General features: G+C 31.8%; 5 protein-coding genes and 1 pseudogene across 8 annotated transcripts; all 6 read left to right on the top strand.

Annotated features, from left to right (window-relative positions):
* The first annotated feature begins 4,703 nt into the window (after positions 1-4,703).
* On the top strand, positions 4,704-8,286 carry LOC143911460 (serine protease inhibitor 3/4-like). The gene is made up of 9 exons (XM_077430330.1): positions 4,704-5,809; positions 5,918-6,000; positions 6,073-6,210; positions 6,285-6,494; positions 6,591-6,689; positions 6,854-6,994; positions 7,087-7,302; positions 7,371-7,515; positions 7,701-8,286. The coding sequence occupies exons 1-9, from the start codon at positions 5,788-5,790 to the stop codon at positions 7,916-7,918; spliced, it is 1,272 nt and encodes a 423-aa protein (XP_077286456.1). The 5' UTR covers positions 4,704-5,787; the 3' UTR covers positions 7,919-8,286.
* A 9,769-nt stretch (positions 8,287-18,055) lies between these two features.
* On the top strand, positions 18,056-20,587 carry LOC143911459 (alaserpin-like). Its single transcript, XM_077430329.1, has 9 exons — positions 18,056-18,500; positions 18,595-18,686; positions 18,759-18,896; positions 18,970-19,179; positions 19,264-19,362; positions 19,533-19,673; positions 19,753-19,965; positions 20,063-20,207; positions 20,281-20,587. Exons 1-9 carry the CDS (start codon positions 18,479-18,481, stop codon positions 20,517-20,519), a joined length of 1,299 nt encoding a protein of 432 aa, XP_077286455.1. The 5' UTR covers positions 18,056-18,478; the 3' UTR covers positions 20,520-20,587.
* Positions 20,588-21,676: 1,089 nt separating this feature from the next.
* LOC143912400 (alaserpin-like) lies at positions 21,677-25,748 on the top strand (annotated as a pseudogene).
* A 2,215-nt stretch (positions 25,749-27,963) lies between these two features.
* LOC143911536 (alaserpin-like) lies at positions 27,964-30,974 on the top strand. The gene is made up of 9 exons (XM_077430433.1): positions 27,964-28,149; positions 28,244-28,335; positions 28,409-28,546; positions 28,624-28,833; positions 28,918-29,016; positions 29,196-29,336; positions 29,417-29,629; positions 29,735-29,879; positions 29,952-30,974. The coding sequence occupies exons 1-9, from the start codon at positions 28,128-28,130 to the stop codon at positions 30,188-30,190; spliced, it is 1,299 nt and encodes a 432-aa protein (XP_077286559.1). The 5' UTR covers positions 27,964-28,127; the 3' UTR covers positions 30,191-30,974.
* Positions 30,975-40,553: 9,579 nt separating this feature from the next.
* On the top strand, positions 40,554-50,766 carry LOC143911535 (antichymotrypsin-2-like). 3 transcript variants are annotated; one of them, XM_077430431.1, is made up of 10 exons: positions 40,554-41,023; positions 48,299-48,458; positions 48,540-48,634; positions 48,713-48,850; positions 48,919-49,128; positions 49,207-49,305; positions 49,517-49,657; positions 49,738-49,950; positions 50,028-50,172; positions 50,264-50,766. In XM_077430431.1, the coding sequence occupies exons 2-10, from the start codon at positions 48,437-48,439 to the stop codon at positions 50,512-50,514; spliced, it is 1,314 nt and encodes a 437-aa protein (XP_077286557.1). In that variant the 5' UTR covers positions 40,554-41,023; positions 48,299-48,436; the 3' UTR covers positions 50,515-50,766. The 3 variants fall into 3 exon arrangements, with proteins under 3 accessions (XP_077286557.1, XP_077286558.1, XP_077286556.1); XM_077430432.1 differs by lacking the exon at positions 40,554-41,023 and adding an exon at positions 41,204-41,239; XM_077430430.1 differs by lacking the exon at positions 40,554-41,023 and having other exon boundaries at positions 48,214-48,458.
* A 3,471-nt stretch (positions 50,767-54,237) lies between these two features.
* On the top strand, positions 54,238-60,933 carry LOC143911823 (antichymotrypsin-2-like). Of its 2 annotated transcripts, none has more exons than XM_077430878.1 (12): positions 54,238-54,493; positions 56,331-56,419; positions 56,916-57,085; positions 57,162-57,256; positions 57,370-57,507; positions 57,573-57,782; positions 57,861-57,959; positions 58,169-58,309; positions 58,388-58,600; positions 58,678-58,822; positions 58,922-59,361; positions 59,843-60,933. In XM_077430878.1, the coding sequence occupies exons 3-11, from the start codon at positions 57,064-57,066 to the stop codon at positions 59,167-59,169; spliced, it is 1,311 nt and encodes a 436-aa protein (XP_077287004.1). In that variant the 5' UTR covers positions 54,238-54,493; positions 56,331-56,419; positions 56,916-57,063; the 3' UTR covers positions 59,170-59,361; positions 59,843-60,933. The 2 variants fall into 2 exon arrangements, with proteins under 2 accessions (XP_077287004.1, XP_077287005.1); XM_077430879.1 differs by having other exon boundaries at positions 56,952-57,085; positions 58,922-59,439; positions 59,819-59,997.
* Positions 60,934-65,247: the final 4,314 nt, after the last annotated feature.

The raw sequence follows: 65,247 nt of genomic DNA, 5'->3' as shown, positions 1-65,247 counted from the left end.
TTGAGCGCAAATGTATGGAAACTTGCACAAAACAAAAGATCTACTTCCGGTTATCAGATTTTGTTCAAATTTTTTTTATTACTAAAAATCACTATCAGTATTATACTCATTAAATATCAAGAAAATAAAAATAATTTTAAAGGTCAAAATAAAATAATGAAATATTGTTTAAAAAAAAAATACTACTTCCGGTTTACAAATTCTGACCAAAACCCTACCAGCTCTAAGTTAGTACATAAAGGATAGAAATATAAATTTTCAGCTTAATACGTTAAGGGGTGCGGACAGAGTAGTGGGCACAACATTTTTGACCTTTCTACGAGGAAAAAAATTCCACTTCCGGTTCATTAAATTAAGTAATTTATTTTTATTTTTACTTAAAATCACTATTTTTATTATACACATTAAATATCAAGAAGCTTAAATCAATTTTAAAGGTCAAAATAAAATAATGGAAAAATAATGAAATATTGTTTTTAAAAAAAATACTACTTCCGGTTTACAAATTCTGACCAAAACCCTACCAGCTCTAAGTTAGTACATAAAGGATAGAAATATAAATTTTCAGCTTAATACGTTAAGGGGTGCGGACAGAGTAGTGGGCACAATTTTTGACCTTTCTACGAGGAAAAAAATTCCACTTCCGGTTCATTAAATTAAGTAATTTTTTTTTATTTTTACTTAAAATCACTATTTTTATTATACACATTAAATATCAAGAAGCTTAAAACAATTTAAAAGGTCAAAATAAAATAATGAAATATTGTTTTTAAAAAAAATACTACTTCCGGTTTACGAATTCTGACCAAAACCCTACCAGCTCTAAGTTAGTACATAAAGGATAGAAATATAAATTTTCAGCTTAATACATTCAGGGGTGTGGACAGAGTAGTGGGCACAACATTTTCAACCTTTCTAAGTGAAAAAAATCCCACTTCCGGTTTATAAAATTTAATTATTTTTTTTCATTTTCATCAAATTGCTACAAGAATTATACTTGAATTTTTTTATGACGAACACACATGTTTAAGGGGTCAAAAAAAATAGTGGAAGAAAAATTGAACAAGAGTAAACTGCTACTTCCGGTTGACGGATGCTAACTAAATTTTATAATTAACTTGGTATTAAACTTAAACTTCTAGATATGAAATTTCAGTTCAATAAACCAAAAGGTTTCTGAAAAAAAACATAAAATGCTTCGATTCTCTAGAGTAAAAGTACTGCTTCCGGTTCAGATAGAAATATTTAAAAAATATGAGGTTATAAAAATTATTATTTTTATTATATTTACAAAAAATTCAGTCCGATTCAATTAGTGGTTTGGGAGATAATTGAATTCAAAAACTTAAAAAAAGAGGACACCTATAAGGCTAGGTACCGATTCCGGTCAACTTAAAAATTTGAAAAAAATTTGCGTCGTGTCGATAAGAATTTCAGTAACCGATACTAAGTTTCAGTTCGATAGGATTATCGGTGTTAAAAATATCGCCAAAATACACACCCACACAGACACACACACAGACACACACACACACACACACACACACACACACACATTTTTTCTAGATCATGAAAACGTGATCAGTGATCGATTCTGAGTTCGAATCAGTCAAAATCTCGAGTTCGAATTTTCGCATGATCACAAAACTTCATCTATTGTTACTACGTACATAGATAAAGTAAAAATGTGCAACGATTTGTCTGCAATGAAAATAAACACAAACATATGTAGTAACTGATAGATTGTTTGACTAGCTTTGTGTAGATACAGAAAATTTGATTTAAATGTTACTCATCAAATGTTATTTATAACTGACCAAAATTTTTGATGCTATCAAAACAATGTAAAATTAATTCACCTTTTTAAAATAAAGATTGCTTTTGTAAATTTAAACAACAAATTATTTTTAATTTTTAATAATTTATTACTGGAAAATTTAGCAAATGCCTATGTTCCTGACTCATAGATTATTCCAGTTTTCATGAAAAGATTGAAATGAGTGCTGCTACAGAAGAAAAAGGTTCACCGAATTTTTCCTTACAATATGGACACTGACCGGAGTCACCGAACTTTATTCATTGCTAGAGACACGTATTTTGGGCATTTTGCTATTAATGCTTAATTGATGCTAAAATTCGGAGTAAATGCTAAATTCGTAAAATATGCGAATAGATGCTAAAATAACAAACAAAAGTGAAATTTGCATAAAAATTTATAAAATTAATAGACAGTTTAGAAGGGTCTTCATATCCCTTTGCCCATTTATTATGTGAAGAAATTGAGGGGATAAAACAGATCTTGCAGTTTACCATAGACGGTGTTTTTCCTGTCGAAACCAAGCAACTGCTTTTGTCTACTAATGTAAACAAAAGAAGAACTGTTGGAGCTGTGTATCCAAAAGGCTGCTCAAAAAAGCGTCTTTAAACTAGACTAGCATTCATGACTAAATGAGACAAATCTATTCCACCAAACATTGAATAAACTATTCAATCCATCTGTGTAAGGTACAAAACAGTTTTGTTTTTTAGAAACCTGCCATTGTTTAATGTATTAACAGAGACTCAATCTTTGTAAGGATATCAGCACTTTTCTAGATAATTAATAGAGAATATAAAAAGTGAATCCACGCCGGATATATTGCTATTATTGATGGCAACAAAAATTTAATATGAAGAGTTTGGTTGTGCAGCCCTAAAATCTATTTGGTGTCCCGTCAATAGTGTGGATGCTGAAAGGTATTTTAGTAAATACAATATAATTGTTACCGATCGTCGCACAAATCTCCATATGCTCCATGTTGAGTTTTAATAAATTTTAATTGGTATTATATTTTTATATTCATATTTTTTGTCTTTGTATATTCATTTTTTTTATTGTAATTTTAATTTCAAAATATTTTTGAATTTTTCTATTATTTTTTAATTGTTGTGTTGTCTTTAAATTGTATATACATATGTATGTAAATAAATTTTGATAAAATTCATCGAAATTTTTTATTATTTAATATTAAACTCTTCAGAAAAATAGATGCTAAAATTGAACATTTTTAATGCCCTAAAACGCTAAAATGCAAAATGAAAATGCTAAAATTGACAAAAATAGATGCCCAAAATACTTGTCTCTATTCATTTCCAATAAGACAACAAAGCATAAACATACAAAAATCACTGGAAAATTAATTAAAATAGGGGTGTTTCGGAATTAATTCAATATAAATAACAACTATTATGATATTACCTCTACTATGTATTCACGTGTAGTTTTCCCTTCCATTAAATTTCCCTAGTTTTTATTCGAAAGATCTAATCATTATTATTAAGAAGAAATGAAAATTTCATTGGGCCAATTGCTTGGCCCACTCTTGTTCTCCATATATATAAATGACATACCTATTCCAAAAAACTGTCACATAGCTCTATATGCAGATGATACCGCTTGCTTCACAAGTAGCAAAAAACCAGACACTATTCTTAAAAATCTTGAATTTGCAATTAAAACAATGACTGAACACTTCACTTAGTGGAAAATTCAAATTAATCAAACCAAAACAGACGCCATATTCTTTAGTGTTAGAAAGCATAAGCCAAGTTCAGATCTGAAAATCCCCTCTGGAGAAAGTCTGAAATGGCAGTCAGTAATAAAACATTTAGGAGTAACGTTCCTCAATATATCCAATATTGGTATATCCTCAATATATCCAATATTTAATCGCCATAGTTCTTTATCAACTCAAAATAAAATAAAATTATATCGCGCGCTCATATTACCATTATTAACCTATGCTTCACCTGTATGGAATAACGCCTCGAATACTAATCTTTCCAAGCTCCAAGTAATACAAAATAAATCCCTAAAAATAATTTATAATACACCCATACATACTAACTTGAAAAAACTGCATGCCATATATAATATTCCGTTTGTTACAGACGTGGTAATTACCTATGTACATACATATACACATTTATTTATTTAATTTATTATTTATAATAATAATAACAATAAAATGACTAGTGTGACCTGAAAGATTGCCAAAAGCGTCAAACCAGTTTTACAAAACAAAAGAAAGAAAATAATAACAATAAAAATTTCAATCATTCATCTCATTCAAATAGTCTCGTGTTGAGTCTCAAGAAACTAACCAGCTCATTAACATGACAATTGAATAGGTCCAAATGCCCATCAATCACATTAAGGAACCAGATAGCCTTTACAAGAGACGAGTTATTGAAAGCAGACGTTTTCGCTGGAATAGGTTGGAAAAGTAAATGATGACGCAAAGCTTTACCGCATTCAGGCGCCGAAAATTTAAATTCCAATAAAATCAAGGGTTGTTGATTCTTACCTTTAATACTCCAAAGAAATATTTGGAAATGGCAATAATTCTTCTCGAAGATAGTGAGTCAAAGCCTAGCATACCTCGTAAAAAGGCAGTGGGAAATAAATAGGGGTAATATTTATATTTCTTCCTATAATGGCATCTAAGAAATTTTTTTTGAACTCTTTCTATCAATAGAGAGAATTTCATTTCAGTGGGACTCCAAATTACAGACCCAAACTCCAATAATCTCCGGACAAGCAAACAATAAAGTAACACCATTATACTTGGATCTTGGAAGTAGTGAGAATTGCGAAAAACAAATACAAGCATTTTGGTAGTCCTACAGCACATATCTGAAATATGAGTCGAAAATTTGAAGTCACTCCTAAACAGTATACTAAGATAAACAGTTGAGTCAGTTCGCGTTAACTGATAGTTCCGAAGGCAAACTCAATAGGGGAAAGAGACCTTGAGAAGGAAATGGCATTTAGTCAAGCTGAATGGTCGATTATTATTTAAAGACCATTCAGATAGTAATTCTAAGTCATCCTGCAATCCTACACAATTGGAATGACAACAAAATCAGAAATCCAGAGCGATTAATCGACATACCAATATCATTAACAAATAAAAGAAACAATAATGGATCAAGGTTGGACCCTTGTGGTACACCAGATGAAGCGTGATATTCATCCGATCGATGATTACCTCAAGAAACATGCTGCTTTCTGTTTGCCAAATAATCTGTGAAAAAACATACTCAGTTACCAAATAACCCAAAATTAGAAAGCTTTCGAATTAGAATGCCATGGTCAACCTTATCAATGGCCTTTTCAAAATCAGTATAAACAACGTTTACCTGTAGTGAAGAATCATAATAAATTCATAATAAATTTTCTAAAGATTTGCAAATTACTTTAGAAAAGCATAATAAATTTATCAATCAAATATTGGCTACAATCGTTAAAAATAAATCTATGCAGAATTATTTCGAATACATTTGCTGGTGCAGAAAGAACAGAGATATGTAGGTCTATAATTTTCGACCAGATATTTATCACCTTTTTTGAAAATTGGTGTTACCTTTGTACATTTCCACATTTCGGGGAAGGAACAGGTTTTCAAAGAAAGGTTAAAAATGAACTTGAGTGGCTTCATGAGCCCCTATCACATCCCTTCAACACAAAGTCAGGGAGAAGATCAAGACCAGGACAGAATCATCATTAGTTGAATTTTATTTCAAGTGAAATATTAAAAATGGTGAAATTTTCCATATTCGTTTTATTTAAATTAATCAGTTAAAAAAAAAAAAAAAAAAGAATTTTGGTCTTCAAAATGGAAAATTCTGTTTTTTGTTTACTTACTTGAGTTAAAATATGGTATGTGAGCAGATATAGATAAACATAAGTATTGACGACGATCTGGTTTAGTCGGTGAGAGGCAATTGAACACACAAGTGGTAAAAATGCATCTATCACTGTTGAAAGGTAATATTTTTAGTAAAAAAATATAATAGCATGGTAATTTTACTTAAATTTCATTTATTTCACTTAAAATATATAAAAATTGATAGTAATTTAATAATGTCGTTTTAGGTTTATTTTTAGCTATATTTTTTGTCTCATTTACTATCGTCAATGGACAGGATATCAACCAATTTTCGACACGGTTCTACAAGGTATTTTTTAATATTTTTTTATTTGCATATAAATTATATGATATTATATATGATTTATTCATTTGAATTCAGGAAATCGTTGCACTAAGTCCCAAAGACAATGCAATATGCTCTCCTCTATCGGCTCAAATTGCACTTGGTTTTCTTTCGATTGGAGCTCGTGGCGATACACAGAAAGAACTAAACTCGGCCTTGTTTTTGCCAACTTCAGTATGTTGAATTTTGGGTATTTGGTTCGGAAATATATTCAAAAGCAATTATTTTTATATTTTTGATATATTTAGGGTGCTGAAGTTTTCAAACCCACTATAGCTGGATTGCAAGATGTAAAAGGGATAACTTTAAAAATTGCCAATAAAATTTACGTTCCTGATAGCCCTGGATTCACTTTAGCGTCCGATTTTCAACAAAAAGCAGTCGATATATTTAATTCCGAGGTTCAAAAAATCAACTTTGGCGATGCAACAAAAGCAGCTTCCACTATCAATACATGGGTATGAAACGACTTTGATTTCGCTTTAACGATATCTACATATGTATGTATGTACATATACTATTTTTTCATTAAAATATATTGTTTTTGTTTTCAGGTTGAAGGAAAAACCGATAGTAAAATAAAAGACTTAGTTAGTCCGACTATTTTGGGTCCACTTACAAATATGGTTCTTGTGAATGCAATTTATTTCAAGGTATTCTTTTTTTTAATCATACAATATATTTAAATTCAATTTTTATTCCGAACAAAATGGGAATGCATTTTTTAAAATTATTTATGATTTTAGACATGAAAACATTTTTTGTTATTGATTCGAAAATAATATTTTGATTAATTGTTAATTCTTTATTTCCATAGGGCACATGGAAGACCAAATTCGATGCAAAATTAACATCGATGAAAAATTTCAATTTAAATTCTGGAAACAAAATTAAAGTGGACACGATGAGTCACACTTCATCCTATTCATATGGTGATATACCCTCATTGGATGCTGCAGTATGTATTAATATATTAATATGTGAAGTAAATGTTCAATTTTAGTACATTTAAAGGTATATACTGAGTGGTTTTTTTATTATATATTTAAGGCTTTGGAAATGCCATATGCCGGAGATGAAGCGTCTATGGTCATACTTTTACCTAAAGAAATAGAAGGGTTATCCAAATTGGAAGAAAAAGTTGCAACTACAAATCTGAAAGACGTTGTATTCGATGCATTGCCAAGTCCACGCAACGTTTCCATCTCAATTCCAAAATTCAAGATAGAGACAAAAATGGATCTTCGATCAACAGTTTTACCTAATGTAAATACACTATTGACTTTGATATTATAATATTATATGCAGATTTATAATTTTAATCGAACTTTCAGCTTGGAATCAAATTAATTTTCGATTCTTCAAATGGTGATTTGTCAGGAATATTTAGTTCAAATCAGCGAATTTCTGTGTCCGAAGTTCTACAGAAAGCCTTTATTGAAGTAAATGAAGAAGGAACAACAGCAGCTGCTGCAACAGGTATATATGAATGTGTGACGTGGAGATTTGTCCGTCAATATGAGATTCTAAAATCAGAGACCGATAGAATGATAAATTCGTTTATGGAAAAATCTCCCGATCAATAGCCATCCTAATATATGCATATGTATATGTACATATAAGAATAAATATATGTATATATCGAATTTATTGTAATATTTTAGCTATTGTCAGTCGTGGAGGTGGAGCTTTCAATATTGATCGTCCATTTATGTTTGTGATCAAGAAGTCCACAGGAGAAATTCTCTTCATGGGAAGATATGGAGCTAAGATTGCTGGTCCACTAGTAACTGAAGTTCCAGTAACAAGGCCAAGACCCACTTTTCCTCCATGGTGGCCTAGGTTACCATACCGTCAACGTTCCCCTCGTTATTATCGCTAGATAAAATTTTCGGAAAAAGGAACATAAATAATTTAAGACTAATTAAATCTTGAATTAATACATAAATAAATAAAGTGTATTAGTGTGCATATTTATGTATATTATTTTGGTGTGTTAATATGAAAATAAACAATTTAAATTGTGTATATTTTAATAAATTTTATTTATTTTAATAAATTTTATTTATTTTCTTAATATGTACTTCTGATCGAATTATGTTCATAATTACACATTATAATTATTAAAGTTAATATATTTTACATTAAATTACAATGTCGATTAATTCACGATGAATTAGTTGGTCTGTGACATACATATGTATGTATGCGATTTACATATATTAACTAAATATAATAATATTTAATGAGAAGATGATTTATTTAACTGATATAATAATATTTAATGAGAAAACGATTTATTTACATAAGGCTTCATAAATAAGATTTTAAAAAAATGTCTGCTGATTATCAACATGAAGAAAAATAACCGATAATTTACCGAAATGACTTCTGGTACAGTTGAAGAGCATTTACTTTCAAAGCTACTCACCAAATGTAATTAATAATTTTAAAAATTAGTTGCTTTGAAAACAACGTTATTTTAATTTTGGCTTCTCATCTTTTAAAACAATGCTTCCTGTTTAAAATTTAAAAGTAATTTATTTTTGATTTTCAACTACATTTATCTCTGAAAAATTTAACAATGTCCAAATTGGGGACTGTTCGATTTTCCCAGTTTTCCTACTAAGAGTGAAGCGAGTGCTGCTAGAGGAGAAACAGGCCCAGCAGGTGGTGCAATGATTGGACCGGGGGGGCCTTTGAATTTATTGCAACTATATCCATTGGCGGTTGCAAATAAGACAACAAACCAAATACATACAAAGACAACTGAAAAATTAATCACAAAAGGGACGTTTCAGAATTAAATCAATTTTAATAACGGCTACTACAATTAAAAAACTATTATAATACCTTTCACTAGTGATCGACGCATTTTACTGCTTTATGTATTCAAGTGCAGGCAACTAATTGAAAAATTGCCATGTGAGCTATGAATATATACTCATTTTATTTTCAAAGGGTGGGAAATTATTTGGCGATACATTTTACAATTCGTACCCATTTAATGTATGTACCAAGTACATATTGTATTAGCTGGTGAGAAATATGCACTGGCTGAATAGCTCATCACACAACAACGGTTGTTGCTCAAACATTTTATCCTCTTTGAACATTACTTTTTCCTTTTTCCACGTTATTAAAATTAAATCCTTGATCTCAAATTATACATACATTTGCACCACTTTTATTTTAAGTAAATTTATTTTTATTACTTCAATGGTACAACCTTTTAATTCAAATTTTTATTTCTTCACAGAACATTTGATATTTCGATATTTCATTTAAAAATGCGATTATTTCACGCCAGCTAATAGCACAGGTGTGTTTGTGGTTATTGTTTAAAGTATTAGTACAGTTCTTGTCCAAATTATTATATGTACACAAGTCTGTTTAATGTTTTATTTGAATATTGTAATAAGATGCAAATTTTTAATTTCAACACATCACTATGTAAAGGTATTTTATTTATTATTATTAAATAGCAAATTGATAATGAATTATTTACAATTAACAATTTTAAACTCAAACTAAAAACTATAATATAACATAGTTAGCAAAATTAACAAAACTATAATTAGTAATCCTCAATATAATAATATAATTCCAAACATTTTATCAAAGTTACATATATATTTCCGTCATCTTCCACAGAGGTATCCATTAACACCCCTTAAGAAAGCACCAATGTTACAAGCACCTCTAATGCTCTCAGGAAGCGCATTATACATTATATTTGAACTCCTCTGTGGAAAACATCTCCTGCAGTTTTTGTTTTCTTAACTCTACCTATAATTAATTTATTCCTATTTCTTGTTTAATAATTATGTATATTTCTATTCCTAACTCTATGATTATTAAAATATTTGGGTAATAGATTCTTATCTAGCTTATATATAAATTTTAAAGTGCTTAATTTAAGACTATTTCTAATATTCAACCATTTGAATTCATATAACATACTTCTAATATTCTTACGTTTCCTCACATTCAAAATTGCACACATTGCTCTATTCTGCACTTTCTGCGGTTTTTCAAAACACAATAAATAGATTAAGCACTGTAGCGTTATATACAGTATGAGACCGTACAATACAATTATATATGAATATTTTACTTTTTATACTTAATAAATTTCTTAACCTACAAAGCACACCAACTTTTTTTTGCCATTTTTTAATAATATAATCTGCGTGCACCTTAAAACTTAATTTACAATCCAAATACCTAAATACTTAATATTTCTACCACTTAAATACTTAATACTTCTACCACTCTCCCATCCATAATCACATCACACACAACGCTTTTATTATTCATCAACATCATCTTAGTCTTACTTAAGTTCACTTTCAGTTTATTATCACATAACCAATTACTAACATACTGTAATTCCCTACATAAAATATCACTCATAACTTGCACATCATCACCTACAATATAAATTAAAGTATTATCCGCAAACATATGAACTTTACATACATCAAATACTTTCACCAAATCATTAATATATACAATAAACAACATAGGTCCTAATTTAGAACTCTGTGGTACTCCATATGTAACAATTAAACTTTTAGAAACTCTCTCATGGATTTTTGCATTCTGTTTTCTATTATTCAGATAACATTCAAACCAACTTGATACTTTCCCACCCAATTCTAACTTACTTAATTTGAACAGATTCAGTAAAATATTAATTTAAAACCTTTCTTGAAAACAAATAATAAGTTCGTATACTTTCGGAAAAATAAACGTCACACATCTGTTTTTGAGACAAAATAAAGTAAAGGAGACCTTTCTAACAAATCACTTCATAGGATGAACAATTTCTAAGAATTTTAACTAATGAATACCATTGAACAAAACAAAATATAACTTTTTTTTCAAAACTAAGGGGTGGCAACTGCCCCCCCCCCCATGCTCCTCCAAATGACGTCCCTGCTCCCATACAACTTGAAATGATCAATTGAATGACCGTTTCAGTTGAATGTCGCTCTCTAAAACTAGATTGTTCCTCAGTCAAACAATCATTCATAACAACATTTTTTTTCAATTGATTTAACTACTTGTAATAACTTTTCAACAACAGGTAACATATTGTTACGTACGCCGTGGATTGAGCGAATTGTACTTAGACCAACGGATATCTGTTATCGGTTAACTAAATGCATGCACTTACTTCCAAAGATTATATCTGGACTCTAAGTGCATTTAGGCTAAACAATGACCGTTATTAGTTATTTCTCAGAATCGGTATGGGAAGACCCAATCTCTTGGAAATACATATCCGAATACGTGACTATACAACAGGTAAACAGATTATGCGTCCTGAGAGATCTACCCTTTATAAGGCGGTACGTAGGCGATATAATTCATTCTGGACGGAGCGGTGACAGTGCGTGTAACTCCTGAATCATCAATAAATGCTGTGAAACGATTGTTGGCCTTTTACTTGGATCCTCCACCCACCCCTACGCAACACTGGTGTCAGAAGTGGGATCCAAGATGGGCCGTGGAACAAAGTCACCAGCGAAGGAAGAGAAGCTACAGCGAAGCCATCCTCGGGAGCTATAGGAGAGAGTTCGAGCCATGGAGACACGAAACAAAAAAATGCAGTTTTCACTGCAACACACAGAATCGGTCATCACATTTTCGGTTGTCGAATTGCAGTTATCACTGCAACTCGACTTTGACATTATCAGCGGTGGCCGCCAAGAAGTAATCGGGATGACGGAAGGAGGTTACGAAACGGGAGGTTTCGTACAAGTGCTGCCGGGAGAGGACAACTTGAGGCGTTGTCAAGGGCAACATCGGAGAGCAGCATCCGGCAATTGCAGAGTCATCCAAAGGGCGACCGGGACGAGTGCAGTTCGTCAATTCGCCGCAAGTAGCAAGAATTAGCGGCTGTTGGGGACGACGATCCACGGGAAAGCATCGTCGTCAGAAGAGGAGCGGAGATCGACTACAACTGAGACATGGTCGATTACAAGTCACTATTCCCTTCAACTGTTTGTTGACGGCAGATGTCAACGAACTGGAAAAAATCTAATTGGAAACTAGTCGAGTCTAATTGGAAGAGTCGGAAAGTAAACGGATTGAAATGGAATTCAATCGGAACCATGCAACGGCAGAGAGGCACATCTATCAGATTGGATAAATGTTGGTTGGTCAGTCGGTGGAGTCAATCAAGTCACTTTTGGGAGGATAGAGGCACCGCTTCAGAGGGAATGGCAACGGAAGCACGTTCTGGGTGGAACGTTGGTCTGCAGCAGGATGCTGGGCCACATGACAGGAAGACGGGGCCACCGCAACAAATTTGGACGTTGGGGAAACGAGCGACTTGGATCAACCACGTGAGGGCATTTGAAACCGAAGAAACGCCAGATCGCGACTTCAACGAGAGAGAGCGGAGCAATTGATATACGTCAACATCGAAAAAAAATCTAGTTGGAAACTAGTGGAAACACGAGTACCTGAAAAAATACATGGACAGTTGCAGCAGTGTTTAGATCATCTCGCAGATGTAACGGGAAAATACATCAGAAAGAAATGGATTTCAGTTGGGTCAATGGAACGGAAAAGAAGCACATTCAACAGAGTGGCAGACTGTTGGGTGCACATTTACCAAGGTCAATGGAACGGAAAAGAAACACAACCAGCAGAGTGGCAGACTGAGGTGTGCACATTTTCCAGGGTCAAGGGAACGGAAAAGAAGCACCACCAACAGAGTGGCAGACTGAGGGGTGCACATTTTCCAGGGTCAACCGTCATTTTTGTGAGGATGGTGGCGATTCTTGTGGGACATGGCTTTGGAGCACGTTCTGGGTTGAACGTTGGTCTGCAGCAGGATGCTGGGCCACATGACATAGGAACACTGGGCCACCGTAGCAAATTTGGACGATGGTGACACGAGAGACATGGACCAAGTCACTTTTGTGAGGATGGGAGCCATTCTTGTGGGACATGGCTTTGGAGCACGTTCTGGGTTGAACGTTGGTCTGCAGCAGGATACTGGGCCACATGACAGGAATACGGGGCTGCCATAGCAAATTTGGACTTTGGTGATACGAGCAACATGGACCAAACACTGGAGAAAATTTTGGACCGAAGAGCTAACAAATAATGATTTCCAAATGTAGAACATCGGATGACAAATTTTAGGCGATTAGAAATGTAATGAAACTGTTTCCATCGTAAAGGTGACGTAAATCGTAGTGTAACGAAATTTTAAATGTTTTTGTTTCCATTGTCAAGGTGACGTAAATTGGAGTGTAACGAAAGTTTAATGTAATTGTTTCCATTGTAAAGGTGACGTAAATTGAAGTGTAACGAAAGTTTAATGTAATTGTTTCCATTGTAAAGTTGACGTAAATTGAAGTTTAACGAAAGTTTAACGTAATTGTTTACATTGTAAAGGTGTCGTAAATTGAAGTTTAACGAAAGTTTAATGTAATTGTTTCCATTGTAAAGGTGGCGTAAATCGTAGTGTAACGAAACTTTAAATGTTTTTGTTTACATTGTAAAGGTGTCGTAAATTGAAGTTTAACGAAGGTTTAATGTAATTGTTTCAATTGTAAAGGTGACGTTAATCTAACTGTAACAGAATTAGAATTGTAAAGGTAACGGTAGTAGAATTTAAATGTCATTATTTCCATTGTAGCTGTAAAGATAACGACTGTAATTGTAAATGTAACTGTGACTGATATCGGAGATAAATGTAACTACTGTAGATTTATCAGTTATGATTTGTTGGTCAATCGGGACGATTTGACCTAAGAGGGAGGCAATGTTACGTACGCCGTGGATTGAGCGAATTGTACTTAGACCAACGGATATCTGTTATCGGTTAACTAAATGCATGCACTTACTTCCAAAGATTATATCTGGACTCTAAGTGCATTTAGGCTAAACAATGACCGTTATTAGTTATTTCTCAGAATCGGTATGGGAAGACCCAATCTCTTGGAAATACATATCCGAATACGTGACTATACAACAGGTAAACAGATTATGCGTCCTGAGAGATCTACCCTTTATAAGGCGGTACGTAGGCGATATAATTCATTCTGGACGGAGCAGTGACAGTGTGTGTAACTCCTTAATCATCAATAAATGCTGTGAAACGATTGTTGGCCTTTTACTTGGATCCTCCACCCACCCCTACGCAACACTGGTGTCAGAAGTGGGATCCAAGATGGGCCGTGGAACAAAGTCACCAGCGAAGGAAGAGAAGCTACAGCGAAGCCATCCTCGGGAGCTATAGGAGAGAGTTCGAGCCATGGAGACACGAAACAAAAAAATGCAGTTTTCACTGCAACACACAGAATCGGTCATCACATTTTCGGTTGTCGAATTGCAGTTATCACTGCAACTCGACTTTGACATTATCAGCGGTGGCCGCCAAGAAGTAATCGGGATGACGGAAGGAGGTTACGAAACGGGAGGTTTCGTACAAGTGCTGCCGGGAGAGGACAACTTGAGGCGTTGTCAAGGGCAACATCGGAGAGCAGCATCCGGCAATTGCAGCGTCCTGAGAGATCTACCCTTTATAAGGCGGTACGTAGGCGATATAATTCATTCTGGACGGAGCAGTGACAGTGTGTGTAACTCCTTAATCATCAATAAATGCTGTGAAACGACTGTTGGCCTTTTACTTGGATCCTCCACCCACCCCTACGCAACAATATTAATGGATCTCAATTCATTGTCCTTAAAGGTGCCCGGTACCTTTGGCACTGGCACAACTGTGGCCACTTTCCAAGCATCTAGGACAATACCTGTTTTTAATGATAAATTAATTATTTTTAACAAACATGAACCTATATTAGTCCATGTTTGTTTTAATATTTCCACATTTAAATCATCCATACTTCTTACTGATTTCATGCTATTAAAAATATCATTTAATCGCTGTAGATAAATTATCCAAACTATTATAATGATAATGAGATCCAACCTGTATTGAATCTACAATATCTCTAATACTATACATATATAAAAACTCATTCAAACTATCTGCCATAATTACTTTATCACTATACACAATTCTTTCATTCCTGGCTCAATCTTACTTGGAATCAATGTTTTTATTATTTTCCACATTTTTGTCGGATCATTCTTTAATTTATCAATATTTCTGTCGTACCATTCCATTTTTGCCTTTCTTAAGATGGCTTCAGCAGCATTCCTAGTCTTTTTATATTCACACCAAGCCTTATTTTCAAGAATTTCATTTTATTTACGGAATTTAAACTTTAATACTTTTTTGTGATAACATTTCTTTGACTTGTTTTGTAAACCAAGGTTTTAATGAATGACGAAAGATAAACTTCTTGGATTGTAAGGACATATTTCTTACATCCATTAAACAATTGTATATTTCATTCCATAAAACATTTACATTATGACTATCATTATTCTACTTACATACATTCTTTCAGCATTTCATTCAATATATTAAAATCTAAATATTACTTTTCAATTAAACATATTACTTCCACAAGTTGATTGCCAACTATTGGTTCCAATAAAATAACAACATTAGAGTGATCTGCTATTTTTACAAACCTCCTTTACGTTTCACTTACGATTACAATTCAATGGTACATCGTTTACATTACATTTTAAATCAATCATATTTGTTATGACTAAGTCTATAAAAGAATTAGAATTATCAGTCACTCTAGTCATTTCTTTCACAATTTGTTTAAAATCAATTCCATTTACCCAATTATATAATTTCTTAACATAAAATTCATTCAATTTATCCCAACTAAAATTCCAATCCCACAACATTGAAATATTTTTACCTATATCCATACTACTTTCACTGTAATTGTAGAACCTTGTAGAACTTCCATTTGGAGATCGATAAACTAAAAACAAAAACAAACTTACTCGATTTATTGTCACATTCATGCCAATCGTCCAAAATTCCCGTTCAATCTTGTACACATTATTATTATTGTAAACAATATTATTTATAATAAATAATAATTCACCGCCAGTATGTTTGGAACTATTACATTTTTTCAATCTATTATATAATTGTCAATACTTTTTAGGTAGTTAATGTTATCTTTGTGGGCTATATAACCCTGTACGTTTATACTATATATTTTATTGTTAATATTATTATCATTATTATTTTTATGTTTTCGAAATACTTTTTTTAATTGCTACTTATAATTAATCTTATTTTTATATATCTGCACTTGTCTTTTATAAACGTCACAATGTATGTCCATCGGGTTGTGGTCTATTTTTAGATTTAAATTTAGTCTTTTGTTAGACTTCATGCAGTTAAAACACTACACTACCCCACTGTTGCATTCATTGCTTTTACTTCTTCAAATGTAGGCCGTTGTGGCGCATTAGGTTCTTCCTGTAATGCCACAATGGTCCAAAACTATTAAATAAATAAAATAAATAAATAAATTGCTTATGTGTTCCTCTGATCAACATTTAAAACAAATTTTACTATTTTTGCATACATCTGCTTGTGGTTGTACCCGTAGCATTTGTAACATCTAAATATGTTCAAATCTTCACTTACTTTACACCTATCCCAATTTAAATTATTTTTTTCCATTTCCATAAACTCTTTGAAATTATCTCCATCCACCTCCATAATCGCATTATATTTACCAAATTTTTTTAGCCTCAAAATTTTTTTTTATTTCTATTATCTGGTTTTGTGTAGATATGGATTTATTCAATTCTTGCTCCTCCAATTCTTCTGACATCCTTATAATTCTCACTCTTGCTTTTTTTTCCTTCTTTAATTTCATATTTATCTCCCATTTTTACTTTATCTATGTACGTAGTAACAATAGATGAAGTTTTGTGATCATGCGAATATTCGAACTCGAGATTTTGACTGATTCGAACTCAGAATCGATTACTGATCACGTTTTCATGATCTAGAAAAAATGTGTGTGTGTGTGTGTCTGTGTGTGTTTGTGTGTGTGTCTGTGTGTCTGTGTGTTTTGGGGATTTTTTGAACACCGTTAGTCCTATCGAACCAAAACTTGGTATCGGGTACTAAAATTCTTATAGACGAAAATTTTTTTCAAATTTTTAAGTTGACCGGAAATGGTACCTCCCCTTATAGGTGTCCTCTTTTTTTTAAGTTTTTGAATTCAATTATCTCCCAAACCGCTGACTGAATCGGATTAAATTTTTTTTACATGTAATAGAAATAATAATGTCTATAACCTTATTATTTTTAAATATTTTTATCTGAACCGGAAGTAGTAGTTTTACTCTAGAGAATCGAGGTTTTTTATTTTTTTCTCAGAAACCTTTTGGTTTATTGAACTGAAATTTTATATCTAGAAGTTTAAGCCTAATAGAAATTTATGGATAAAATTTGGTAAGCATACCTCAACCGGAAGTGGCAGTTTACTCTTGTTCGATTTATCATCCACTATTTTTTTCGACCCCTTAAACATGTGTGATCTTTACGAAAAAATTCAAGTATAATTTTTGTATTAATGTGATGAAAATAAAAAAAAATCACTAAATTTAATAAACCGGAAGTGGGTTTTTCTCCTCTTAGAAAGGTCAAAAATGTTGTCACCTGGATCCTGTCCACACCCCTGAACGTATTAAGCTGAAAAATTATATTTGTATTATTTATGTACTAACTTAGATTTGGTAACTTTTTGGTCAGAATTCGTAAACCGGAAGTAGTATTTTTTTTTAAAACAATATTTCATTATATTTTCACTATTTTATTTTGACCTTTTAAATTATTTTAAGCGTCTTGATATTTATTGTGTATTATATAGATAGTGATTTTAAGTAAAAATAAAAAATAAAATCACCAAATTTTTTTCTGTATATCTTTCATTATTTTTACTTTATCCGCTTTATTATTTCATTTTATTGCAATTCCACCGTTACTAATTTTTTTAACACCCTGTATTTTTTTAGTGAATACGGTTTAATTATTTTTTTACATTCCTCTTTAGTTTTATTTGTTTGTTGGATTTTTTTTGGTATTATTAAAGTCACTTCCTTTTTTGTTAGCTCACCGTAATTCATTTTTTTCTGTCGTTGCTACTATTTATACTGGCTATATCAATTTTTAATAGTTTGATGTCTCTTTCAATATTATGTTTCAAGTTATTGAATGAAAACATTTTTGACAATTGTCAAAAAGTATCTGATAAACTTTTTATACACTTAACTTGCTTCTTAATTGACAATAAACTCTAAAACTTCTACCTTATCTTTTTCAAATCTCAGCACACTTCTTTCGTAGATATCACCAAGATTTTCATTTAAATAAAGTTCTTGCCGTCAGATCGTGGCCTAAGACTTAAAGAGTTAAAAAATCGAGAAGAAATATGTATGTATACATAAATACATAATTTATGACATGTTTTTAGTCTGCCAGAAGCACTTGAACACACTTGAACGCTAGGTAGCTAAAATGCGCCAATCAATAATAAAAGGCAATAATTATGATACAACTGAATTAATCTATGTAGTAATAATAATTAATAAATTCAAAATAAATCTATATATGTAATTTTGTGATCTTTTTAGTGATAATCTTAATGTTATTTGCTATCACCAATGGGCAGAACCAAGATTTGTTATTAAATGCCATCAATCAATTCTCAACGCGGCTCTATAAGGTATTCTTCAATCATTTATTTTACATATATGTAAATTATTGTTATTAATTTAATTATATTTAATGCTTACAGGAAATTTCTGTATTGGATCCTAAAGACAATGTAATATGCTCTCCACTTTCGGCTCACATAGCATTAGGGTTCCTTTCGGTTGGAGCTCGAGGAGAAACACAGAAAGAACTTAATTCGGCTTTGTATTTACCAGTTTCAGTAAGTTCAATAATGAATATTTAATTTTAAAATAAGATACATATATGCAGTATTTGATTGATTGGGTTTTTAGGGTGCTGAAGCATTTAAGTCCACAATAGCTGGATTGCAAGATGTAAAAGGGATTACTTTAAATATTGCTAATAAAATTTACATTCCTGATGGTCCTGGATATTCTTTAGCTCCAGAATTTCAAAAAAAAGCTGTTGACATATTCCGTTCAGAGGTTCAAAATATAAACTTTGGCGAATCAGCAAAAGCAGCTTCCACTATAAACCAATGGGTATTTATTGGATTTTTATTTGCTGAAATTCATTAATAATTTTCAGTTTTTGATATAAATTAATGCGACTCGATTTATGAACAGGTTGAAAGTAAAACAAATAATAAAATAAAGGATTTAATTGATCCTTCTTTATTAGGTGCAGGAACAAGCATGGTTCTCGTAAATGCTATTTATTTCAAGGTAGGCTATTTTATACATGTTTAATTTACTTTTAGTATAGTAATAGAAATGCAATATATTGAAAGTTGAGATATATGTGTATACTATAACTAAAGAAAATGTTTCAATATTTTTTCAAAATATTGAAAGAATTTTATTTCAAAATATTATTTTTATTTTCATTTAATAAGGGTACGTGGCAGACGAAATTCGATGCAACTTTAACAAAGCAAAAAGATTTTAACTTGAATTCTAACCAAATAGTCAAGGTTAATATGATGAGTCACAAATCAGATTATGCTTATGCTGATATTCCGACATTAGACGCGAGGGTAATTATCACATTATTTTATTTTCGATTACTAAAATTAACTCACTCATATTTTCAATTTGATTTTTTTTTAATTTCAGGCATTGGAAATGCCTTACTTGGGTAAGGATGCATCAATGGTTATAATTTTGCCAAACGAAATAGACGGCTTATCGAAATTGGAAGAAAAAATCGCAACTACGAATTTGAAAGAAGTCGTTTTTGATGAAATTACAACACCACGTCCTATAACCCTTTCGCTTCCAAAGTTTAAAATAGAAACAAAAATGGATCTTGATGTAGTTTTACCAAAAGTCAGTTATTTATATAATATAGTTTTATCATACATTTTATCATATATACATACATAGATAGCTGAAAATTGATGTAAAATGTTGCGTTTAACTTCAGCTTGGAATCAATCTAATCTTTGACGGGGGGAAAAGTGATTTATCTGGAATATTGAGTGGAAATCAACGAATCGTTGTTTCTAAAGTTATTCAGAAAGCTTTCATTGAAGTAAATGAGGAAGGAACAGAAGCAGCTGCAGCGACAGGTTTATTTAAATGCATTCGAAAGTCATTAAAATATTAAATTTATTCATATAAACTAACGTAACGTTTTTTTAGCCATTGTAACCAAGGGATTAAGTGAATTCAATTGCGATCGTCCATTTTTATTCGCAATCAAGAAGAACACTGGTGAAATATTATTTATGGGACGATATGGAACAAAAATTGCTGCAACCACAGTTACCGAAGAACCAAAAGTACCACGAGACTTGATTTGCAACAGCTATTTAAGGAGATATTATCCCCATTTGTGCCGAAGACCTCGACTGGCGCAAAGAAGTATACGATACCGTTAAGTGGATTATAAAATATTGAATTGACTGAAATTTGAATTAAATGATTATCATCTATATATTATATGTTTATTTTTTATATTCAATTAATTCCCTATAAGATTCTTCCTCAAATATTGACCTGTAGTTAAAATTGCTTACCTTTGACTCCATTTTCAATCCCAGGACTTGATCCACGGGTTTTATACCTTATATGTTACCTTATTACGAAATCGACCGTGGATCTTACCTATATATCCCGGCTCCGGCCAAGGGCTATTAGCGATGACCGGTCGAATCCAAGTTGTTTTGTCTTGCGTTTTTTCTTAGATATTGTATAGTGTGTGCTATAAATATGTATTACTTGACAATAAGGAGAATGGACGATGTGTGAGATGATGGACGATATATACATTTTTTTATATAATAAAACCTACAAATTTATAAATTTTTCGCTGTCAGTATTGACAGATGGGAAGTTTTTAAGGAAAATTCACCAGCAAGAGATTGTGCCCGACTAGTTGGTCGTCCAGATTAGATTCCATGAATGCACTTTGAGATACATAAATGTACATATCTCTAACCGACCAATATTACAATGATTTTGACAAATCATCGTCTAATCAAGTGCTTGATTTCCGTTCGTGCTTAAAATAAAATAAACCTTATAAAAATAAAGAAGATCGTCAGTTTTCATACTTCGGCGAAGCTCTTCATTTGTAATTATTCTATAAATTCGTTATTTCAATCATCTTGTTCCTCATGTGTTCGGTAACTGTAGCCACTTCGGAGAGCTCGTTCTCGAAGTTGAAACTTATTAAAAATTACTTCGTTTAAAATTGGAACTTATTAAAATTACGTCAACTGCATATGTCACAACATCAACTAAAAGGATAAGAGCTTATAAGTATTGTACCTGAGAGGAAAAATAATATGAATTTCAACAAAATATTTTGTTCAAAAGTGTTTGCCGGAAAAAAGTTCAGAAAAAAAGATTTTCGAATTAAAAAAGATATGAATTATTATTTTGGAAAATTATTTGGCGGTAAGAAAATAATTTGAATATATTTGGGGGAGGGAGGGGTGTCTAAATATTTTACAGGGGGTCGCCTGGTATTCACACTACGCCATTGGCGTGAATGATTGATGAACAACCCCAACCTTAACTTGGCTAACCCATTATGGACTGCAACTGGTTTCAGGTGAAAAATTCTGTAAAGTTACAATTATATGATCCGGATACTTTACAACGTTTTCTCAAGACTACTACCGAGAATACTGTTATTTGTCTGGGGATTTTCAATTCGTTTCACTTTGAAGTGATTTATAAAACTGCACAGTTTCACTGTCGCGAAAATTTTATCTCGTAATAACGAGATTCGGAAAAAATATGAAGAAAAATTGCAAACTTTAAACTAAAAATGCTTAAAGCAGAGCAAATAAAAAATACTTTATTTTCATGAAATTGAATTAGATTATTTAAAAATAGTTGCATCCATAAAACACAAATAATATTTTTTCCACATCATATATATAAAGACGGTAATCGGTGTGTGTGTGGGTGTGTGTGTGTGTGTGTGTGTGTGTGTGTGTGTGTGTGTGTGTTTCCTAGCTCTCGCCGACATAATGAACGAATCGATAAAAATCGATTAATTCATTTTTCGACGAGACGACTTTGTCGCGATTCGAACTGATCACCCCAAATAGCCTGAATATGGGTCTAAATTGAGCTAATGGTCTCGGACATCACGCCAAATCCAATTTTTCATTTCGCCTTTTTTTTTTAAACATTAATTGAAATATACATAATTTTAATAATTTCATTTAGCGAGGTTTTGAACCATTTTTTTTCTTTTCATATAAAACAATTAAATATATATTTTTAATTTAAATTATTGAAATTAATTTATATTTTAGCGATATTTGAAATATAAAATTAATTCCAAATCACGGAATCGAACTAAGGCCCCCTCGCCCAGAACAGGTCGCTAGCCATTAGACTACAACCTCGACAGAAAAAATGCTCTAAAATTACTCAATATTCGATTATCCTATAGAAGTATGGGGATCCAATCATTCGCGTATCTTCGGCTTTCGTCGACAATCTTTTTCGATTTCCGATTTCTTATGATCAACCATCAACCAGTATGGGGAGCAAATTTATTTTTTTTTATTTTTCATTTTTTTCATATTTTTATTATTTTCAGTTTTTTCATTTTTTTCAAATTTTTCATCTTTTTCATTATTTCCATTTTTTTTATTTTTTTTTCCATTATTTTCAGTTTTTTCATTTTTTTCATTTTTTTCATTTTTTTCATATTTTTCATTATTTTCATATTTTTCATTTTTTTCATATTTTTCATTATTTTCATATTTTTCATTTTTTTCATAATTTTCATTTTTTTGTGCCTTTGTCTTTCCGAAACCAGTCGATTCCATATCTTTAACTTTATTTTTATTCGAGTTTCAATTTCTTTTCGAAACCACCCGTTGAAATCAACGGGCCCTACACTAGTTATGTATATTGATGCAACTGTGTTTTTTGGCCATTGTTTTAAACGAATACTATAAATAATGATTTAATTGCTGTATGTGGTGTATTTATTCAGGTGAAAAATATCATATAAGAATAATTTATATAAGTAAATACGCATTACTTGATATACGAGTTTTTGATTCTAATTTATTCTAGAACTAAATAAATAAAATACAATTTTATTTTTAAATTATGCATATTTGAGATATTCACTTGATTAATATTAAAAAATAACAGGGGCCCATTTTGCGTTAAATTTTTACGATTCGATACGTTAATTTCAAATTTTTAATGTGACCGGCAATGTTACCTCCCCTTTACATACATACATACATAGGTGTCCTTTTTTTAAAGTTTTGGATGCAATTATCTCTCTAGCCGCTAACCCAATCAGACTGGAATATTTTTTACATATACAAATCTAGAAATTATAAATTTTATACCCTAATATTTTTTGATTATTCTTACCTCAACCAGAAGTGTACTTTTTGAGGTTTTTTATGTTTTTCTCAGAAACCTTTTGGTTTATTGAAATGAAGTTTTATATCTATAAGTTTCGGTAGGCTTTTTTACACATTTTCTTGTAGTAATTAAAATATATTGAAAGTTTAATTTGTATATTATAACCAGTGGCGGCTCGTCCATACGCACTGCGGTACTGCACCACCCCCAAGGAAATTGAGAAAAATTTAATATTATTATATACATAAATGTATGTATATTATATGAAAATATCAATATTATTTAAGCGTGTATTAAGCTCGCCCGCACACCGATACATCCAATAATGATCATACATCGCGGTACTAATATCAGAAAGTGAGGCATCGTTTATGATTTTGTGCAGTACGGTTTTCGATGGAATATGCCCAGTGGGCGAAGGAAGGGCGCGGGGGCAGCTAGAAGCTTGATCGGTACTGCACTCCCAACAGTTTTATACACATTTCTCGCGCGCTCGACACGCTCCTCACTTTTCCTCATTTCTTCTGCACCTTTTGTCTTTCCTTCTACACCTGTTACACTTTCTACCTTTCTACACTTCCTTCTACACGTCACTTTAAGTATTTAAGATGGTATCAAAATCAAGAGAAGCTGAGCCAATGTTTTCAAGAACTTAAATATTCTTCCGAAAATACTGATAAAACAATAACAGAAGTTAATGCCGCATCTAGAAATTATTTATAACCAAATGCAATCTAGTAATATCGATGCATTTTCAATTAAAGAAAACTTAAAAAGATTTACTAATGTCATTCATTACCTTTACAAATGTGAGATTCTTAAAGCGAATAGAAGCCAAAAATATGTGATGCATATATTATCGCACATATGTATTATAGGAGCCAAAAATATGTGCGATGTTATTATTAAGGATATAAAAGAAAGATAAACTTTTTCTAATCAATTAAAAGCTGTGAAATTATTTAATAAAGAAAAATTTGAAAAGTACTGAAAGAAAATGCCAATGGAAGATCTACTACTAACCGTTGAATCATATCGAATGATAGATAAAGAAAAACTTCAAACTGAATTAGAAGTGTTTTACTCAAGGAAAGAAATGCATAGTATTAATGATTTATTAATATTTTTAAAACTTATTTTTGTAATCACTTTATGCAAAGTTCGTGTGGAAATAACAAGACTTATTCAAATTCTGCTTACATCTTCAACTACCTGTGAGCCAGAACGGTGTTTTTCATCAATAAATAGAATACAGACATACATATATAAGAAACACAATGGTTCAGGAAAGATTGACGGCTTTGTCTATGCTGTCAATTAAAAAAAAATGATTATGAACAGTGAAAAATTTAACGAAAAGGTGATAGACCTTTTTTCAAGGAAAAAAGACAGAAGAATCAATTTTATAATGAAATAAAATACATATGATCATTTTGATGTCAATAGTAAAATATAATCCAAATAAACATTTTATTTTTATTTTTAATCAACCGCAGCACCCCCAGATATCTTATCCACGAGCCGCCACTGATTATAACTAAAGAAAATTTTATTATTTCGTTCAATATAATGTCAAATGCTATTTTAATTTTTATTTAATAAGGCTAACTGGCAGACGAAATTCGATGCTACTTCAACAAAGGAAAAAGATTTTAACTTGAATTCTAACCAAATAGTCAAAGTTGATATGATGAGTTACAAATCAGATTATGATTATGCTGATATTCCGTCATTAGACGCGAGGGTAATTACTAAAATTAACTCACTGATATTTTCACTTTGATTTATTTTAATTTCAGGCATTGGAAATGCCATACATTGTAGGTAAGGATGCATCAATGGTTATAATTTTGCCAAATGAAATAGACGGCTTATCGAAATTGGAAGAAAAAATCGCAACTATGAATTTGAAAGAAGTCGTCTTTGATGAAATTACAACACCACGTCTTATAACCCTTTCGCTTCCAAAGTTAAAAATAGAAACCAAAATGGAACTTAATTCAGTTTTATCTAAAGTGAGTAATTTTTTTAATACAGTTTTATCATACATATATATTTATATGGATAGCGGATCTAAAACGTTGCGTATAACTTCAGCTTGGAATCAATCTAATCTTTGGCGTGGGAAAAGTGATTTATCTAGAATATTGAGTGGAAATCAACGAATCACTGTTTCTAAAGTTATTAAGAAAGCTTTTATATAAGTAAATGAAGAAGGAACAGAAGCAGCTGCAGCCTCAGGTTTATTTAAATGAATTTGTAAGTCATTACAAAACTTATTTATTTATTTATTGAAAAATCAACAGACAACAAATGTAGAAATGCATAAAAATAAAGTAGAGTCCAATTATAGATTTTTAAAAATTACATAAAATGGTTCATAGAGACAAACAAATGAAAAAGAAAAGAATAAAAACTAAAACATGACTAAGTACAATAGTACAGCCCGTACTAAGTACTAAGCCCGCTCTAGAGGTCAAGGAATTTGACCCTTAAAGCCCTCAACATGAGGCCACCCCCCCCTCAACGAATATAGTCTAAGAGCCCTTTCGTCGGAGAACGAGACGGTTGTTCATGAATATCAGACAAGAACAACCGCACATCACTGTTCTAATAAAAAACCACACTGTACATAACCAAGTACAAAATAAACAACAACGCATGAACACATAAAGCGCACATGCGTTAGGAAATAATGCACACCTCAAGTAAACTAAACATAAAGTGATATAATATTGGATAAAGATTACATTATAGAAATAGAAAATGGATCAATTAATCAAGGCTCTCCTTATGGCAGTCCTGAATTGATGCAAGGAAATACCGAATAGATCAACATCATTCAGCTCCCCGTTAAACATACGATAAACACGCTGCAGATAGGAATATGTTAGGGAATTGGTTTTGAAAGGATTAAGTGAAAAGAGTGCAACATGTACCTAATTGGGATCCTGAAACCAACCTTACTCAGTAAATCGGAACAATAAAGGAAACCATTTAGGAGCTTAAAAAGGAATTAGCACCAGTGAGTCGTCGCCTGACAGAAATATTTCCTTTCCATTTCTTTAATGTATACAAAACTCCATATCATAATTTCTTCGTCATCATCCATTGCGCAAAACAGTAAAGTATACACGACAGTGAGCGAATACGTCTGGACTGACCGCTTGCACGCTTGAAACTAACCTTGACCCTTTGACTCGCCATCCGATCGGATCGGAAGTATGAAGGTTAAGATTAGTTCCGAACGACTGAGTGGTCAATTTATCTTTCGCTATTAGCTGTCGTATATTCTTCACTGTGATTGTGTATATACTTTACTGTGATGTGACTCTCTATTTTTTTTATTTTGAACTTTTTACATGTACTAAAACACCACCAATTGCGCATCACAGTAAAGTATATACGACAGATAATAGCGAAAGATGAATTGACCACTCAGTCGCTCAAAACTAATATTGACCTTCATCCTTCCGAACACGACGCAAGCCGAACAAAAAAACAACTGGATGTGAAAGATAAAAAAAAATTATCTATATTATCATTTCGACGAGAGAAACAATTGAAGAAGAATAAAAAAAATCCGTTTGATGTACCGAAAATACAACGAATTATCGACGAACGTACGATCACCCATACTAATACATGATAAGAATTCTTTCTAAAACCAATTTAAATAAAAAAAAATATTTAAAATCTTGTTTTGTTCCAAAGAACGGCAAAAATTCTCTCTGTTTATTCGAATTAACGGCAAAACTGCCGACAGCCAATCAGAACACTGCATATGGCAAGATGCCGGTTATCTGGGTGCAACTGTCATTGCGCATTTCCTTCGTAATTGCTGTTATCATGGACGATCTGTCTCGAAGTATTGAAAAAACCAAAGATGGAGATACAAGAAAGAAACAATCTGAAAGAAATCGTGAGCAAAAGAACGGAATCGCCGTGAAAGGACAACTTGGGAACAAACATCGGCAAAATCGTTTTCAAGTCTTAATATTTCATTTAATCTCAAAAATTTTCCAAAAAACTGAATTGCAAAATAATTTTAAATCGTATATCTTCCATTAAAATAAAACTTTGTAAATGAAATCCACTAAATAAAGTTGTGGCAGAAAAACTGCGTTTACCAACAAATGAGTGAAATGCTTTTACCGGGTTTTGGAACTAGATGACTCAATTCTTTGATTTTTTTTCGATCTTAGTTCGTATCTTCGTGAGTCAAAACATCTTAAGTCGAGAACTACCTGTATGTGGTTGTTGATGATCTAATTTTAGCTCAATCTCGAAAATTTATTTAAATTGTGTATGTTCTGTTTTAACTTTCAATATTTTATTTTAATTTTAATATAATGATTATAATTTTATTTTCATATTTGAATTTAATTTTAATATTATAATAATAGTTTTAATTTTGATATTTAATTTCAATTTTTTAATTTAATTTTTATTTCGATATTTTGTAAAAAGTTGGCCTGGGGGCCGTTCGTTGGTTTGGTGCGTACGCAGCATAAGACTTAGAGAGTTTAAAAATCGAGAGGAAATATGTATGTATACATAAATACATAATTTATGACGACATGCTTTTAGTCTGCCAGAAGCACTTGAACACACTTGAACGCTAGGTAGCTAAAATGCACCAATCAATAATAAAAGGCAATAATTATGATACAACTGAATTAATCTATGTAGTAATAATAATTAATAAATTCAAAATAAATCTATATATGTAATTTTGTGATCTTTTTAGTTATAATCTTTATGTTATTTGCTATCACCAATGGGCAGAACCAAGATTTGTTATTAAATGCCATCAATCAATTCTCAACGCGGCTCTATAAGGTATTCTTCAATCATTTATTTTACATATATGTAAATTATTGTTAGTAATTTTAATTATATTTAATGCTTACAGGAAATTTCTGTATTGGATCCTAAAGACAATGTAATATGCTCTCCACTTTCGGCTCACATAGCATTAGGGCTCCTTTCGGTAGGAGCTCGAGGAGAGACACAGAAAGAACTCAATTCGGCTTTGTATTTACCAGTTTCAGTAAGTTCAATAATGAATATTTAATTTTAAAATAAGATACATACATATATGCAGTATTTGATTGATTGGGTTTTTAGGGTGCTGAAGCTTTTAAGTCTACAATAGCTGGATTACAAGATGTAAAAGGGATTACTTTAAATATTGCTAATAAAATTTACATTCCTGATGGTCCTGGATATTCTTTAGCTCCAGAATTTCAAAAAAAAGCTGTCGACATATTCCGTTCAGAGGTTCAAAATATAAACTTTGGCGAATCAGCAAAAGCAGCTTCCACTATAAACCAATGGGTATTTATTGGATTTTTATTTGCTGAAATTCATTAATACTTTTCATTTTTTGATATAAATTAATGCGACTCGATTTATGAACAGGTTGAGAGTAAAACAAATAATAAAATAAAGGATTTAATTGATCCTTCTTTGTTAGGTGCAGGAACAAGCATGGTTCTCGTAAATGCTATTTATTTCAAGGTAGGCTATTTTATACGTTTTTAATTTACTTTTAGTATCGTAATAGAAATGCAATATATTGAAAGTTGAGATTAATTTGTATATTATAACTTAAGAAAATGTTTTTATATCTTTCAATTTTTTTCAAAATATTGAAAGAATTTTATTTCAAAATATTATTTTTATTTTCATTTAATAAGGGTACGTGGCAGACGAAATTCGATGCAACTTTAACAAAGCAAAAAGATTTTAACTTGAATTCTAACCAAATAGTCAAGGTTAATATGATGAGTCACGAATCAGATTATGCTTATGCTGATATTCCGACATTAGACGCGAGGGTAATTATCACATTATTTTATTTTCGATTACTAAAATTAACTCACTCATATTTTCAATTTGATTTTTTTTTTAATTTTAGGCATTGGAAATGCCTTACTTAGGTAAGGATGCATCCATGGTTATTATTTTGCCAAACGAAATAGATGGCTTATCGAAATTGGAAGAAAAAATAGCAAGTACGAATTTGAAAGAAGTCGTTTTTGATGAAATTACAACACCACGTCCCATAACCCTTTCGCTTCCAAAGTTTAAAATAGAAACCAAAATGGATCTTGATGTAGTTTTACCAAAAGTCAGTTATTATTATAATATAGTTTTATTATACATTTGTACACGTGTACGCACATATGTACATAGATAGCTGAAAATTGATGTAAAATGTTGCGTTTAACTTCAGCTTGGAATCAATCTAATCTTTGACGGGGGGAAAAGTGATTTATCTGGAATATTGAGTGGAAATCAACGAATCGTTGTTTCTAAAGTTACTCAGAAAGCTTTTATTGAAGTAAATGAGGAAGGAACAGAAGCAGCTGCAGCGACAGGTATATTTAAATGCATTCGAAAGTCATTAAAATATTAAATGCATTCATATAAATTAACGTAACGTTTTTTAGCCGTTTTAACCGAGTCATTAAATGAATTCAATTGCGATCGTCCATTTTTATTCGCAATCAAGAAGACCACTGGTGAAATATTATTTATGGGACGATATGGAACAAAAATTGCTGCAACCACAGTTACCGAAGAACCAAAAGTACCACGAGACTTGATTTGTAACAGCTATTTAAGGAGATATTATCCCCAATTGTGCCGAAGACCTCGACTAGCGCAAAGAAGTATACGATACCGTTAAGTGGATTATAAAATATTGAATTGACTGAAATTTGAATTAAATGATTATCATCTAAATATTATATGTATATTTTTTATATTCAATTAATTCCCTATAAGATTCTTCCTCAAATATTGACCTGTAGTTAAAATTGCTTACTATATATCCCGGCTCCGGCCAAGAGCTATTAGCGATGAACGGTCGAATCCAAGTTGTTTTTTCTTGCGTTTCTTCTTAGATATTGTATAGTGTGTGCTATAAATATTTATTACACGACAATAAGGAGAATGGACGATGTGTGAGAGTGCAGCTTGATCCAGTACAGATGCTGCATCTACACATTGGACAAAGCTTTTTAAAAACCTCTCTTATTATTGCATCTCTTTTTCTTTTATTTTTATTTATGTATATAAAGCTGAGAATTCTCTTATTATTGTACATACATATATATTTTTTCAGTGCTTAAACAATAAAAGAAAATTACACGAGGCGTGAAAACCAATAAAACCTACAAATTTATAATATTTTCGCTGTCAGTATTGACAGGTGGGAAGTTTTTAAGGAAAATTCACCAGCAAGAGATTGTGCCCGACTAGTTGGTAATCCAGATTAGATTCCATGAATGCACTTTGAGATACATAAATGTACATATCTCTAACCGACCAATATAACAATGATTTTGACAAATCATCGTCTAATCAAGTGCTTGATTTCCGTTCGTGCTTAAAATAAAATAAACCTTATAAAAATAAAGAAGATCGTCAGTTTTCATACTTCGGCGAAGCTCTTCATTTGTAATTATTCTATAAATTCGTTATTCCAATCATCTTGTTCCTCATGTGTTCGGTAACTGTAGCCACTTCGGAGAGCTCGTTCTCGAAGTTGAAACTTATTAAAAATTACTTCGTTTGAAATTGGAACTAATTAAAATTACGTCAACTGCATATGTCACAACATCAACTAAAAGGATAAGAGCTTATAAGTATTGTACCTGAGAGGAAAAATAATATGAATTTCAACAAAATATTTTTTTAAAAAGTGTTTGCCGGAAAAAAGTTCAGAAAAAAAGATATGAATTATTATTTTGGAAATTTATTTGGCGGTAAGAAAATAATTTGAATATATTTGGGGGAGGGAGGGGTGTCTAAATATTTTACAGGGGGTTGCCTGGTATTCACGCTACGCCATTGGCGTGAATGATTGATGAACAACCCCAACCTTAACTTGTCTAACCCATTTATGGACTGCAACTGGTTTCAGGTGAAAAATTGTGTAAAGTTACAATTATATGATCAGGATACTTTACAACGTTTTCTCAAGACTACTACCGAGAATACTGTTATTTGTCTGGGGATTTTCAATTCGTTTCACTTTGAAGTGATTTAGTTTCAGATGAAAAATTGTGTAAAGAAATAATTTAAACCGCTATATCTCTGAAACCACAAATGAAACCCTTAGAATTTGAAAGGGAGAAGCATTGATGATTAAATGATTTCTTTTAGATGCTTCTTCTAGCACACACACAGCACCTAACCTCAGTAATTTGCATGATAGGAATCTCGCGAAATTTTCATATATTCTATCATCTATCGAAATTTTCATGAGTTTTATGCACAAATAAATTAAACCGCCGACGTAAAATCTATCGGAAATCGATTATAAGCGGGGTGAATAATATTGAAACCGGAAATAAGTACGCATAACACAATAACAATGTCATATTAAATGGTGGAAATCGTATTCAAATTTATTAGTGCGTTTTCCGACGACAATTTATTATTCAGACTACACTGTTGAGGTAAGAAAAACTTACAATTATATGATCAGGATACATTGCAACGTTTTCTCAAGACTACTACCGAGAATACTGTTATTTGTCTGGGGATTTTCAATTCGTTTCACTTTGAAGTGATTTATAACACCGCACAGTTTCATTGTCGCGAAAATTTTATCTCGTAATAACGAGATTCGTAAAAATATGAAGAAAAATTGCAAATTTTAAACTAAAAACGCTTAAAGCAGAGCAAATAAAAAATACTTTATTTTCATGAAATTGAATTAGATTATTTAAAAATAATTGCATTCATAAAACACAAATAATATTTTTCCCACATTATGTATATGCATAATTCCCAAGATGATGGCGAATGATTTGAAAGATTGGGAAAATAATAAAACCAACGAAAATGTGCACTGCGTAATTAAAATGTTGTGCAAACATGTATGTACATCGTACATATATTGACGCAACTGCGTTTTTTGGCCATTGTTTGAAACGAATACTATAAATAATGATTTAATTGCTGTACGTGGTGTCTTTTTTCAGGTGAAAAATATAATTTATGTAAGTAAATACGCATTACTTGATATATGAGTATTTGATTCACATTTATTCTTGAACTAAATAAATAAAATACAATTTGTTTTTAAATTATGTATATTTGAGATATTCACTTGATTAATATTAAAAAATAGCAGAGGCCCATTGTAAATTTACTGGGGCAGAGGCCCATAAAATTAAACTCACAAAAATATCGTGAGTTTAATTTTATTACTTTGTCAATGCATGTACGTAGTAACAATAGACGAAGTTTTGTGATCATGCGAAAATTCGAGATTTTGACTGATTCGAATTCAGAATCGCAGATCACGATTTTTTGAACACCGTTCGTCCTACCGAACTAAAGCTTAGTATCGGTTACTGAAATTCTTATCGACAGGACGTTAAATTTTTAAGTTGACCGGGAATGTTACCGCCCCTTATAAATACATATGTAGGTGTCCTTTTTATTTAAAGGTTTTGGATTCAATTATCCCCCCAAGCCGCTAACCCAATCAGACAGAAATATTTTTTACATGTAATAGAAATTATAAATTTTATACCGTAATATTTTTATTTAATATTTAAATGTATTTGTAAGTCATTATAATATTTATTTATTTATTGAAAAATCAACAGAAAAGAAACTTAGAAATTCATAAAAATAAAGAATAAATTTTACAAAATAAAACAACACCCGAGTCCAATTATAGATTTTTAAAAATTACATAAAATGGTACATAGAGACAAACAAATGAAAAAGAAAAGGATAAAACCTAAAACATGTCTAAATGTACGTAACTAAACATAAAGTGATATAATATTGGATAAAGATTACATTATAGAAATAGAAAATGGATCAATCAATCAAGACTCTCCTGATGGCAGTCCTGAATTGATGCAAGGAAATACCGAATAGATCATTATCATCAGCTCCCCGTTAAACATACGATAAGCACGCTGCAGATAGGAATATTTTAGGGAATTGGTTTTGAAAGGATTAAGTGAAAAGAGTGCAACGAGTCTAGAATACCTAACTGGGATCCTGAAACCAACCTTACTCAGTAAATCGGAACAATAAAGGAAACCATTTAGGAGCTTAAAAAGGAATGTAGCACCAGTGAGTCGTCGCCTGAAGAAAGATTGTTAAAGGATAGGACATTGATAGGAAAACGGTAGCGTTAGGATTTGATAAATTTTAGTTGAATATTAAATATTAAATATTAAAAACATACAATTAAAATAACGTTTTTATAGCAATTTTAACCGAGCCATCACCTCTTTTAAATGGATTCAACTGCAACCGTCCATTTTTGTTCGCGATCAAGAATACCACTGGTTAAATATTATTTATGGGACGATATGGAACAAAAATTACTGCAACCACAGTAACCGGAGAACCAAAAGTACCACAAGACTTGATTTGCAACAGCTATGTAAGGAGATATTATTCCCATTTGTGGCGAAGACCTCAACTGGCGCATAGAGGTAGACGATACCGTTAAGTGTCTTATAAAATATTTAATTGACAAATTTGAATTAAGTTATTATTATCTAAATATGTATATTTTTTATATTCAATTAATTCCCTACATGATTATTCTTCAAATTTTGAACGGCAGTTAAAATTTCATACATTTGACCCAGATTTTCAACTCCAGGACTTGATCTACGGGTGACAAGGCCTTTATACGAGCTCATTATTATGAAAGTGGTCAAATTAATGTTTCTTTCGTTTCGAGACATTTAAAGGTTTACGTTTGAATTGATTAAAAAATATTTTTAATTTTCACAACACAATGTTTCAATACAATGATTTTTTTGATTTTTAAATGCTTTTTATCATTACGAAATTCTGTTCACAATACTCGTAAATCTTATATCTATTTTAATAGCTACTGATCTACCGGTCATTTTCTATTTTACAATTCTAATTTAATTTTGTTAGTAATCATAGTATTATATTATTCTAATGTGAATGTATAGCATACTAGGAAAAAGAGCTCAAAAACCTATTTACAATTCAATACATTTTTAGTTTACTAGATTTATATTTTATTTTCACAAATTATTTTTGCATGTAACTTATACGGAAATAAAAAAAATTAAGGTTCAAATATAAGACCGTTTTTAAAATAAAAAAAAACGAATTATGCTCATTATTATGACAGTGGTCAAGGTCATGTTTCTTTCGTTTCAAATATTTAAAATTTTGCTTAACATACAAAAAAAAAGATTTTTTTTAGAGAAGAATCTGTTTCTTTACATATATTAAGACATAATGAACAGAATTTTTTATTATTATTTTAAATACACATATATATATATATATATATATCATCATCATCATCATCATTTACAGCCATTCGCCATCCACTGCTGGATGAAGGCCTCTCCAACACGCTTCCACTCGTCTCTGTTTTGCGCAACACTCATCCATCTCATTCCGCACATTTTCCTAATTTCGTTCACCCATCTTCCTTGCGGTCTTCCTTTTACTCTTTTGCCTTCTCTCGGGTACCATTCAAGCACTTCTTTTGTCCACCTTTCGTCCATCCTCCTAGCTACGTGACCCGCCCATTGCCATTTCAATCTCTTCACTCTATCCACTATGTCCACTACCCTTGTCATATTTCTCACCCACGTGTTCCGCTTCCTGTCTTTCCTCGTTATGCCAAGCATACAGCGTTCCATACTTCTTTGAGTGCATTGGATTTTATTTTGCATCTTGGCGTTCAGTGTCCAAGTTTCACATCCATACGTCATCACTGGCAAAACGCATTGATCAAAGATCCTTTTCTTCAGGCAGAGTGGCATTTTTGATTTAAAAACAGCATTCATCCGTCCAAATGCACTCCACCCTAATTTCATACGTCTCTTTATCTCTTCATTTTTACTACCAGACATGTCAATTATTTGACCTAAATATAAATAATTATTTACTACTTCTACTGGTTTATCATCTAAGGGGATGCTATCAGGCATGCAATAACTATTGAACATTAGTTTAGTCTTATCTACGTTAATTTTTAATCCTACTTTTCTACTTTCCCTGTCCAGCTGTGTTAGTCTGATAAGTAGGTCAGCTGAATCACGAGCTACTAAAACTATATCGTCTGCGAACCGAAGGTGACTCAAAAAGCGACCATTGATGCTTACTCCGGCTGTATCCCAATCCAATTTCCTGAAAACTCCCTCAAGCACCGCATTGAATAACTTGGGCGAGATTGTATCTCCTTGTCTTACTCCTTTTCCTATGCTAAATCTATCTGTACCTGAAAAAATTTTAACCGAAGCTGTGGCATTCTTATATATTGCAGCTAACAGTCCCACATAGGGTTCCGGCACTCCCTGTGTTTTTAGAGCGTTAAGTACTGCATTATGACTAACTGTATCGAAGGCTTTCTCATAATCGACGAAACCTAGGCACAATGGCCGTTGATATTCGTTGGCGCGCTCGATTAGTTCGCCAACTACTTGGAGGTGGTCCATTGTGCTGAAATTTGCCCTAAACCCTGCCTGCTCTATAGGTTGGTTCTCGTCGAGGATATTCTTCAGCCTTTCTGTAATAACCTTCGTGAAGAGCTTGTAGACCGCTGAAAGTAGACTAATGGGTCGGTAGTTCTTGATATCGCTTTTGTCGCCTTTTTTGTGTATTAAAATGATAGTTGCGTTATTCCATCCTTCTGGTATAACTTGGTTCTGGATGCATTTGCTGAAAAGCCTAGCTAAGATATTAATTAGGGGGGGGCCGCCACATTTTAGTAAGTCAATGGGAATATTATCTTCCCCTGGGGTTTTACCGTTCTTTGCAGTTTTTAGCGCGGCCTCTACTTCGCTAGGCAATACTGCAGGAACCCTTTGGCCGTGTGTCGATTCCAGAGCGGGGAATTGGCCGTTGTCGTTCTCGTATAGTTTTGCATAGAACGTGTAAACTCTGTCTATGATTTCTTCTCTATTCCTAATTATTACTCCGCTCTCTGATCTGATTGCGATCATTTGGTTTTTGCCTAAGAAAAGATCCTGTTTGCACTTTTTCAGGCTACGGTTATTCTTAATGGTATTTTCTATTAGCTTGCTGTTAAAATCCCTGACATCCCTGACTATTCTCTTTTTAATTTCCTTATTTACTAGATTGTATTCTTGCTTATTATTATCCCTATCTAAATTCCTTTTATGCTTAATTAGGTTTTTTGTTTCCGCTGAAATTTTGCTTAATTTAATCTGTTTCCTGAATCCACCTAATTTCTTACCTGTTGAGGTTAGAACCGAACTAATTACAGTGTTCAATTCCTCGATGTCTGCTTCTGGGTTTAATTTCCCGTATCGATTTCCAAGTTCGAGTTCGAATTCCTTTTTCCTAGACCTTAGTTGAGCGAAATCTGGAGAGTTACTGCATCCTTTTATTAATTTCCTACGTTCGCAATTTATATTAATGGCCATCTTGGCACGGACTAATCTGTGATCGCTACCTATATCTACTTTACTTAAAACACTAACGTCTTTAACGGAGTGCAGGGCATTTGTTAGGATGAAATCGATCTCGTTTCTGTCTCCTTTAGGACTCTCCCAAGTCCACTTATTGTTGGTGTTTTTCCTGAAAAATGAATTAGTGATAAAGAGCCTGTTGTGTTCTGCGAATTCTATGAGGCGATCGCCTCTGTCGTTTCTTTGGCCGGTACCAAAATTGCCTACTGCTCTTTCAGTATTTGCCTTTTGTCCTATTTTTGCGTTAAAGTCGCCCATGATTATTTTAAAGTGGTGACGGCTATTATCGTATGCGTCCTGTATTTTTTCGTAGAAGTCTTCTATTTCCTCGTCTGGGTGGCTAGATGTGGGGGCGTACACTTGGAAGATTTGACAAGTGTACCTGCTCGAGATTCTTAATACTATATAGCATATACGTTCCGATATGTCGCTTATTTCTATAATATTTCTTTCTATTCTCTTATTGATAAGAAACCCTACTCCTCCTATTCTACCATTTGGTAGCCCTCTCCAGTAGAGACAGTTACCACTTTTTAGGATTATTTGGTTTTGCTGTTTTCGTCTTACTTCACTAAGTCCTATTATATCCCATTTGATATTTTCTAATTCATTCTCTAATGCAAGCACACTTCCTTCACTCGATAACGTTCTTACATTGTACGTGGCTAAATACAGGTTTCTATTAGCTAAGCTATCATCCATCGTCACTCTTACCTTGTTGGAGGTTTGGATATTATTTTTCTCGCATTTATCCAAGATGTGTTGAGAAAAAGGCGGTACTTGAGAGAGATTTCCATTCAAGGAGTGAGTTCTTACCGCCATAGACTCTTCTCTGTGGTCAGCTTTGACAGATAGTCATCCTAGGTATCACTTGGATTACTTATGAGTTATTACATGCCATTTAACAGGGTTACTTTGTAAGTGAAAGTAGTTAGTTATGATAATAATAGATTAGCAATTGTTATACTACTTTTTTACAGATCTTTATCGTGAGACGCCTCTTTGGAGACAACGGATTTATATATGTGAGTGCGGTTTGCAATTTAATATTTTAATAATAAATTTAGTAAAGAATATAAAATTACACGAATTACTTTAATATAAATTAAATATGAAAAAGAACTATTAGACAGTTGGGAAACACCGTTTCTGTTTGCTATTATTCTATTAAGTAAAGTTCGTTAAAAATTTTTGTCTGAAAGCAATTATGTGGAAGATTTATTGCTTCTGTGGGACCGAATTTTGACTGGCGAGCAGGGACCCTTATTTTTTTGTATTCAGGTAGGGAGATGTATCTCGTTCGTATACGCTTTTGTAACTGACACAAAATTAACACAAAATTTTTCGCAATCACTGATATTAAAAACGCTGTTAACGGCCGATCGTCTGTTTATTTTTACACTTAAATTATACTAGGATGCAATTAGTAAAATAAGTGATTAGATGGTTAAATTTTTAGATTAAATTTCGTGCAATAGCCGGGTTTAAGCGAGTAATAGCGGGAAGAACGCAGAAGCACGTCTTCCCCGCATGACACGAAAGACCGAACTCATATATATATATATATATATATATATATATATATATATATATATATATATATATATATATATATATATATATGTATTGTACATATGTAGATACCTGCGCCATTATTCGATGATGACATAATAGTAATTAAATTAAATTTTAGATTGCAAGTAATATAGACTCAAAAATAATGATGTAACAAGAGACGCGGCACCCATACAACTGAGTCTATTATCAAAATAAACAAAAGCACCATACCATTGAAATATATTATATTATTTTACAACAATGTGAACCGAAATAAACGATGAACTCTTTTTTTTTTTTAATTAAATTTCTTAGCTTAAACCACTTTCATAATCACCTCATTATTCCGATTAGGACCAAGGGTTATTTTAGCGATGACGCTCGATCAAATCTAAATTGTTTTTTCTTGGGTTTCTTGTGATATATTGTATTACATGTGCTATATTACACGAAAATAAGGAAAATGGACGATGTGTGAGAGTGCAGCTTGATCCAGTACAGATGCTGCATCGTATCAGCGTCACATGGGACAAACTCCGAGGGTAAATCGGCGTGAATGATTGATGAACAACCCCAACCACAGCTTGCCCAACCCATTTACGGACTGCATCAGGTTTCGGGTGAAAAATTGTGTAATTCAATAGTTGAAACTGCTACATCTCTCGAATCACGAATAAAGCCTTTAAAATTTGAAAGTACAAGTAAACGAGGAAGGGGCAGAAGCAGCAGCAGCGACAGGTACATACAGATATCCAAATGGGATACTAAGTCGTCATGTAACAGCTTATTTATATCATATATGAACATTTATTTATTGTATTTTTTATAGCTACTATAGACCTAGGTGCAAATTGGCTATAACGCATATCGAATTATCACCATTATAATATAAACATTTTAACATTCATTATATATTTAACTTATTGGTGCAGTAATATATACATATATGAGAGTCTATAATGCAAATTTTATAAGATTTAGTGTGATAAAGATAAACTTATAGGCGTTTAAATAAGTAAAGGTTACCGAGCGAATGATGTACAAAATTTGCTGCGCAGTGTCGCAACGTTACAATTACTAGATTTTTTTCAAGAAGAGCACACACATTTAAAGGGTCGTGAAAAATAGTGGAAGAAAAATCGAACAAGAGTAAACTATCACTTGATTGATGACTGACTGATGTTCACCAAATTTTATATATAATATTATCGTGATATTAAGCTTAAGCTTCTAGGTATAAAATATTAGTTCAATACACCCAAAAGTTGTGAGAAAAACATAAACATCCTTGATTCTCTAGAGTCAAAGTACTACTACCGGTTGAGGTAAAAATAATTAGAAAAAGTAATAAATTTACAATAAAAGAGAAATAGATCGAAAAGAAGATATAAACATAAAATAAAATATTTTAATTCCTATTAAAGTGAGCACCGCATGGTAATACAGTAAAAAACAAAAAAAAAAATACAAAAACATAGTAAATATTAATAAAACAATGAGTGACAATGAATCAACCACAGATTTGCCTCTTCACCTTTGCTCTGAATGTACTGATAGAGTTAGAGAACAAATAAGGGCAATCAACTGTACAATTGTAAAGACGGTATATCCGTGCAATTTTACAATTAAATGAAGTATTATTATACAAATGTGGTGGATAAAAAAGTTTTGAACATCTAGTGAACCGAGCTTAAAATTAACAAAACTAATATCTGCTAAAACAGATATCAAATATCTTGTATAAGCTATTGAGCTATTTTTGAAAATAAAATAAATAAAAAATATTTATAAAAGTGTGTTTTTGGCCTTTGTTTCAAATGAATAAATAATGACTTACTTAATTACAGTATGTGGTGTATTTTCTCAGCTGAAAAATATCATATAATAATTTATGTTAGTAAGTATGCATTTCGCAAAAGTATTTGATGTATTATTTACACATTGAATATAAATTATATCTGTAACTGTAAGACTATATAAATAAAATGCAATTTGCCATATGTATTTGATATATGTATGTACTAATTTGATTAATATGAATATTAAAAAAAATAAATGCTGCTTTCATTTTAAATTCACTACAATAAAAATATTGTAAATTTAATTGGATATTTTTAAATGCCGAAGTTGTAATACTAACAGTATACATATTTAAATTTGAAAAAAAAACGGTATATTTTTTACCTTTCAAAGAATTTCAATATAACCCATGTATGTAAATACATACTGTAACGTGTGAACATGGGAGAGAGTATTTACTGTCTAAGTGCATTCGTGGGTGAACAATACAGACCCCGGATTAGGCGAACGGGACTCATTAAGTGCCGAACAAAAGATACGCTGGAGTTCTCACAGAGCAATAGACTCACCACTGGAGACCTTTACGTTCCAAGACAATAGATACATAAATGGATCGGAGAAGCTGTGAAAATCTGAAATTTGAAAATTTCATCTGACACTATGAAAATTTCAGGGGGTATTTATTATATGTAAGTAAAAACTACCTAACTGCCTACATATAATATTAACAATATAAAACACCAATAGAAAAGTTAATTAATTAATTAAATTAATTTTTAATAGAAAGCGCTAAATGCTCGGGAGACTATTTTTCTAGAAGAAATATTGGTGGCAAACAGTATATATATACTGGTTTTTTCTTGATTCGTGATTATATGTAAGTATACCAGCAGCGTGGTCTAGAGGTTAGCATAGTATACTTTCGTGCAGAGTGTCACGGGTTCGATTCCCACTAAAGTCCCGTTGTTGGCCAGACCTTGGGTTGTCGAGGTCGATCGTTTCTTATCAGAATTTGTCAATTTTTCTAATTTTCATTGAAACGGTTCCTGTAAAAATTTTCATTCCCTCCCCAATTTCTATCGCAAACCTTGAGATGTTCAGTGTCTCTTGGTTCGCCGATTGTATAAAAATTTTCTCTACAGATATCTCTGTGGATGATTAATTTACAAAAATATTCGTACGGTATAAAAATGTTTATTGATCGTATTATATATGTATGTATAATTAAAAATGTTTGCAATGTAATTTGAAATGTTTGACCATATATATATGTATGTATATGTCACAGTGAAAATATATTTTCACTGACAGTTCAGTGAAATCATAACCACTTACATTTTCAGGGTTGGTTTTTTTTCATTTAAGATTAGATTGTTAGGGTTGGTATTATTTAAGGGTTAGGATAGGTTAGATTAAGTAAGGGTTGGCCCTATTCATTTAAGATTGGGTTGTTAGGGTTAAATTTATAGAGTTAAACGTTGTAAATTCATTGTTTGATACATTTTCACTGCTTGAATTGGTGAAAATATATTTTCGCTTGAAATATGCTTTCACTGTAACATGTAAAAAAATGTAAAAGTATATAATGGTTATGTATTATATGTTTCTTTATCTGTAAAATGTACACTCGTCGCTTTGGATGCAATCTCTTAGACGCAGAGAAATGTTATAAAAATAGAAGTGCCTATATGAATAAATAAATTGTGTCAATAATACGCGGCACGTCTCCATAACTACCCCATAACACACGAAATATATAATCAGTGTCATCACATATTCACTACAGAAATTAAAATTTTATTTTGATATAGATTTATTTACAATTTAAGTATATGGTGGTGTTGGTCGTTGGTGCCCAATCTGTTTCTTTTCTCAGTTGGCGGATTATTTGTATCCACTTTTTTGTATTTGTCTGTCCTTGGGAACTCTTAAATTAACGTATAATGTATAGTTTCGACGAAAATATGTAATATAAAATGAACGATGTTCAATAATATCAATAATTATTGCCGAAAATAATATGACAACATTGCCAAAATTGATTGACTATCTTACAGGTTAACTATATATTTTTTTAAACTATGAGTCATTACATTATATATATACATATGTATGTATGTATGTATGACTCGAAAATCACAATCGTTGATTGCAATTAAAATGCTTTACATTTCAATTCCACCAAAGGTATCTGTATCCAAAAACCACTCAAACTATTATACCTATACACTAGCGATAGGCCGGTTAAAATCGGGTGTATTATAAGTAAAGCAGTACAGTGAGACAAAAAAGATAAAAATATAAATGAAAATATTATAGTAAAGGTGCAGCACCACAAGGTAATGTAAAGAAAACAAAAAAGAAAAATTACAAAAAAATATTAAAAATAATAAATAATGAATGGCAATGAAGGTGAAGTAGAAAATTAACCACAGAATTGCTTCTTCAGCTTAGCCCTAAAAGTACTGAAATAATCAGCAAAAAGGTCAGGGCAATCATCCATACTATAGTAAAAACGGCATATCCGTGCGATTGCACTATTAAATGATGTGCTGTTATGACAAATTGGTGGGTAGAAAAGATTTATACATCTGGTGAATCGGGCATTATTTCTAAAATTAATTTCGTTCAAAATGTGTCAAGGACACCACTGACAATCTTATATAAAAGTAACAAATCAGAAACCTTTCTGCGATGAGACAAAGTTACGATCTTAAAATAAGAGAGTCTATCATTATAAGTTGGTAACAATCTTACAAGACCATTATTATGGGATTAATGGCGTTAATTAAAGCGTTTCTGAATTGTCTCTAAACGATTTATATAAGTTTAGTAATAAGGAGACAATATGACTGAAGCATACTCCATATTGCTGCGAACTAAACTGGCATAGAGCAATATTAGAGTATGCGGATTCTTAAAGAGCTTCGCAACTCGGCAGATAAATCCCAATAGCTTATATGAATTAGTGACTATATGGTAAAAATGCTCATTAAATGACGATCTATAAGAATACCCAAGTCTTTGGCACAGTTTTTCGAGATAAGGTCTTCTTCAATTATATTATAAATTAAGTTAAGTAGATTATGATTTCTAGAATATGTCATAACAATATAAAAATTAATTTATTAAAATTAAACTAAATTAATTTTCAATAGATGGCGCTAAATGCCTGTGTAAAAACCAGTAACAATATATGTTACTGGTTTTTTCTTGATTCTACCCGAGGCTGCCTTGCAAATCCCAACAACAAAACCAAGAAAAACGCCCGTCAACCCCGAAACCCCACGCTCCCCCAACCTCAGCCACACTATTCATATTCCAAATCCAACTTTCTGCCTCTAACTTCCACCACCAACAGAAGACAAACCAACACAACACAGAACCATAACTCAACCCCCTGGACGACTGAAAGCTTCAATCAAATGCAGTTGACGATGTCGTCCATCCTAGCCCTACTTACACAACAACAAAAATGACTCGATACCTCAAGATCTTTTGCTGGAACGCTTGCAGCATACTCTGCAAGCGTGTCGAATTCGAGCTATTTTTGCTCCAACACTCCATTGATATCTCACTAGTAAACGAAACTTGGCTCAAACCTGGTAATCGACTACACTACGTACAGAAACGACAGAATAGGCAAAGCCACCGGCGGCACTGCCATATTCATCAAACACACAATCCAACACAACTTGGCCCCGCGGCCGATTACCACAGGGATAGAACTGACGTCAATAGAAGTTTGGACTAACACAGGCGCATCCTCATCATCCTCGACGCAGTCTACAACCCACAAAAACAACACTTACAACTTGGACAACATTTTTAACACCAACAAATCCACCATTGCCGCAGGTGACCTTAACGCCAAACACTCCAGATGGAACAGCCGAAACACTAATATATATCGGAAAACGTTATTCCCAACTCTCAAACCCAAAACTCTCCGTCATGGCCCCAGACGAACCCACAAGAATCCCCACTAACCTCAAAGGCAGACCCGATATTCTAGACATCGTTCTAACCCAAAATTTTCCAGGTGCGCAATCCTTGACTGTAATAAATGATCTCTCTTCTGACCATCACCCGGTCATAGTAGAACTCGCCAACACGCTCGTCACTATAAATCCCACCCTCCGTAGGAAAAATTCTCAACTCTTCTTCATCAAACCATCTCTTAGCCCCACTCGATTCACACCACCCAAGATATAGACTCCGCCATTAATATCTTCACTGATGAAATACAGTCAGCCTTGGAAGCCAGCACCACTACCACACCTCACTCCCCTCTGCACCCGCAAGCTTATTCGTGTATTTACCCCCCGATATCTTATTCGCCCTAAGAACAGAGCTAGGAAGGCATTCCAAAGGACCAAGAACCCTATCCTTAAACAGCGAATGAATAGACTTCAGCAAGACGTTAAAAACGCCTTGTGGCAACTACGAAACGACAACTGGGATATTAAACTCAGAGCGCTAGAAGACGGACATAACGGTTTCTGGAAACTGACAAAAATATTCAGAAGCAACGGCAATAGAATCGATAGGATCAAAGTTGGAGACAACTTCGTCTATTCCACCACCGATAAAGCAGAAGCCCTAGCGGAGAGTCTCTGGGAACAGTTTTCTCTATCAAACTCCAACCTACAAAGCGACTTTTGCCAAATGGTTAAAAGCTCCGTCAATAGCTACCTCAAAAACCCAGCCCCCGTACTCATTATCGCCACTTCGCCGCTTGAAGTCCTAACAATCATTAAAACTATCTCCGCTTAAAAGGCCCCTGGCCCGGACGGAATCTCCAACAAAGCTCTAAAAGAACTCCTTCAAAAAGCCATCGCTGCACTCACAACAATACTAAACGCCACCAACAGAATCTGCTATTTTCCGAGTCAATGGAAACTTGCCAACATCATTCTAATCAGAAAACCCTTTTCGAACCCCTCCTTCGCAACAAGCTACAGACACATTAGCTTGCTCTCCTCACTGAGTAAAATCCTGGAACGGATCTTAATCTCAAATCACAACAACGAGAGCGCTAAAATTGACCTCCTTCCCAAAACACAATTTTACTTTAGACCTCAACACTCTGGAGTTCACCAGATACACAGAGTCGTTGAAACCGTAATAGACGGCTTCGACCGAAACATGTCCACTGGAGCAATCTTCCTAGATATTACCAAAGCCTTCGATAAAGTTTGGCACGCAGGCCTCCTTTATAAAATGATTGCCGCCAACATCACCCCCCACTCAATTCGATCCATTGCATCCTTCTTAAGAGAAAAGAAATTTCAGGTCAAATTGAAAGACCAAATGTCAACTCAGCGTGACATTTCCGCTGGAGTTCCCCAAGGCTCTATCCTCGGCCCCACACTATTCAACCTTTACACACACGACATATCCACTCCCACCCATAGATACACAAACATCGCGCAATACGCCGATGACACTGCCATCTTAGCAAGCTCCATTAGCCCCAAGGGAGTCTCGCTTACCCTCCAGAAGTACTCGGACCAACTAGTACCATGGTACGATAAATGGCTGATGAAAATCAACCCGGATAAAAGTCAGGCAATATTCTTCTCCAGACGTAAAAAACGGCGTAAACCAGCCAAGCCAGTCATCATAAATGACAAACTAGTCAACTGGACCACGTCTACCCGCTACCTGGGGGTAATAATCGACCAGAAACTAACCTGGAAACCCCATATCACCAATGCGGTGCGTAGAGCTAGGGCAGTTGCGTCAAAGCTTCACCCACTATGTAAACATAACAGCAAACTCTCGCTTAAAAACAAGTGTTTGCTGTATAAATCCATCATCCGCCCACAAATCACATATGCGAGCACCGTATGGGCTCACACAACCATCTCCAACAGATCCATACTCAAATTACAGACTTCAAAACAAATTCTTGCGTGCCGCGGGTAACTACGACTGGTACACAAGAAACACTATTATTCACAATGACCTAAAATTTGACTACCTTGACAAACACGTACACAAACTTGCCGTGAACTACTTCAAGTCTCTCGGCAAGATAGACAACCCCCTGATCAATTTCCTCAGTGAGACCAAACTCACATTCAATCAAAGGCCCATCAACATTTTGAAGATTGGTATAGGCTAAACCAGGATAGATAGAATTAATCTGTAAATATACATTTCTCAAAAATAATAACCATAAGTTAAGTTGCCCAACTACTAACATAAAATTATAGTCTCTAAATTTAAAACCAACCATACTAACTGTAACAGTACCCCATAGTTAATGCACAAACCTATGTTTTGAAAGATAGCTCCTTGTATTGCGTCAATGATGTTATTCCTTGAAATATCCGATCGCTGATATATTCATCGTTTCCGTTTGATTGTGTGTGAGGTCGTTATAAAAGACGTCTTATGGTATATAAGAACATTTATTTGATGGTTAAAAATACACGTGTTAAAAGTAAATACTCCATAGCGCGTCGGAGGTATCAACCGTGCGCCTGCTATCGCTATTCAAGGCCAACTACCGGCTTGACAAACTTGCCGGGACCACTATTCGCCAGTGTGAGATAACATAAAAAATTATCACGTCGCGATTTTTAATGACTGGCAATATTTTAACTGTCACATATATGAATCGAATAAAGACGTCAAAGTGACCAAATACAAAACGGAACACTATGCTTAGTGTTCTAGCCACTCAAAACCAACAAAGCGAGCAGCCGCCAGCCCGTACTACAAACATCACCGAGAATCCGATCCCATATAACACGTTAGATAGATAAGTCAAGGGCGTGATACTACCCGAGAAAACTATCGATAAAACGCAGCCACAACTTACAACTGATTCTACACAAACCTTACATACATTAAACCTTACAACGTCTCTTTCGAAATTATATATTAACATAACATCAACCGTCGCTTGGCCTGACGTCGCACTTGTCAAATGCTCTACACATCCTCATTTCCTCGATTCCCCACGTCTCCTCGACCACTTGACTCTGATTGGCTGTGTATCCACGCGTCCGCCACAAACATACCCACAAACATATCCACACACATCGTACACACATTATAGATATTGTGTTTTTAACAAGCTGTCATTGAGTAAAAAGTTTCAGTTTTGAGACCAAAAATCGGAATTTTTATGAACTTGCAACAACTGAATTCATATTGAAAATATTTTTATTCCAATATTCTTATTTAAAAAATATAATTGATCATATTTTACATATTATCATATTATTATAAATTATGTTGTTGGTTTGAAAATTGATTTGTAAAATGTTGTTAAAGTACAAGTCAACTATCACCCCCTTCCCTATTTATATATATATATATATATATATATATATATATATATATATATATATATATATATATATATATATGTATGTATATATATATATATATATATATGTATGTATATATATATATATATATATATATGTATATATATATATATATATATATATATATATATATATATATATATATATATATATATATATATATATATATATATAAATATATATATATATATATATATATATATATATATATATATATATATATATATATATATATATATATATATATATATATATATATATATATATATATATATATATATATATATATATATATATATATATATATATATATATATATATATATATATATATATATATATATATATATATATATATATATATATATATATATATATATATATATATGTAGTATTAACTATTATATGTGTAATATCTTATTTTTGCTTAAGAAATACTTTGCTATGCTTAAGAAAAAAATACCATAGAGGCGAAAATTTTTCCTTCTGCCTCGGGTCGTAATTTATTATGTGTAATGCAATAAAAAAATCCGAAGCATGCTTTGAAAATTATCGATCGATCGAAGTCCTGATTATTTAAGTTTTAGTATATGAATCCCACATTTTTAAATCTGTCTAGTAGCATTAATGTTAATCAGACATAAAAATTGAAAAGGAGAAAGAAGATTTTAAAGATCTTGAGAAAATATATAAAAGCGACTAATTTATAAAGATCTGTTAGTAAGTGAAAAGCACTTGAACACATAAAGTGATCATAATGCGTCGACTATTAATAAACGGTAATGACTTCGATAAAATAACACAAACGCTGGTTATTTTATATCATATTAATCAATATTTTCATAAAATATTTTTTTTAGTGCTGTTTTTCACTATTTTTGCTATCACCAATGGACAGAACCAAGATTTGGCATTAAAGGATGCCATCAATCAATTTTCATCGCGATTCTATAAGGTAATCATTTCAATATTCTCACACATTATTGGTATCAATTCAAATTTTAATTAATATGTATGTAATATGTTTATGCAGGAAATTGCTATATTGAATACTAAAGAAAATACAATATGCTCTCCACTTTCGGCTCACATAGCGTTAGGTTTCCTTTCGGTAGGAGCTCGAGGAGAAACCCAGAAAGAACTCAACTCGGCTTTGTATTTACCAGATTCAGTATGTTAAATAATGAATATTTAATTTTTAGTTAGATATATGCACTATTTGATTGATTGATTTTTTAGGGTGCTGAAGCTTTTAAGTCCACAATAGCTGGATTGCAAGACGTAAAGGGGATAACTTTGAATATTGCTAATAAAATTTACATTCCTGATGGTCCTGGATATTCTTTAGCTCCAGAATTTCAAGAAAAAGCCGTTGAAATATTCAATTCAGAGGTTCAAAATATAAACTTTGGCGAATCAGGAAAAGCAGCTTCCACTATAAACCAATGGGTATTTATTGGATTTTTATTTGCTGAATAATAATTTTCATTTTTTGATAATAATTAATGCGACTCGATTTATGAACAGGTTGAAAGTAAAACAAATAATAAAATAAAGGATTTAATTAAATCTTCTGACTTAAATGGAGGCACAAACATGGTTCTTGTGAATGCTATTTATTTTAAGGTGGGCTGTTAAAGATTCTTTTATTATTATTTTTATATATCAATATGTACGTATAGCTTAAGTTAAAAATAAATATGAAAAAAACGAGTATAGTGAATGGATTATTGAAATAGTTTTTCCTAGTTCGATTGTCTTTCAATATAAATTGTTTTGAATCATTTTAAATATTTTTTGCCTACAAATATTCTCTCTATCGTGTGATTCATATTAGGGTACATGGCAGACACAATTCAACGCATCTTTAACAGAAACGAAAGATTTTAATTTGAACTCTGAAGATAAAGTTAAAGTCGATATGATGAGTCACAAATCAGATTATGCTTATGCTAATATTCCGTCATTAGACGCGAGGGTAATTATTGCATTATTTTATTTTCGATTACTAAAATTAACTCACTGATATTTTCAATTAGATTTTTTTTTTAATTTCAGGCACTGGAAATGCCTTACATAGGTAAGGATGCATCCATGGTTATAATTTTGCCAAACAAAATAGACGGCTTAGCGAAATTGGAAGAAAAAATCGTAACCACGAATTTGAAAGAAGTCGTCTTTGATAAAATTACAAGAGTGCGTTCTATAGCCCTGTCGCTTCCAAAGTTTAAAATAGAAACCGAAATGGAACTAAACCCAGTTTTACCTAAAGTGAGTAATTATTTCGAGGTAATTAGTAGATACATAGGTAGTGGAAAATAAATCTTAAACTTTGCATTCCATTTCAGCTCGGCATCAATCTTATCTTTGATTCATCGAAAGGTGATTTGTCTGGAATATTGAGTGGTAATCAAAAAATCACTGTATCTAAAGTTATTCAGAAAGCTTTTATAGAAATAAACGAGGAAGGTACAGAAGCAGCAGCAGCGACAGGTACATACAAATATCCAAATGGGACCATAAGTCCTCATGTAACTGCTTTTTTATATCGTATATGAACATTAATTTATTGTATTTTTTATAGCTATTATAGCAGAGTTAAGTGCTCTACCGAATGAATTTAATTGCAATCACCCATTTTTATTCGTTATCAAGAAAACCACCGGGGAAATATTATTTATTGGACGATATGGAACAAAAATAACACCCACTGCAGTAACCGAAGATCCGAAAATACCAGAAGACACACTAAAATTAAGAAGTTATTTAAGAAGATATTACCCTGAATTGTGGCGAAAACTTCTGCTGATGCGTAGATCTAGTGATTGGCGCTAATTATTTTGTAAAAATATTGTAAAATAAATTTGTACATTAAAATAAATTTGTACATTAAAATAAATTTGTACATATTTATAGAATGCATTGAGTATTGAAAGATATAAAAAACCGAAGTAAAAAAAAGTTTTTTAAAAACAAGGCTTTTATTAGAAATTCTATGCAGCTGCTTAAGTTTCTCTTTGGCAAAACCCTGTTACGGGAGATTGCAGACTCCATAGAATTAAATACCTCGACGGTGTCGGATAACCTGCAAATGGCTTATAATCAATAGTGTTGCGTAGGGGTGGGTGGAGGATCCAAGTAAAAGGCCAACAGTCGTATCACAGCATTTATTGATGATTAAGGAGATACACGCATTGCCAATGCTCCGTCCAGAATGACCTGAGATCGCTTACGTACCGCCTTATAAGGGGTAGATCTCTCAGGACGTCTAATCTGTTTACCTACTGTATAGTCACGTATTCGGATATGTATTCCCATGGTATGAGAAGTGCAATCATTGTTTCATGCACTTAGCTTGTCGCTAATCCTTAAAACCCACTTATACCAGTCGCACGGTATGCATTTAGTTAATCCGTTAACAGATATCCGTTACAGATAATCTTTGAACGGTCATACAGTCTCTGGGATTCTATTCGCTTAATCCGCGGCGTACGTTACAATAGTATAATATAAATTTCGTAAAATATCGCAAATCGGTCTCAGTATAGACGATCTCTTCGCAGAACAGTCGGATTCAGCCTAAATGTGTAAGATGTGAACAAATGATTTTTGATTTTTAAATGATTTTTATTATTACGAAATTTTGTTCACAATACATCTTATATCTATTTTAATAGCTAGTTTAATTTAATTTAATTTACTTATCATTTTCTATTTTACAATTTAATTTAATTACATTACATTAATGTACAGCATAATAGGAAAAAGAGCTTAAAATACATCTAATGCATCTAATACGTAATATTAATTAAAGACTCTCTAAAAGCAATGATCTAAAACAGATTGTGTTTAGGTAATTTGTGTTTATACCTGAAGGGCATAGAAATTTTGTTGTAATCACCGAGACTCAAGTGTATTAGTATGGTTATTAGTGTTTCCGTCATAGAATCTGCTGCTTAGTTTATTAGTAATGTCTGTAACAAACGGAATATTATATATAGCATGCAGTTTTTTCAACTTATTATACATGGGTGTATTATAAATTATTTTTAGGGATTTATTTTGTATTATTTGGAGCTTGGAAAGGTTAGTATTCGAGGCGTTATTCCATACAGGTGAAGCATAATTAGGTAAATAATGGTAATATGAGCGCGCGATATAATTTTATTTTATTTTGAGTTGATTAAGAACTATGGCGATTAAATATTGGATATATTGAGGATATACCCCGCATCGCTTTGCATTTCGCTCCCTCAATGTGAAGTGTCCATCTCGTTCTTTTATCGAACGTTACTCCTAAATATTTTATTACTGAACTAGGCTTATGCTTTCTAACACTAAAGAATATGGCGTCTGTTTTGGTTTTATTAATTTGAATTTTCCACTTAGTGAAGTGTTCCGTCATTGTTTTAATTGCAAATTCAAGATTTTTAGGAATAGTGTCTGGTTTTTTGCTACTTGTGAGCTAGCGGTATCATATGCATATAGGGCTATGTGACAGTTTTTTGGAATAGGTATGTCATTTATATATATGTATATGGAGAACAAGAGTGGGCCAAGCAAGCTCCCCTGCGGAACGCCAGCTGCGATTATTTTTGGAGACGATAATTCATTATTTACGCTAACCACTAGCTTTTTACGAGTTAGGTACGATTTGATGATGCGAATTAGGTAGTTTGGTATTTTGTTAATAAGGAGCTTATGAAAGAGTCCATCGTGCCAAACCGTGTCGAAAGTCTTTTCAACAGTGGCGGCTCGTCCTAATGGGCTGCCGGGCTGCAGCCCCTCCTATAAAATTCTAAGATATATATTTAATAATACATTTAATATTTTATTTATTAATGATATTTTTTTATTAGTTGGATGGACTTAACTATTGGGGCCTTCGACAGAGTAAATATTACTTACAATATCACCCATATCCAAAAGGGTGATATTGTAAGTAATGTTGACCGTTTTGAAGACCCCACTAACTTGTATGGTGACAGATGAATTAAAATGTTGCTGTACTGGCTGTAAAGTGTTACAGCGCCGAGCTGAACGCTGCGCAGCCCGGAGTTTCGGAACGAGAAAGAGAAAGAGCTATTTGCAACTGCAGATAGCTCTTTCTCTTTCACTCACTCTGCCATTTTGGGCTGGACAGTCGGCAGCCTTCGCCTGTCTGCCGTCTACAGTCGGCAGTCTTCGCCTTCGACATTCTTCTGTCAGTTTGTTTAAGATTTCGCGCGCTTGATCTTACATTTGATTAGTTGAATCGCACGATCACAGCTTTATTCATTTTCGTTACTTTTAATTGGTTGTGTACGAGCCCTCATCAAATCTTCGGTGAGTCGTTTTCATTTTGATAACAGCAAACTTTTTTCAAATCTGTTTAACTTTTTCTCGTAATTTTTTATTTAAATATATTAAGATTTTTTTTCTTTTAAAAATGGAAGAACAAAAGAATTCAGTAAAATATTTACAAAATTTGCACTTTTCGCGACTAGAGCTTACCGAAAAAGTCGCTATAAAAGCATTAGGCTGCCTCACGCCCAATTTAATTATTTCACAGCCTGCAACTAGTAGATCTTTTAGTTACTCGCGAAAATTTAATCCAGACATTTATAAAAAATACAATTGGTTAACGAGATGTACAGAAAAAAACACGTTATTTTGTTATCCGTGTCTTTTGTTTGGAGGCGAGTCGCCAGGCGAAGCATCTTAGACGAAAACAGGAGTTATTGACTTAAAACATTTAAACGATAAATTTAAAAACACGAGGGAAGTGTCGAACACTTAAAAAAATTGTGTAATCTCACGATTTTGGGAAGCTTGTCGGCGGGAAATAGATAAGCATAACGAAAACGTCAAAAAAATCGGGATGTTTTATTTAAAATTATTGATTGCGTTAAATTTTGCGGTAAATTTGAAATGCCAATGAGGGGACACGATGAAACAGATAATTCAAAAAATCCAGGAGTTTTTCGGGGGCTTCTAGAATATTCACAAAATTTCGACGATTCTTTAAAAAAACATTTTCAAACTTCTTCGGTTTTTAAAGGGACATCAAAAACTATTAAAAATTAACTTTTAGATTGTATTTTGAACGTGTGTAGGGAACAAATAAGTGCTGAAATAAAAAAAAACAACTTATCTAGCTGTTATGGCAGATGAAACAACCGATGTATCGATGCATTGTCAACAGGTTAATGTTTTTCGTTACGAATTAGGGGGTTAAGTTTTTGAAAGGTTTTGGGGTTTTTTTTAATCCGCGTCGCGAAACCAGCAAGAACGAATTTTTTTAGCAATCTTACTGGAGTACCAGCGTATTTTTCGAAATCTTCATCGCGTTTGGACGCACCCCTTTAATGGGTGGTGAATTTTGCTAGTTTTTTTTTCAATAATACTTAAATCCACATGTAAGTAGTCGTACGCCAAAAATTGTGCTTATTTTGTCCTGTTATGACATGATAGAATAATTATGGTGACATTTTTTAGACATATTTTCAGTGCAGCCCCGCCACTAAAAATTATCACGAGCCGCCACTGCTTTTCAATGTCGTGACATACCATTCCGGTACTTCTCTTCATATCAAAGTTTTTCGTCACGTGTTCAGTTAGTCTTGTTAGTTGTTGGGTCGTGGAATGTCCAGTGCACAACAGTGTACTGGACATTCCTGTGTACTGCAGTGTAGCGGCGCAGCACTGCGCGGCCAAATATTGTTTGATACTTGACCTTGAAGATGAAAATGATATGAATAGTGCCAGAAAAAACAAAATTTCTTCCGCGCTTATCGCTTCTCGGAACGCTGTGTCCAGCTTTTACTTTATCTATGTACGTACTAACAATATGTAGATGAAGTTTTGTGATCATGCGAAAATTCGAACTCGAGATTTTGACTGATTCTAACTCAATCGATTACGTGTGTGTGTGTTACTGTGTGTCTGTGTATTTTGGGGATTTTATGAACACCGTTAGTCTTATCGAACTGAAACTTAGTATCGGTTACTGAAATTCTTATCGACACGATGTAATTTTGTATTTGTATAAGAGGCAAAATTTTTCCTTAATAGTAATCGTAAGTGAAAGTAAAAAGAGGTTAGTTAAAAAAATAGTAGAAGAGTTAACTGCCAATTTCGGTTGACAAACGTTCAGAAAATTTCAGTTCAATACACTTAAAGGTTTCTGAGTAAAACATAAAAATCCTTGATTCTGGAGACTTCCAGTTGAGCTAAAAGTATTTAAAAAATATTTTTGTATAAAATTTCTAGAGTATAATATTTTTATTATAGCTATAAAACGACATTTATAAAGGCAGGTAACATTTACGGTCAATTTACGTCGTATCGATAAGAATTTTAATAACTGATACTAAGTTTCAGTTCGATAGGATAAACGTAGTTCGAAAAATCTTCAAAATACACAGCCAAACATTCTAGCACACACATTTTTTCTAGATCACGTGATCAATGATCAATTCAAAGTTCGAATATAAATAAAACAATGAATCAACCACATATTTGCTTCTTCACATTAGCCCTAAAATTATTGATAGAGTTAGAGAACAAATAAGGGCAATCGACTGTTCAATCGCAAATACGGTATATACGTGCAATTATACAATTAAATGAAATATTATTCTACAAATTTGGTGGATAAAAAAGTTTTAAACATCTAGTGAAAGGAGTTTAAAATTAACAAAACTAATATCTGCCTAAACAGATATCAAATATATTGTATGAGCTATTGAGCTATTTCTGAAGATAAAATAAATAAAAAATATTTATAAAAGTGTGTTTTTGGCCTTATTTCAAATAAATAAATAAACATTTACAAAATTGCAGTATGTGGTTTATTTTTTCAGCTGAAAAATATCATATAATAATAATTTATGTAAATAAATATGCATTTCGCAAAAGTATTTGATGTATTATTTACACATTGAGTATAACATCTAGCTGTAACTATAAGACTAAATAAATAAAATACAATTTGTTGTATATATTTGATATACTAACTTGATTAATGTGAATATTAAAAAAAATAGCAGCCGCTCATTTTAAATTTAATCCAATGAAAATATTGTAAATTGAATAGGATTTTTTTAAATGCCGAAGTAGCATATTTTAATTTGAAAAGAAAACGGTATAATATAACCAATGTAAATACATACTGTAACGTGTGAACATGGGAGAGAATATCCATTGTCTAAGTGCATTCGTGAGTGAACAATACAGACCCCCGATCAGACGAACGGGACTCGGTGCCAAGTGCCCGAACAAAGGATACGCTGGAGTTCTCACAGAATAACAGACTCACCAATGGAGACCTTTACGTGCTTAGACAATGGATACATAAATGGATCGGGGAAGCTGTGGTAAGCAACTTGTCCTTTATATGAAGGTACACACGGTAGATGAGATTATTCTGGAGTGAGCGGTGGTTAAGTGTGGACCTCTAGAATTGTTAAATAAATGCTGTGAAGCGACTTTGGCCGTTCAGTTGTGCCCGTCGGTCGGTTGGCCATGTGTTCGATTCGCATAGTGGTTGTATTTTTTTTTAAATATTTTTAAAATATAATTTATTTAATATTTGAATGTAAATGTTTCATATAAAAAAATGGTTGAAAGCCTCGCTAAATCAAATTACCGTTATGTATTATTTATTATAGGTCTATTACCGAGAGTTGGCGCGAACAAATGCGCTTGTGTAGAGTCTCTTGTAGATAATTAGTGCACCGTCTCTTTCGTGCGCATGTGCGTGAGTATGAGACTGTCGGTAACAGACCTGTAATGTAGTGATAGACCAAATGAAAATTTCCTGTCAACCTGTCACTGAATTCATATTGAAAATACTTTATTTCCGATATTCTTACATATCTCAAAAGTATAATAAATCATATTTTACATATTATATAAATTATGATGTTGGTTTAAAAATTGATTTATAAAATGTTGTTAGAGTCACGACATCTATCATCCCTTTCCCTATTTATATAGTATTAACTGTTATATCTTATTTTTGCTTAAGAAATACTTTTTTGCTTAAGAAATAAATACCATAGTGGCGAAATTTGTTCCCTCTGCTTCAGGTTGTAATTTATTATATGTAATGCAATAATATGTAATGAAAAATTTTCCTCGGGTCATAATTTATTATGTGTAATGCAATACAAAAATCCGTAGCATTCTATTTCAAGTCCTGATTATGTAAGTTTAAATATTTGATTCCCACATTTTTTAAATCTGTCTAATAGGATTAATGTTAATCAGATATAAAAATTGACTTAAAGGAGTAAAAGAGAAAGAGGATTTTAAAGATCTTGAGAAAATATATAAAAGTGTCTAATTTATGAAGATCTGTGTTAGTCAGTGAAAAGCACTTGAACACATAAAGTGATCAAAATGCGTCGATTATTAATAAACGGTAATAATTTCGATAAAATAACACAAACGCTGGTAACGTAATATTGATCAATAATTTCATAAAATCTTTTTTTTAGTGTTGTTTTTCACTATTTTTGCAATCACCAATGGACAGAACCAAGATTTGGCATTAAAGGATGCAATCAATCAATTTTCATCGCGATTCTATAAGGTAAAATTCAATTTTAAAAGATAGTTGGTATTCAATTTTCATTTCAATATTCTCACACATTATTTTGTACCAATTCAAATTTTAATTTATTCGTATATAATATGTTTATGCAGGAAATTGCCCTATTGAATCCTAAAGAAAATGCAATATGCTCTCCACTTTCGGCTCACATAGCGTTAGGTTTCCTTTCGGTAGGAGCTCAAGGAGAAACCCAGAAAGAACTCAACTCGGCTTTGTATTTACCAGATTCAGTATGTTTAATAATGAATATTTAAATTTTAGTTAGATATATGCACTATATTTATTGATTTTTTAGGGTGCTGAAGCTTTTAAGTCCACAATAGCTGGATTGCAAGACGTAAAGGGGATAATTTTAAATATTGCTAATAAAATTTACATTCCTGATGGTCCTGGATATTCTTTAGCTCCAGAATTTCAAGAAAAAGCCGTTGAAATATTCAATTCAGAGGTTCAAAATATAAACTTTGGCGAATCAGCAAAAGCAGCTTCCACTATAAACCAATGGGTATTTATTGGATTTTTATTTGCTGAATAATAATTTTCATTTTTTGATATTAATTAATGCGACTCGATTTATGAACAGGTTGAAAGTAAAACAAATAATAAAATAAAGGATTTAATTAAATCTTCTGACTTAAATGGAGGCACAAACATGGTTCTTGTGAATGCTATTTATTTTAAGGTGGGCTGTTAAAGATTCTTTTATTATTATTTTTATAAATCAATATGTACGTATAGCTTAAGTTAAAAAAAAATGAAAAAAACGAGTATAGCGAATGGATTATTGAAATAGTTTTTCCTAATTCGATTGTCTTTCAATATAAATTGTTTTGAATCATTTTAAATACTTTTTGTCCACAACTATTCTCTCTATCATGTGTTTCATATTAGGGTACATGGCAGACACAATTCAACGCATCTTTGACAGAAAAGAAAGAATTTAATTTGAACTCTAAAGATAAAGTTAAAGTCGATATGATGAGTCATAAATCGGATTATGCTTACATTGATATTCCATCATTAGACGCCCGGGTAATTATTGAAATATTTTATTTGGCTCACCAAATTTTATTTCCTTATATTTTAATAACAAAATCTTCATAATTCCAGGCATTGGAAATGCCTTACATAGGTAAGGATGCATCCATGGTTATAATTTTGCCAAACGAAATAGATGGCTTATCGAAATTGGAAGAAAAAATCGCAACCACGAATTTGAAAGAAGCCGTCTTTGATGAAATTACAACAACGCGTCCTATTACCCTTTCGCTCCCAAAGTTTAAAATAGAAACCGAAATGAATCTTAACTCAGTTTTACCTAAAGTGAGTAATTATTTCGAGGTAATTGGTAGATACATAGGTAGTGGAAAATAAATCTTAAACTTTGCATTCCACTTCAGCTTGGCATCAATCTTATCTTTGATTCATCGAAAGGTGATTTGTCTGGAATATTGAGTGGTAATCAAAAAATCACTGTATCTAAAGTTATTCAGAAAGCTTTTATAGAAATAAACGAGGAAGGTACAGAAGCAGCAGCAGCGACAGGTACATACAAATATCCAAATGGGACCATAAGTCCTCGTGTAACAGCTTATTTATATCATACGTGTATATGAACATTTATTTATTGTATTTTTTTTATAGCTATTATAGGCTATGGTGCAAGTTTACCGAATGAATTTAATTGCAATCACCCATTTATATTCGTGATCAAGAAAACCACCGGGGAAATATTATTTATTGGACGATATGGAACAAAAATAGCTCCCACTGCAGTAACCGAAGATCCGAAAATACCAGAAGACACACTAAAATCAAGTTATTTAAGAAGATATTACCCTTTGTGGCGAAAACTTCCGCTGATGCGTAGATATCGTGATTGGCGTTTTTGAAATACAAAATTTGTTTGTTGTACATAAATTTTGTATGTAGCATGCTTAGCTTTTACCTTGATACATTAAAAAAAAATAGTGAAATATTGTTTTAAAAATAAATACTACTTCCGGTTTACGAATTCTGACCAAATATTTAGAAGCTCTAAGTCATTACATAAAGAATACAAATATAAATTTTCAGCTAAATACGTACAGGGGCGTGGACAGGATCCAAGCGACAACATTTTTAACCTTTCCAAGAGTGAAATTTAAAATATCCTATTTCTAGTGAATATCTTATTTCTAGTGAAATTTATAATATTATTCTATATATGTATATATATATATATATATATACACACATATATATATATATATATATATATATATATATATATATATATATATATATATATATATATATATATATATATATATATATATATATATATATATATATATATATATATATATATATATATATATATATATATATATATATATATATATATATATATATATATATATATATATATATATATATATATAGCTCAAAAACCTATTTACTATATATGTATGTATATATGTATATATATTTTTTTTTAAATGCTTTTTATTATTACGAAATAGTTTTATAATATTCTAATGTTAATCTACAGCATAATAGGAATAATATTATAAATTTCACTAGAAATAAGATATTCACTAGAAATAGGATATTTTAAATTTCACTAGAAATAAGTCAATTATTACCAATCAATATCAATTAAATCATTCAATCCTTAACACGTCATCTTCTATTAAGGATCTTGGTGTTATACTCAATAATAAACTAGATTTCTCTGAACATATTTCTTTTATTACCAACAAAGCATTTAAATCTCTTGGATTCCTACTCCGCTCAAAAAAACCTTTTAATGATCCTTATGTACTAAAATACTTGAATTTGCCTCAATTATCTGGTCACCTTTTTATTTATCCCATATTAATTGTATTGCGAAAATTCAACTTAAATTTATTAAATCCTTACGCTACCTTTTTCCTACCTATACCCATTCTACTGTTTCCGACATTTTAAAAATCCTTTCTTTTAACAATATTTCTGTCAGGCGACGACATACTGATGCTATATTCTTCTTTAAGCTCATAAATGGTTTCCTTGATTGTTCTGATTTACTGAATAAGGTTAATTTCAGAATCCCAGTTCGATACTCTAGACGCGTTGCACTCTTTTCACTTGATCCTTTCAATACTAATTCCCAAAAATATTTTTATCTGCAGCGCGTTTATCGTATGTTTAACGGAGAGCTGAATGAGGTTGATCTATTTGGTATTTCCCTACATCAATTCAGGTCTAACATCAAGAGAATCTTTATTCATTTCTTCTCCTATTCTATTTTTCCAATATTTCCAATATTTTTATACTTTAGTTTAGTTATGTAATGTGCTATTTAATCATATTATAGCTTTCATTCTTTTCCTTTTCATTTGTTTATTTTGTATTTACCTTTTTCATTTGTTTTATATTTGTAAATTTCAATTTCTTCTTATATTCTATTTTATAACCTTTTCCAAATATTTTAATACTATAGTTTAATTATGCAATGTTCTACATATTTTGTCATGCCTTTATTCTTTACTTTTTAATTTGTTTTCCTTATATTTATCTTTTTCATTTTTGTAAAAATCTATTATTGGACTCGGATGTTACATATATTATTTATTTACTTTTTGTTTTTTTTATACATATCTATGTACATCCTGTCTGTTGATTTTTCAATTAATAAAATAAAATAAAATAAAAAATAAAATAAAATAGCTCAAAAACCTATTTACTATATATGTATGTAATATATATATATATATATATATATATATATATATATATATATATATATATATATTTTTTTTTTTTTTAAATGCTTTTTATTATTACGAAATTATGTTCACAATACATCTTATATCTATTTTAATAGCTACTGATCTACTGATCATTTTCTATTTTACAATTTAATTTAATTTGGTTACTAATCATGGTATTATATTATTCTAATGTTAATCTACAGCATAATAGAAAAAAGAGCTCAAAAACCTATTTACAATCCTTATAAATTTTCATAATACATCTAATACATAATATTAATTAAAGACTCACTAAAGTCAATGACCTAGAGCAGATTGTGTTTGGGTAATCTGTGTGTTATACCTGAAGGGTATAGAAATTTTGAAATCACCGAGACTCTTCACAAGTGTGTTAGTATGGTTATTAGTGATTCTGTCATAGAATCTACTGGTTAATTTGTTAGTAATGTCTGTAATAAACGGAATATTATATATGGCATGCAGTTTTTTCAAGTTAGTATATATGGGTGTATTATAAATTATTTTTAGGGATTTATTTTGTATTACTTGGAGCTTGGAAAGGTAAGTATTCGAGGCGTTATTCCATACAGGTGAAGCATAGGTTAATAATGGTAATATGACCGCGCGATATAATTTTATTTTATTTTGAGTTGATAAAGAACTATGGCGATTAAATATTGGATATATTGAGGATATACCCCGCATCGCCTTGCATTTCGCTCCCTCAATGTGAGGTGCTCATCTCAATCTTTTATCGAACGTTACTCCTAAATATTTTATTATAATTAGGTTTTTATTTTTTTAATATAAATATGTATGTGCTATATTTTAGTTCGGAGACAATCGTTTGTGTCGTCGACGATTTCTTCGCCGTACCGGTCGCAAAGGCGTTTGAATAATTCATGATGTCGTTAAATTTAACTGTAGTCGTATGTTAATTCCCTTCGCGATACTTGGACGATTTATTTTATTGTATGGAAAAAAAACTTTAGCGAGTCTATAAGAAAATTATCGAACGCCATCACATTGTAAATTTGCTAATTTAGACACGCTTTTATTAATTTTTTTGTAAATGTAAGCAATTCAACGATTACAATTATAGTTTATTTTTCCTTTGAAGATTTTCGATGTCAAAATACTGATGTTGAGTCAACCAACTGGTATGGAATATAAAATGATTTTAAAAAAAATTCAGTCAAGTTCATTTATTTTAATAGTACGAGGAGTTTTTTGTTACTTAGTAACTACAATATACGTAGTTTCGATTTTCGTTTTTTCGGTTTTTGTTTACGATATTTAAGTTGTTTGAAAATGTGTGCTTCTGCCAGTGTTTGTGTTTGTTAAAATTTTATATATATATATATATATATATATATATATATATATATATATATATATATATATATATATATATATATATATATATATATATATATATATATATAAATGCATTCAATGGTATTTATAAAACTTTGAATTTCCATTTTAACTTAATAATTGGAATATTTTAAAGTACGAGTATATATGTATACATATGTATCCTTTTTTTTTTAGGCTCAGGATGATTTTTATTTCTGACGGAACTTGACGCTTTAATTTGACAGATGTCTAACCTTGATATCACTTCAAGTGACTTACGCCGACACAAAAATTCCATTATAGTGTGGTTTACCACCAGTCGCGATTTTTCCATGCGAATTTTCTGACCTTCCTTCCATTTCCCACCCACTCCTGTTTTCCCCGGCTGGATCGTTTTCGTTAAGCCGCATAGAATCGATACTCGTCATCTTCATCAGATGAGAGTTAATACTTTGTATCGATTCTGCCTTTTGTGCGGCTTCTTTCTCCTTTCACGTAAAAACAATATTTACTTCGGACACTTGAACGGCTTTATCCCGAGAAACCTTATATAGCCCACGTTTTACCCATTTGACGTGTATTTCAAGAAATTTTGATATCGAACACTAAGCTAATTACCCGTTCCGTTTCAACCACGATTTTATTTATATCTGTTTTATTGCTCAATAAGATTGTGTTGGACGACGTGGTATCGTTTGAATTTTATCTTGCAATTTTACTTTACGCTCGTTATTGAATTTCTTTTAATGGAAATTTAAATTTTAACAAACCATATTCTCGTACAGAACCCTTGCTCTCGTAGACTTCTTCTTCCAAGATATCGGATTTTGTTTCAGTCATCATTTATATCTATACACTCGTACCAGACCTCAATTGAATATTTTACCATAATGGAATTAATGTAGTGCCGTGTCGAAAGCGTTTTTTCATTACCAATTTTCCGAGCTAAATTATCAAACTTTGATCTGAGAAATAAATTATATTTTTTCGCGTTCTTACTTGTAATAATTAAATATATAACTAAAATTAAAAATGTTCTATTTAAGTTTAAGCGTTTCCATTGAATAGCTTTAAGACTAAAAAAATGTTATCTACTCAAAAATATATTAAATATTGAAAAGTAGAGGCATCATATGTTACCAATTATATATTAAAATAATAATTTTAGAACTTTTATTGAATACTCCAGCATGATGCATAAATGCAAGAGTAAAATTCGATTAAATATTCAATTACGAGTCTATTCGGTTCAATAAATTTAAATTTATTTCCATTCAGAAATTCAAGTGTTGCCTTCAAACATTCATACATATATGTAAACATTCATATTGTGTATAAAAAAGTCTCGAATTTATCGATATGGTGAACTTTTATATGTTGAAATGAAAATATATTGTGTATTTAATATTATATGTAGAACGTCTCAGTTTACAAATTGTCGCGGCGAAATAGATTTTTTTTATCAAAATCCAAATCAAATTATTTGTTTTTAATGGTATGTGAAATTATTTCAAATATCACAGTTCTTTCCCTGTGTCTACATTATGGGTCTACCTCACGAGCCCGAATGTGAAACGCCCGAAAACGCAAATATTGGAAGGCAAAGATCGAAAATCGAAAGATCTTAATTTGAAAGATAAAAAAAGGGTGCATGGTAAACGGTACATACTTAATTTGCGCGAGCAGGATACAACAGGAACAAGAGGAACAGGCTTTTCCTCCCGTATTAATGTACGCGCGCAGAATTTAACTGTAGTCGTATGTTAATTCCCTTCGCGATACTTGGACGATTTATTTTATTATATGGAAAAAAAAAACTTTAGCAAGTTTATAAGAAAATTATCGAACGCCATCACATTGTATACTTATTTAGACACGCTTTTATTATTTTTTTGTAAATGTAAGCAATTCAACGACCACAATTATAGTTTATTTTTCCTTATATATTGATTTACGGCCATTGATGTACATATACGATATAACTTCTTATTGAATACTTATATATATTTTTTTATTTATTTTATTTAATTTACACCAAGAAGGCCTAACAGGTAAACCCAATGCACCTTCCTGGCCAAAGACAATTATATAAACATATAAGTACACCATCCATATATACACAAATTCTTACACGTATACACAAATACACATACATACATTCATAAATATAAAAATACACATATATACATATACATACATACACACCTACACATATATATATATATATATATATATATATATATATATATATATATATATATATTCACATATACATACATACACATATACATATACACATACACATATATTACATACATCCATAAACATACAAACATTATACATGCATATATGTACACATAAACACATAAATACACATAAATAAAGATAAATTACTCATATATATATATATAAATAAAAAATAGCACAATAGCATACATGAAAACAACATGTGTAAATATGTATGTAGCTAGAAGTCATTTAAATATATATATATATATATATATATATATATATATATATATATATATATATATATATATATATATATATATATATATATATATATATATATATATATATATATATATATATATATATATATATATATATATTGGGAAAAACAAATTTTGCATTATGGTAGAAAAGCTACAGATAACAGATTAATCTTACTATTTTATTACCTTATACTAACTATGAAGTTCCGAAAATATTAATAGATTTAGAAAATTAATTGTCATTTATTTTCTATCATCATTGTATTGCAATAAGATTTTATAGAGTGTAAAGGTTCACTTTTCGTGCATAATTATACATTTACATAGCTTAAAACAAAATATGGAAGCGACAACTATGGCATCCTTCGTTACGGGATGC

This window comes from Arctopsyche grandis, chromosome 5, assembly GCF_051622035.1.
Source record: "Arctopsyche grandis isolate Sample6627 chromosome 5, ASM5162203v2, whole genome shotgun sequence".
In the NCBI taxonomy this organism is placed as follows: Eukaryota; Metazoa; Arthropoda; class Insecta; order Trichoptera; family Hydropsychidae; genus Arctopsyche; species Arctopsyche grandis.
This window is presented reverse-complemented; position numbering and strand designations above follow the sequence as displayed.

What these genes read in the sequence shown, in the direction of transcription:
- LOC143911460 (XM_077430330.1), top strand. Translation starts at nt 5,788, where the DNA reads ATGCATCTATCACTGTTGAAAG. An exon ending in CTTCCACTATCAATACATGG is followed by an intron (nt 6,495 to 6,590) that starts GTATGAAACGAC and finishes TTTTGTTTTCAG; the next exon opens with GTTGAAGGAAAAACCGATAG. An exon ending in TACCCTCATTGGATGCTGCA is followed by an intron (nt 6,995 to 7,086) that starts GTATGTATTAAT and finishes TATATATTTAAG; the next exon opens with GCTTTGGAAATGCCATATGC.
- LOC143911535 (XM_077430431.1), top strand. Translation starts at nt 48,437, where the DNA reads ATGCGTCGACTATTAATAAACG. An exon ending in GCGTCGACTATTAATAAACG is followed by an intron (nt 48,459 to 48,539) that starts GTAATGACTTCG and finishes TATTTTTTTTAG; the next exon opens with TGCTGTTTTTCACTATTTTT. An exon ending in CTTTGTATTTACCAGATTCA is followed by an intron (nt 48,851 to 48,918) that starts GTATGTTAAATA and finishes TTGATTTTTTAG; the next exon opens with GGTGCTGAAGCTTTTAAGTC.
- LOC143911536 (XM_077430433.1), top strand. Translation starts at nt 28,128, where the DNA reads ATGCACCAATCAATAATAAAAG. An exon ending in GCACCAATCAATAATAAAAG is followed by an intron (nt 28,150 to 28,243) that starts GCAATAATTATG and finishes TGATCTTTTTAG; the next exon opens with TTATAATCTTTATGTTATTT. An exon ending in AGAAGCAGCTGCAGCGACAG is followed by an intron (nt 29,880 to 29,951) that starts GTATATTTAAAT and finishes AACGTTTTTTAG; the next exon opens with CCGTTTTAACCGAGTCATTA.
- LOC143911823 (XM_077430878.1), top strand. Translation starts at nt 57,064, where the DNA reads ATGCGTCGATTATTAATAAACG. An exon ending in CTTTGTATTTACCAGATTCA is followed by an intron (nt 57,508 to 57,572) that starts GTATGTTTAATA and finishes TTGATTTTTTAG; the next exon opens with GGTGCTGAAGCTTTTAAGTC. An exon ending in TTAACTCAGTTTTACCTAAA is followed by an intron (nt 58,601 to 58,677) that starts GTGAGTAATTAT and finishes ATTCCACTTCAG; the next exon opens with CTTGGCATCAATCTTATCTT.
- LOC143911459 (XM_077430329.1), top strand. Translation starts at nt 18,479, where the DNA reads ATGCGCCAATCAATAATAAAAG. An exon ending in TAAATGCTATTTATTTCAAG is followed by an intron (nt 19,363 to 19,532) that starts GTAGGCTATTTT and finishes TCATTTAATAAG; the next exon opens with GGTACGTGGCAGACGAAATT. An exon ending in AGAAGCAGCTGCAGCGACAG is followed by an intron (nt 20,208 to 20,280) that starts GTTTATTTAAAT and finishes ACGTTTTTTTAG; the next exon opens with CCATTGTAACCAAGGGATTA.